Here is a 72089-nt window from a genome sequence, read left to right as displayed (position 1 = left end):
TTGATAGAGAAACATTGGGATAATTGTCAGAGTGCACATTTGCCGCACATGCAGGTAGGTCACTAGTGTTTTCCCATGAGAAACGTTGGATTGGACCAGAGATCGTCAGAATTATCTTACAGCGGACGGAGAATCTTCCACGACAAGACCGGGGCTACGTTTTTTTATTTTTCCCATAAGGGAAAATCCTGAAAGTTAAAAGGAGGACTCGAGAGTTAGGAGTACCCCAATGTACCCCACAATCTAAACTTGTATAATTACAGTTCAAGGTGCTCTGATGTAATAACACACCAAGCTATTACGGCACTCTGCTCTTATAAATGCCCCAATATTATATTCTTATATTATATCCATATTATTAATGAAACTCACTATTTTAATATCCACTTATTTAATGTCTCCTGGTCTCCTGTGTACATATTCTCAGAAGGGTCCATTAACAAATATTGTTCCTACTTTTCTTTATAATCTGGCATAAACAAATAGAGTCAATGATGCTGCAAAACACATTTAAATGGATATTCCAAGCACCACAACCACGTCAATAATTGGAAGTGGCTATGGTGCCTCTAGTCTCTATGTGCAGCTTTTCGCTTTGGAACAGTGCACATGCAGAGTTTAACCCCTTTGCAACATTATAGTGGTGTCATTAGCCAGTCCTGATTTTTAGTGCACTCCTGTGAAACAAGCAGAGGCCTCTACCACCTCTGCCTAAACCCAGCCCTCTGAAACAGTTTCTTTGGTAGTGTTTGTGAGCGTCATGAGTGTATTAGTGTGTAATTTGTACCCCCCCTTTTTGCTTTCTTTTTAGGGGACCCTGCAGAGATCTTCAGCAGCCTGGTCCAGAGTGATGTGGAGTCTGAGGAAGAAGACATTTTCAGCGAGTGGCAAGGCAGCCTGAGACCTCACCACAGTGAAATAATGGACTATGGAAATCCCCAGAGTTGGAGGGACCCCTCGGGAGGCCGGCGTGGTGCAGCAGCAGCTGAGGATGCCCTGAGAGGGGTGGAAAGGAGAGGGAGGGAGGCAGCACTGGGCTTGTCTAACACATGTTGTAAATGGGGGTGTAGTAAGAGTCAAATCAGCTCCTTGTGTTAAAAAAAAAAAACATTTTGGGGCATGGGGAGTGGGGTGAGCAGGGTCGGTGTTATTGTTTGCTATGAAATAAATAAAAGGATGTGTGTGGCGAGGTTAAGGCAGCACTACAAAACTTTATTATCGTATTAAGGTATGCTACCATAAATCAATCAGAATTGTAGCCAAATGACTACTAAACCACTGCTGATATCTCACCAATAATAACCACCATTTGGCACCCCAAATTTTTTTTTAATGGGGAGCTATTTGGCTGAGAACATCAGCTGGCCTCTCTAGCCAATTAGCTGTGCCCCTGTCTAGTGGCTTTTAAGTTCTAAAAGTAGATCAGGAACATTCGATTGGTTCCGTGGTGAAACCAAGGAATAGCTCAACTTTGAGAACTTTTGCCCAGATTATACACGACTCCTATATTTATCTATTTATTTATTTATTTATTTAAAGACACAAATGGCTTTTGTCTGATAGCCCATGTGTTTCCATCCCAAAACATGAAATCTGAATACAACATGAAAAAATAATCACTTATTGTTTTTACATTTCCGATTTTCATCAATTGATTTACTATATTTACTTACTTATTTGCAAATAAGACAATGTGGGCTAATTAATATCAGACATTTGGAATCTTTTCAATTGGTCTTTTCATTACCAATTTCTATTGACTTAAACAATACATTTTGAAAATGTTTACCAAGTTGGGATATTTCTCTGATGAATTCAGATGCAGGACACCAAGAAACTAACCCAGAATGTTGCGATAGCAAACCGAGATTGGGATTGTTCCACCAAACTCAGGACCGTTAGGAGGTATGGATACATGCTGCAAAACTGTCAATTCTGTGTATACTGATTTAAATCGACTCCTCCTGCTGCCTAGTAATGATATAATCACTGGAACTGCCTGGAGGGACCTTTATACTCACCTTGGTACTGCAGCCGTGTTTGGACTACGTGCTCCATGACGCTGGAGACCACATGTCTCGTGTTGCTTGACCAGTCCTTCAAACTTGCTATCATGACTTCGGAAAGAATAAATCACGATCCAGGTTTATAGTATTATATCTTACTAACCCTTCACTAACACCTCCCAACAATGTAAGATACAGCGCTATGGAAGAGGGTAGCATGCCAATGAGGAAAGGTGGATGGACAGTACAAAAAAATCGGGTCTTCTCGTCTTGCAAACTGGTTTGTGCATCAAGCTGAGTAGATCCCTCAAAATTACACTTATCATTCGAATAAACCATTTAAAACACTTTACTTCCAGTTTGAAACAGCCAGTCAGTCATATAATAACCTTACCACCCTAAATATATAAGAAACATAAGACAGTATAACCACGACAATAGAGCAACCCAGAATAACAAAAACAATTATTATTATTATGTTATTATTTATATAACGCCAACAAATTCCAAAGCGCTTTACAGTGGGTGGACAAACAAACGTAGTTGTAACCAGACAAGTTTGTCGCACAGAAACAGAGGGGTTGAGGGCCCTGCTCAATGAACTTACATGTTAGAGGGAGTGGGGTAAAGTGACACAAAAGGTAAGGATAGCATGAGACTAATGACCGTTGCAAGAGAGGGATCAGTCGGGAGCTATTAACAGTTTAATTGATACGCTTTTATGAAGAAGTGGGTTTTTAATGATTTTTTGAAGGAGTGGAGACTGGGTGAGCATCTAACGGAGGAGGGAAGCGAGTTCCACAGGAACTCAGACAGAAGATAGACGTAAGTCTTCAGCAGAGCGTAAGGGCCTAGATGGGACATACTTGTGTATTAGGGAGGATAGATAGGTGGGAGCAGCATTATGTAGAAATGTAAAAGCAAGAACCAGAATTTTAATTGAGCCCTATATCTTACAGGAAGCCAACGTAGGGACTGACAGAAGGGTGAGTTGCGGGTGGACAGGAAGATGAGCCTCGCCCCCGCATTCATTATGGACTGTAACGGCGCAAATTGGGAGCATGTAAGACTGCTGAGCAGCGGATTACAGTAGTCAAGGCGAGAAAGGACAGTGGAATGGACCAGAGCCTTAGTCGCATCTGGCGTTAAGTAGGGTCGGATGCGTGCAATAACAGTGTGATGGACAGCGGGGGTCCCGGCAGCTCCTTGGAGTCTTCTTTTATCATAGCTCCTAAAACGGGCTCCTGAGGTTGTCCGTGAAATATAAAGACACTTTCCCACCGTTATCCTCGCACCCAAAGGCCCCAACCAATTCCTAACTAGCTCCACACTCTCAACTCCGCTACCAAAAAACTCAAAATCTGCCCAGCTACAACTAATCTGACTCCGGACAACTCACAGCAAGCTGAACTAATTAATTAATCCTTAAATTGACACCTTGCATATGCTGCCACAAGTCATAAAACCCGCGACAGTTCATTTTGAGTGCACCAAAGGCATTAACTGATGAACCAGTACTTATTGGGAACTTGTATTCCTCCTACTCTAAAAATAGCAGAGAGCCAACCTTGGACAATGTGACGGGGGTCCAAAATCAGGACTGTCCCACTAAACTCAGGATCTTTGGAGGCTATCGGGGTTATTACCAAAATGAGCATTTAATGACAAAGTGAATTTCACATTTAAGGCCACATTAGCCAAACTGAAAGCACAGGTGGCTTGGAGTTTTTTTTTTTTTTTTATTGGTAATCTATTTTGACCTTGTTTGCCTTCATGTGCTTTATAAACTACTAGATATTCTTACATTACATGAATTGCTAGCTCAATTATAATAGTTTATTATTCCTAGCGTTCCAGATCACCTACAAAATGTATAATCAGGTACCTTTACAGAACAATGTATTTTGTTGAATTAATTTATTCCCTAAAACAATATGAGGAGAAGGTATACGTGACTTGAAACGTGACTTGTCAATAATAATCACAAAAGGACAAATATTAACAGTGTGTAAGTGTGATTGTAGAAATATAAAAACTAATACGCTCACTGATTAGATAACTGACTCATGACTCATTTTTACCAATCTGCTGCTGTATTTGGGAATTGAGATTCCCACAATTTCACCACAATGTGTAATAAGGTCCATGCCATGTTGGAAAATTAGTTTATACATTATGTTAACTAGCAAAAACTTCTTCTAAACAATATTTAAAGATGTATGCTATCATATTGCCCGTGACCTAATCTCACATCTGCAAAAACCCACCAATAGCCACCTACAACTTAACAAAGGCCCTACAATGAAGAATACCCTTATGATAGCAACATGTCTGTTAAAAGCCTTCCTTGCTTCTCCCAACCTAATTAAAGGTACACTCAAGACATGTAAAACAATATGATGTAATTTTGACAAACGATTTGCAAATTGTAGGCTAGAATTCATGTCGCTATACCTAAGTTGGATAATTTTTTCACGCCAGCTATAAAAAACTCAAATTTACTGTTTTGGATTTCAATGTGTTAAGTCTGTCATTCTGCATGCTGGTGTTATTAACCCCCCTTAATGCCCACGTCATTCCCACTGTCACGGCGTGGCAAATGATCCCGTCCGTGACAAAATCCATCAACACTATTTTAGTTTTTATTAGATAGGAAGACTTCTGTTAGTGTCACACAATGTTTATTAAAACATTTTAATATAAGGCATTTCTGTTCCAGTCTAGCACAAGACACAGGAAACAGCAAAAAGTAGTGTAAAAAAAAGATGTATATTTGAGCTGTGAAACCACTGAGCACCAGCGTTTAGTGGTAATTCAGACTGCAAACAGAGCGTGTTTGCAACTACACCAGAGTGAAGCATTGGCAAGGCTGGGCAAGAAATACATAGGTGTGGGAACCTGGGGTATGATGGGTATTGAACCCTCCCAGATAATTTCATGGAGGGGGGCTGAAAGTTTGCAGACCCACCCATGTATGGGTTCTTATTATTTTTTTAAATTTGTTTAATTCTTTATTTTATTTGTGCTTGAAGTAACAACAAGCGTGCAGAGCCACAACAGCAGCTGCAGGCGTTTTCATAGCGTTGCAAAGTGTGGCAGTTTAAACAGCACATTTTTTTTATATCATGAAACTAACAGGCTATGAGACATCAGTAGTTTGTAGTAAACATGATAGGCTAGATATTCATATGACATAGTTAGGTATACTTAACCCCTTAAGGACCAAACTTCTGGAATAAAAGGGAATCATGACATGTCACGTGTCCTTAAGGGGTTAAAGGACCACTATAGGCACCCAGACCACTTCAGCTTAATGAAGTGGTCTGGGTGCCAGGTCCATCTAGGATTGACCATTTCTGCTGTAAACATAGCAGTTTCAGAGAAGACACATAGAGAAACTGCTATGTTTGCCCATGGGTTAATCCAGCCTCTAATGGCTGTCTCATTGACAGCCGCTAGAGGCGCTTCCGCGCTTCTCACTGTGATTTTCACAGTAAGAAGACGCCAGCGTCCATAGGAAAGCATTGAGAATGCTTTCCTATGGACTGGCTGAACGCCTGCGCGGCACTTGCCACGCATGCACATTCAGCCGATGACGGGAAAGGAGGCAGAGAGTCCCCACCGCCAAGGGAGCGCGGCGATGGAGAAAAGGTAAGGGATTAACCACTTCCTCACCCTGGAGCCCGGCGGGAGGGGGACCCTAAGGGCGGGGGGGACCTAGAGACCCTGTAGTGCCAGGAAAATGAGTATGTTTTCCTGGCACTATAGTGGTCCTTGAAGCTTATGGTATGATATGCAGGTTACATGTTGAGAAATAATAAAATGAACAAACTTTAAGCGAAAGTTAATCAAGCTTGAATTATATAGCTAGTAATTGCTAAGCAAGAAACGGTAGCTTTAAACATGAGAGGCTTATAAGCGGATCAGCCACTGAGCCATGGTTGTGCACGGTAATCTAGCTAAGAATGCCGGTACATAGTATTTCGATACACAATACATCATGCTGGGTGTACTCGGGTGTGTGGCTGGCTGGTACATGCTGTACACTATCCCAGGCTAGATTTGTGTGGGTGTGTGTATAAATCGCTCAGCAAAGTGGTAGGCCCAAGAAGTCACGGTCTCCGCCCCCCCCCAGCTTACGCCGGTGTGTGACATGGGTTTGGCCTACTGTCCCCGGTACAGGCTTGGCAGTGGGTGCTGTGGGTGCGCATGTGACCCGCTAGGCTGGTATATATCTATACCCTGTGTGTGTCTTATGTGTGCGTCTGCATTGTGTCATGGATATTCTGGCTACAGACAGGTTACCTGTTGGTAAGCCGCTAATTCAATGCTCATCTGCAGCAAACATACAAATATATTTAATTTAATGTGTGGTCATGGGAAATACTCAATTTTCCAGGGTACTGGTGTCAAAGTTCTCTATGAGCATAATCATGCGCAGGGTTGGAACATAGGCTAGCCTGCTGCTTGTAGGGAGGTAGTCCAGTTTGTGGCCTGTTTCTTTGGCTTTCTGCGCTTGTGTTCTATAAAGTCCTGGTTCAACCTATGCCCCAGCTCGGTATCAGGCTCAGGGGGTGGTGTGAGGACCGGAGGCAGTTTTCAGGCAGTCCCTCCCCAAAGCCCCGGGCTGTCATGAAGGCCCGCACCTCTTGGCCTTGTACCTGGTCACTCACGTGGGAGGCGAAGTCTTCCCCTGCAGGGGCCGGCTTTGGATCTCGGTGGTCGATCGCCGCCTAAGGTGTTGGATCCTCAGCGGTAGTGGCCGGTGCTCCGGGAGTGCATCTCCGGTGGTCTTCAGCTTGGATGGGCCCGTCGTGTGGGGTTGTAGAGTTATCGTGGGACGAGCATCCGGGGGGGTCCCGCTCATCTCTCGCCTCCTTTTCACTCATTTTCGGCAGCTAATGCTTTAAGTGCCGCCAGGTGGGCAGGATGCTTGTTCCAGGAGCTTTTGTTGCATCAGCCCTGCAGTGTTGCCCAGTTTCTGCAACACTTTGTGCACGAGGCAGTTGGTCGGCAGCCATATTGGGGTACACCGTCCAGGCCGCGATTCTCTGCATTATGGGTGTTGGAGCGCAGCTGTGTATAGCGGCGGTCGGCCGTGGGGACCAGGCTGACCCCCGCCGGTCCAGAGGGTGGGGGACCCAGCAGAGCGTCGGTTGGAGAACTAAGAGAGCGGCCATCTCACCCCAGCTCAAGCTTTCCTATGCCGCAGACCTCAATCGGGTTACTTTGATTCCGGCTGGGAACTTGAGGGGTACCCCCATGTTTACCGTCTGCTGGTGAGTGTTTTGAGCCTCAAATTAGGGCTGTAGCTGCTTTCGGTTCGCAGTTAGCACTGATATTATGGTTCTGATGCAGGAGCTCAGACGAGACACGTCTGATCCGATCGTCGGTCATGTTCCACCCCCATGGGCTCTCATTCTTAACTATCCTGGCTAGTTTAGATAAATTAATGGGCTTCCCTTTTCCTAAAGGAGACATGGGTTTGCTGGGGAGATCAGAGATTTCCTTAACCACATACCTCCCACCATTGTTAGGTATGTAATTGGGACTGGTGGGTGATCCTGCTAAGAGCCCATTTGTGTCACTGTTGACAATCATAATGGGCAGCACGAGGGAATGGCTTGCCTACCCACTGGCGTCAAGCATGCCAGAGTGACAGACAGCCTTAGCCGCCCCACCGCTTGCAGGACCATTAACAGAGCGGTGCTGGAGTGGTCTCTTCATGTCCTAGTGCACACTGCACAGCTGCACACACTGTCCTCGGGTAGCTCTCGCCATGATACCCGAGGACAGTTTCCTGGAATCCCTGGATGCAGGACACCAGGGAACTAAATCAGGACAACATGACAGGACCCCCAAAATTGGGACTATTCTGACGAAAGCGGGACTGTTGGGAGCTGTGCAACCAGTCTAACATTATGGGCCATCACCCCAAGCACAAACCCATACAGTGCTGGGCTAGCAAAGGCCCTTGCAGTCATAATTTTAGAGGAAGTAGTGATAATCTAGTCTGACTCTTCTGCCTCTGCCTATTTCCACAAGTCCTGCTCCTGTTGGTATCTATAAGATAAGTCTAACGACAAGATGTGCATAAACCAGAAAGGTATAACCCTCTCGTTTTTTAATTTGGTGACATAAAGCCTGGAAGAAGAGACAAAATGCAATAATTGCCCTGCAGATGCAATATTAGCTCTAAGAGCCCGTAGTGGTAAATTTCTTAGTATATGAACCTTTTTTTATTTTTGTGTCACGTAGCATTATAATCAATGTTCCATATTGCAGCTTACGGTGTAGAAACACACGCTATTATTATTTGGTTATATATACATCTTAATTGTGGGTTTGTGGCTCTAATAGGTGTGAAAAGCAACGGGGGTGCACACTTCCTCCTGACATTTAATATTGCAATCAAAGACTGCTTTGAATGTTGTCGTTGTTTTTTTTAATAAAGATTGTGATGTAAGGTTGGTAATATGTGTTAAAAACATTTGAAACCTACAATTGTTACTTTATTCTCTCTCGTCCCTAAAAGGTAACTGCCCCAATTTCATTCAAACATGCTGTTATAGCTTAAAGGACCACTCTAGGCACCCAGACCACTTCAGCTTAATGAAGTGGTCTGGGTGCCAGGTCCATCTAGGGTTAACCCATTTTTTCATAAACATAGCAGTTTCAGAGAAACTGCTATGTTTGTGAATGGGTTAAGCCTTCCCCCTAATCCTCTAGTGGCTGTCTCACTGACAGCCGCTAGAGGCGCTTGCGTGATTCTCACTGTGAAAATCACAGTGAGAGCACGCAAGCGTCCATAGGAAAGCATTATGAATGCTTTCCTATGTGACCGGCTGAATGCGCGCGCAGCTCTTGCCGCGCGTGCGCATTCAGCCGACGGGGAGGAGAAGAGGAGGATCAGAGGAGGAGAGCTCTCCGCCCACCGCTGGAAAAAGGTAAGTTTTTACCCCTTTCCCCTTTCCAGAGCCGGGCGGGAGGGGGTCCCTGAGGGTGGGGGCACCCTCAGGGCACTCTACTGCCAGGAAAACGAGTATGTTTTCCTGGCACTAGAGTGGTCCTTTAAGCAGGCCCCTCAGGGTGTCCTGAGCCACAGTGCCTTATCTCACACTCCCTCATGGCCTGTGTTAGCCCAGTAGTGTTCTTATCTCTTCTCATTGCAGTCGACTATCCACCACTAACAATCTAGACAATCTGCTGTGGCCTCTCCTCTATTTCTGTACCCCACGATTGGCATCTGGCTGCCATGTATGCAGCTTCTATACTGCCAGTCTCATCGACCTTGTTGCATACCTCCCAACATTTCAAACGGACAAACAGGGACACTTTCATTTTAGGCGTGTGAGGGGGCGGGACTATCCTGAGAAATTTTAGGTTACTATTATTTACTATAAAGCGCCAACAAATTCCTCAGCGCTGTACAATAGGTGGACTAACAGACAAGTGTTTGCAAACTGGACGAGTTGGACGCACAGGAACAGTGGGCGTTAAGGGCTCTGTTAAAACGAGCATACATTCTAAAAGGGAGTGAGGAGACCTACTAATAGTAAAATGTAACTAAGAAAAGACACAGACTGATTTCTAAACACATTTATTGTAGTTGAATGACATATTGCTGGGAGTATTATTGCTGTGAAGCTTTTTTGTGTGGATTTTGTTAGAGCTTCATAATATAAGCTACGCTGTCCACATTTCCCTAGATGTTGCGGGCTGAATTTCTCATAATGTGTTCGCCTAGCCTTTGGTGGGAAAGCAGCATGAGCAATGTTTTTTTTTTTACACGGGGCCAAAAGGGCCAGCTATTTAGAGCCTTGTCATTCTTCAGTCGCCATATCATTCTCTTACATCTGTTGGTGTAACTGCCGTCCCCCTAACCTAAACAGAACTTATTACAAAATCAAGGTGTGCAACAGGGAGGGACAGGCTAAGCAAGCACCAAATTCCGGTAGTGAAACTGGCGCTGTGTGCCATCTCAGTACATGGTGCCCAGTTACAATGTACCCTGTAAGCTCCTAAAAAAACCCATCGACTGCCCCTACCCGATCCTGCCATCTCTTTCTGGAGATCTCTTGGTACAGAGATCCATGCTCAGTGTACGGGAGGAAACTGACTGGCCTTCTGTACCAGGAAGGAAGAGATACGAGGGGACATTCTAAGGGGGATTCTTCTGAAACAATTCGTACTCCCCCACCAAACCTACATTCCTGTGTAAAACTAACACTGGGAGCAGCCAATTCAGGTAAGGAGAGGGGTGGGTGATGTATGCAAGAGAGACGGTCAGGGGTGCATATTAATTAAATGCATAATTTGCAATTGTATCTGTTACAGAGCTCCGGACCAGAGCAGGGTCTCTCCGTCACGTCAAATCCTTTCTACGGTTTAGCTGCCTCAGCATTAGTATAGCAGTGATTACAGCAGTGATTGTAGCCCACTCCCCTTACACTAGTCGAGACTTAGTGAGGATAACACAGGCACAATTTTTATTGGCACAAATGCAGCATGTTTACACAATCGGAAAAGTGAATGTGTGTGACTGTGTTACTGCATTGTATGTCTTGTATTTGTGTTTGCATTTAACTGGGTGATGTAGCATTCTATTTGAGGGTTCTATCAAAATCTAGTCCATCCATTCACGTAGCGCATAAACAGGGCAGATTCAGAGGAAAAACACATTTTGGATAATTGGAAGACAGAGGGGGAGAGCTGTTTTAGAACTGCTGTAATCAAAGGAAATTAGATATAGACACAAGATCCCTTGTGAGGATATAAGGGGAGGGGGGCAGTGAGCGAAATGACCCGTGTAACAAACAAGGAAGGGAGCGGCTCCTGACATGGCTTTAAGCCAAATACATTATGGTCTTTTTGTAATTCCCCCAGTACGGTCTACTAACACATGGCTTTAATAACAGGGATGGAATAAATAGCTATGAGAGACATTTGTAACTTGTCGTAGAATTGTAGAAAGTAAGCAAAGGTCTTTCGCAGGAATTACTTTGCATATTAAGGGGAAAGTGACCAATCAGAATGTCACTGCCATTCGGTGTCTTGTGAACAGGTTCTCAATGAGGTCCTTCTAACTGGTGGGCTTTATCTTTATTTACAAAGAATTCCTTCTTTCCCTCGAGACCCCCAACATACAAAATATACCTGTCCAAAAACATAGGATTACATCTCACTATTTGCTATATCTGGGAGGTATGATTATTCCCCTGTCAATGCTCCATGTGAATTTAATTTTGTTCCTGTTAAAACCATGAACCTTGTGAGATAATATTCCGAGATAAGTTCTAAAGTTCCATTTAGGAAACCTTGGCCAGTGTGTGTTCCAGAAATGTGCAGGCTGCCACAGTGAGATCTGTCCCGTGAATTGGGTGTATGGAATCCAGATGGAATGGGTGGGGCACTTAGGGGGCATTACAAGTAACGCGACCCAAGGCACTGATGACACCCAAATTGCCAGCCTCCATCCTTCAGGTCCATGCAGGGGGCACTGCCGAAGCAGCCTGCTCTCACTGAAGCAGAACTGTTCCGCTAAAAAGCCCACGGGGACCTCCTTACACAATAACAATTTTATTTTAATCAAGTTGTTATGGTGCCCATAGTGTTCCTATGAGAACAAGACTCTATTATTAAATTTCCTACACCTATAAGTAAAAAGTACATGGCGGCTGGCCTCGGCAGTTGGTAGAGATGTGAAAATTAAATTGATTTGTTGTGTGAGGTTTATTTTTATTTTTTTTAATTTTGGATGGTATAAATGGTACATTCTTGCCAATCGGCAAGGCCAGGAATGTTCAGCAAGTTTGAGTCTTGCACTGGTGGGAGCTCCTGGCCAATGAAAGGAAGTAGGGAAGATGTGCCATACACTACTAGACTGATAGCTAGACTGGTTCTGTATAAGTAATACCAATCAGTAGTGCCAATTAGTGGGGTGTCTTAAATAACAGAAGATAGGTCTGAAAGTGTCTCATAATATCTTTTGTATCCAATTGCTAGATACACTGTATATTTTGATGTGTTCTAATTTTGATTGGTCTCCACTTGCTCTGCATAGTGTTAATATTTGTGAAGCCATCTCAAGATGTTACAATCTTTTTATTCCCTAGCCTGATTTATTTGCGTTAGCATATTGTTTTATGAAGATTGCGGTCGTCTTCCTGTTCTCATGGGTTATTGTTTGAAGGCGATGAGTAAGATTCTATTTGTGTTACGAAGTTAACTGTTCCTGCCTGTGATGTCAAAGAAAGAGGTAGTTATTGGAGAGAATTAGGTAAACAGCACAGCCAAAAAATTCACCTCTGCATTTTCCTCAAAAACAGAACATTTTTCTGGACTCCTGAATTTCCACTTACGGAATTTCAGTACCAAAAAGTAGTTTTTTTTTATAGAAAATTTCCGCTCGGAGATTGAGAATTCAACCCAATTGGCCCAAATTCTGAGAAATTGTAGCTTGGACAATCTCCAAGTCTACAATAAGGCATTTATAGCCTCTGGGACATTATGATTGGCTGGCTCATAATGTACCCTATCACCTTTTTCTCTTTAGTTTAGGCCTCTTGAATTACCATTTCTCGTTGTAAGAAAGTAAAGAAAGAGTCCAGAATTATAATTGCTTTGTGTCTTGAGTAAAATTATAACTTTACAACATTTGAGCAGGATCCTCATCATATCGGGTTTGTACCATTTTTTATTCCCTCTTTTTAATATTGTAAATATTGTGCTGAGGAATACGTTGACGATATATAAATGCCAGTAACAATTAAAGTGAGAAGCATCCCACTTCAAGAAGCTTAAGAAACAACATCAGAAAAGGTAATAATGAGGTCACTTACAACATCCAAACCAAAATGAACTTTCTCTCAGTTTGGACAGAGTTCAGGAGTTTATGTCACTAATGTGGAAGTAGGAGGTGAGTGACAAACCATTTGAAAAAAAGTTTCTTACTGTTAGATGGGGACTTATATAACCATAACCCCTACAGCATGCTTTAGGGGTTCATAACCAACATCGGAATTATAAATACAGACTCAAGGTAATATGTGTCAACAGGACTTGCTAGTAATGCAGCAGGCAAATCTACAAGAAAATGGCATTTCTGCCTGAAAAGGTGGTACATCAGACTGGACTGACAGCCACCTTTAGAGCAAACTCTGGCATCCACAGAAACTATACAGCATGGGACAGGATGCCCAAATCAGGACTGTCTGATACTCATTCGGTCATCGAGTTTCTTCCAGAACGCTTCAAATGCAGGAAATGTTGGTCTCCTTTGTGGTATCAGGTGGCCTGGGTGTGTTCTCTGCCATATTAAAGTCAGCTTGCAGCTGCCACAGCCTCTGGAGGGGCCACCTGGGACCGGGATGACCCCCACCGGTCCATGAAGGGGGAACGAGATCCCACAATCAGGATTGTAGCCGTTGAAGGCGACAGGGGAGCGGCTGTCTCCCCCGCGCCGATCGTGCTGGTAGGCCTTGAGGAGTGCTTCAGTGGTTCCTGCCTATTATGCTACATGTTTGGTATCTGCAGGTATCCCCCGGTTTCGCCTTTCCGTTAGGTGCTTGTGTGAGGAGATTGAGGTACTTTGTAGGCTCATAACCCGGGAGATATGCCTGTAGGAGCAGGAGCACCTCTTTTCTGCATCCTCTCGGCTCAGTGGTCAGGCCCGGCACCCACGTACTTTAATTTTTAATCCTTTTTGTATGTTTTTGTCAGCTGCTCTCTAACCGGGGCAATTAAACCCATATATTATTCGGAACATAACCTCTACAATACGCCTTTCAGTTGAGCACATACAGGGGTAGTCAACCTTCGGCGCTCTAGTTGTTGTGGACTACATATCCACTGATGCTTTGCCAGCATTATGGCTGTAAGAGTATTATGGGGGAGTAAGTTCACAGCATCTGGTGACGGTTGCCTAAACAGTACACTACAGCAGAGCTCACTAGGTTAATAATAACATGTATCTATTTCTCCAAGTCAGACTGAGCTGCTTGATATGAATACAGTTACACATTCCTATTATAGGATCTCCACAGCAGCTCTCAATCCAGATGCCATTTGCTGATGAGAGCAACAGAGGGCAAAGAGTGTTGCAGGTTAGAGAATTAAAAAAAAAAAAAAAAAATGGAAAACAAGGAATGCCAGACAACCCAAAACAAAGTCATAAGGAAGACAAGACAAAGAGGGGGATACCAACAAGGAAATTACAATAAACACACATAGTATGTGAACAGACAGCAGCAACAAACAGACGAGTGAGAAAGCGGAAAAGGAAAAAGGAAGTGAAAAGAGAAGTGGGAGGGAGAGAAAGAGGAAGAGGAGGAAGAGGAAGAGAGAGAGAGAGAGAGAGAGAGAGAGAGAGAGAGAGAGAGAGAGAGAGAGAGAGAGAGAGAGAGAGAGAGAGAGAGAGAGAGAGAGAGAGAGAGAGAGAGAGAGAGAGAGAGAGCTTGCTAGCTCTGAGACACTGAATCCTGAACATGTGGATGCAAGTTGCAGACTGCTAGCAAAACAGCTGCTGAATGACCTGGGTAAGGAGAGCTACAGTAACAGGCACAGAGCTAAGAGTTATAACTTTATACTGAGTACAGGGCACAGAGCTAAGAGTTATACATTTATACTGAGTACAGGGCACAGATATACACTTATACCTACTGTGTCCTGGGCATGTGGGGGAAGGAGTTATACAGTTATCCTAAGTACAGGGCACAGAGCTAAGAGTTATAACTTTATACTGAGTACAGGGCACAGAGCTAAGAGTTATAACTTTATACTGAGTACAGGGCACAGAGCTAAGAGTTATAACTTTATACTGAGTACAGGGCACAGAGCTAAGAGTTATAACTTTATACTGAGTACAGGGCACAGAGAGGGGTCACCTATATCTACTGTGTTCTGGGCATGTGGGGGAAGGGGTTATACAGTTATAGTGAGTACAGGGCACAGAGCTAAGAGTTATAACTTTATACTGAGTACAGGGCACAGAGCTAAGAGTTATAACTTTATACTGAGTACAGGGCACAGAGAGGGGTCAAATATGCCTACTGTGTCCTGGGCATGTGGGGGAAGGGGTTATACAGTTATACTAAGTACAGGGCACAGAGAGGGGTACCTATACCTACTGTGTCCTGGGCATGTGGAGGAAGGGGTTATACAGTTATACTAAGTACAGGGCACAGAGAGGGGTCACCTATAACTACTGTGTCCTGGGCATGTGGGGGAAGGGGTTATACAGTTATACTGAGTACAGAGCGAAGAGTTATAACTTTATACTGAGTACAGGGCACAGAGAGGGGTCACCTATGCCTACTGTGTCCTGGGCATGTGGAGGAAGGGGTTATACAGTTATACTAAGTACAGGGCACAGAGAGGGGTTACCTATACCTACTGTGTCCTGGGCATGTGGAGGAAGGGGTTATACTAAGTACAGGGCACAGAGAGGGGTCACCTATGCCTACTGTGTCCTGGGCATGTGGGGGAAGGGGTTATACAGGTATAATGAGTACAGGGCACTGACAAAACTGTCACAATGATCTTTGGAACAGTACCTAAATTACACAAACTACACAACTCCCACCTATCCATCAAAACAAATTCAAATGGCACACTGACCGCAGTCCACTCTTTCAAATACTTGGGTATGCTGTTAGACCCCAATCTATCTTTTGGCCTCCACATAGAAAAACTTAAACCTAAACTTTATCCAAAACTAGGTGCCCTGTACAGAAACAAATCCTGCCTATGGGAATGTAGTATATGCACCTGCACCGCAAACCCACCATAATAAACTCAATATATTATATTGTATAACTGGTTATGACGATTTGTGCTACAATGTTGCCCTATTTAGCCTTGTACTGCAGAGAACTCCAGATGATTTTTTTCCCCAAGTAGGTAGCTCATAAAGCAGACATTAGGCTGTTAGAGTAGGACCTGCCATGATGGGGTACATTGACGTTGTGGCAGGCTTATGCAATGTATGATCATATAATGTAACTAAACCCCCATTATTTTTTGCCTAGATTAGGTGTTTTTCAAAAACTAACAAAATCTGTCAGCACAGAAGTTGCTGTTTAGTGGATAAGGGAGAGCGCTGGATTTTCTTTTTTACATTGTAATTACTTGGGGAAATAGTTATACAGTTATTCTGAATAAGGGGTGGAAAACAGGGTGAACTGAGTACGGGGCACAGGGTGATATAGTTATACAGTTATACTGAGTACAGGGCACACAGGGTGATATAGTTATACAGTTATACTGAGTACGGGGCACAGGGTGATATAGTTATACAGTTATACTGAGTACAGGGCACACAGGGTGATATAGTTATACAGTTATACTGAGTACGGGGCACACAGGGTGATATAGTTATACAGTTATACTGAGTACGGGGCACACAGGGGGAAATAGTTATACAGTTATACTGAGTACGGGGCACACAGGGTGATATAGTTATACAGTTATACTGAGTACGGGGCACACCGGGTGATATAGTTATACAGTTATACTGAGTACGGGGCACACAGGGTGATATAGTTATACAGTTATACTGAGTACGGGGCACACAGGGTGATATAGTTATACGGTTATACTGAGTACGGGGCACAGAGTGATATAGTTATACAGTTATACTGAGTACGGGGCACACAGGGTGATATAGTTATACGGTTATACTGAGTACGGGGCACACAGGGTGATATAGTTATACAGTTATACTGAGTACGGGGCACAGGGTGATATAGTTATACAGTTATACTGAGTACGGGGCACACAGGGTGATATAGTTATACAGTTATACTGAGTACAGGGCACACAGGGTGATATAGTTATACAGTTATACTGAGTACGGGGCACACAGGGGGAAATAGTTATACAGTTATACTGAGTACGGGGCACACAGGGTGATATAGTTATACGGTTATACTGAGTACGGGGCACACAGGGTGATATAGTTATACAGTTATACTGAGTACGGGGCACACCGGGTGATATAGTTATACAGTTATACTGAGTACGGGGCACACAGGGTGATATAGTTATACAGTTATACTGAGTACGGGGCACACAGGGTGATATAGTTATACGGTTATACTGAGTACGGGGCACACAGAGTGATATAGTTATACAGTTATACTGAGTACGGGGCACACAGGGTGATATAGTTATACGGTTATACTGAGTACGGGGCACACAGGGTGATATAGTTATACAGTTATACTGAGTACGGGGCACAGGGTGATATAATTATACAGTTATACTGAGTACGGGGCACACAGGGTGATATAGTTATACAGTTATACTGAGTACAGGGCACACAGGGTGATATAGTTATACAGTTATACTGAGTACGGCGCACACAGGGTGATATAGTTATACAGTTATACTGAGTACGGGGCACACAGGGGGAAATAGTTATACAGTTATACTGAGTACGGGGCACACAGGGTGATATAGTTATACAGTTATACTGAGTACGGGGCACACAGGGTGATATAGTTATACAGTTATACTGAGTACGGGGCACACAGGGTGATATAGTTATACAGTTATACTGAGTACGGGGCACACAGGGTGATATAGTTATACAGTTATACTGAGTACGGGGCACACAGGGTGATATAGTTATACGGTTATACTGAGTACGGGGCACACAGGGTGATATAGTTATACAGTTATACTGAGTACAGGGCACACAGGGTGATATAGTTATACAGTTATACTGAGTACAGGGCACAGGGTGATATAGTTATACAGTTATACTGAGTATGGGGCACAGGGTGATATAGTTATACAGTTATACTGAGTATGGGGCACAGGGTGATATAGTTATACAGTTATACTGAGTACGGGGCACACAGGGGGAAATAGTTATACAGTTATACTGAGTACGGGGCACACAGGGTGATATAGTTATACAGTTATACTGAGTACGGGGCACACAGGGTGATATAGTTATACAGTTATACTGAGTACAGGGCACACAGGGTGATATAGTTATACAGTTATACTGAGTATGGGGCACAGGGTGATATAGTTATACAGTTATACTGAGTATGGGGCACAGGGTGATATAGTTATACAGTTATACTGAGTACGGGGCACACAGGGTGATATAGTTATACGGTTATACGGAGTACAGGGCACACAGGGTGATATAGTTATACAGTTATACTGAGTATGGGGCACACAGGGTGATATAGTTATACAGTTATACTGAGTACAGGGCACACAGGGTGATATAGTTATACAGTTATACTGAGTATGGGGCACAGGGTGATATAGTTATACAGTTATACTGAGTATGGGGCACAGGGTGATATAGTTATACAGTTATACTGAGTACGGGGCACACAGGGTGATATAGTTATACGGTTATACGGAGTACAGGGCACACAGGGTGATATAGTTATACAGTTATACTGAGTATGGGGCACAGGGTGATATAGTTATACAGTTATACTGAGTATGGGGCACAGGGTGATATAGTTATACAGTTATACTGAGTATGGGGCACAGGGTGATATAGTTATACAGTTATACTGAGTACGGGGCACACAGGGTGATATAGTTATACAGTTATACTGAGTACGGGGCACACAGGGTGATATAGTTATACAGTTATACTGAGTACGGCGCACACAGGGTGATATAGTTATACAGTTATACTGAGTACGGGGCACACAGGGGGAAATAGTTATACAGTTATACTGAGTACGGGGCACACAGGGTGATATAGTTATACCGTTATACTGAGTACGGGGCACACAGGGTGATATAGTTATACAGTTATACTGAGTACGGGGCACACAGGGTGATATAGTTATACAGTTATACTGAGTACGGGGCACACAGGGTGATATAGTTATACAGTTATACTGAGTACGGGGCACACAGGGTGATATAGTTATACGGTTATACTGAGTACGGGGCACACAGGGTGATATAGTTATACAGTTATACTGAGTACAGGGCACACAGGGTGATATAGTTATACAGTTATACTGAGTACAGGGCACAGGGTGATATAGTTATACAGTTATACTGAGCATGGGGCACAGGGTGATATAGTTATACAGTTATACTGAGTACGGGGCACACAGGGTGATATAGTTATACAGTTATACTGAGTACAGGGCACACAGGGTGATATAGTTATACAGTTATACTGAGTATGGGGCACAGGGTGATATAGTTATACAGTTATACTGAGTATGGGGCACAGGGTGATATAGTTATACAGTTATACTGAGTACGGGGCACACAGGGTGATATAGTTATACGGTTATACGGAGTACAGGGCACACAGGGTGATATAGTTATACAGTTATACTGAGTATGGGGCACACAGGGTGATATAGTTATACAGTTATACTGAGTACAGGGCACACAGGGTGATATAGTTATACAGTTATACTGAGTATGGGGCACAGGGTGATATAGTTATACAGTTATACTGAGTATGGGGCACAGGGTGATATAGTTATACAGTTATACTGAGTACGGGGCACACAGGGTGATATAGTTATACGGTTATACGGAGTACAGGGCACACAGGGTGATATAGTTATACAGTTATACTGAGTATGGGGCACAGGGTGATATAGTTATACAGTTATACTGAGTATGGGGCACAGGGTGATATAGTTATACAGTTATACTGAGTATGGGGCACAGGGTGATATAGTTATACAGTTATACTGAGTACGGGGCACACAGGGTGATATAGTTATACAGTTATACTGAGTACGGGGCACACAGGGTGATATAGTTATACAGTTATACTGAGTATGGGGCACAGGGTGATATAGTTATACGGTTATACTGAGTACGGGGCACACAGGGTGATATAGTTATATAGTTATACTGAGTACAGGGCACACAGGGTGATATAGTTATACAGTTATACTGAGTACAGGGCACACAGGGGGATATAGTTATACAGTTATACTGAGTACAGGGCACACAGGGGGATATAGTTATACAGTTATACTGAGTACAGGGCACACAGGGGGATATAGTTATACGGTTATACTGAGTACGGGGCACACAGGGTGATATAGTTATACAGTTATACTGAGTACGGGGCACACAGGGTGATATAGTTATACAGTTATACTGAGTATGGGGCACAGGGTGATATAGTTATACGGTTATACTGAGTACGGGGCACACAGGGTGATATAGTTATATAGTTATACTGAGTACAGGGCACACAGGGTGATATAGTTATACAGTTATACTGAGTACAGGGCACACAGGGGGATATAGTTATACAGTTATACTGAGTACAGGGCACACAGGGGGATATAGTTATAAAGTTATACTGAGTACAGGGCACACAGGGGGATATAGTTATACGGTTATACTGAGTACAGGGCACACAGGGGGATATAGTTATACAGTTATACTGAGTACAGGGCACACAGGGGGATATAGTTATAAAGTTATACTGAGTACAGGGCACACAGGGGGATATAGTTATACAGTTATACTGAGTACAGGGCACACAGGGGGATATAGTTATAAAGTTATACTGAGTACAGGGCACACAGGGGGATATAGTTATACAGTTATGCTGAGTATGGGGCACAGGGTGATATAGTTATACAGTTATACTGAGTACGGGGCACGGGGTTATATAGTTATACAGTTATACTGAGTACGGGGCACACAGGGTGATATAGTTATACGGTTATACTGAGTACAGGGCACACAGGGGGATATAGTTATACAGTTATACTGAGTATGGGGCACAGGGTGATATAGTTATACGTTATACTGAGTACGGGGCACACAGGGTGATATAGTTATACAGTTATACTGAGTACAGGACACACAGGGGGATATAGTTATAAAGTTATACTGAGTACAGGGCACACAGGGGGATATAGTTATAAAGGTATACTGAGTACAGGGCACACAGGGTGATATAGTTATACGGTTATACTGAGTACAGGGCACACAGGGTGATATAGTTATACAGTTATACTGAGTACGGGGCACACAGGGTGATATAGTTATACAGTTATACTGAGTACAGGGCACACAGGGGGATATAGTTATAAAGTTATACTGAGTACAGGGCACACAGGGTGATATAGTTATACGGTTATACTGAGTACAGGGCACACAGGGTGATATAGTTATACAGTTATACTGAGTACAGGGCACACAGGGGGATATAGTTATACAGTTATACTGAGTACAGGGCACACAGGGGGATATAGTTATAAAGTTATACTGAGTACAGGGAACACAGGGGGATATAGTTATACAGTTATACTGAGTATGGGGCACAGGGTGATATAGTTATACAGTTATACTGAGTACGGGGCACAGGGTGATATAGTTATACAGTTATACTGAGTACGTGGCACACAGGGTGATATAGTTATACGGTTATACTGAGTACAGGGCACACAGGGTGATATAGTTATACAGTTATACTGAGTACAGGGCCTACAGGGTGATATAGTTATACAGTTATACTGAGTACAGGGCACACAGGGTGATATAGTTATACAGTTATACTGAGTACAGGGCACACAGAGTGATATAGTTATACAGTTATACTGAGTACGGGGCACACAGGGTGATATAGTTATACAGTTATACTGAGTACGGGGCACACAGGGTGATATAGTTATACAGTTATACTGAGTACGGGGCACACAGGGTGATATAGTTATACAGTTATACTGAGTACAGGGCAAACAGGGTGATATAGTTATACAGTTATACTGAGTACGGGGCACACAGGGTGATATAGTTATACAGTTATACTGAGTACGGGGCACACAGGGGGAAATAGTTATACAGTTATACTGAGTACAGGGCAAACAGGGTGATATAGTTATACAGTTATACTGAGTACGGGGCACACAGGGTGATATAGTTATACAGTTATACTGAGTACGGGGCACACCGGGTGATATAGTTATACAGTTATACTGAGTACGGGGCACACAGGGTGATATAGTTATACAGTTATACTGAGTACGGGGCACACAGGGTGATATAGTTATACAGTTATACTGAGTACGGGGCACACAGGGGGAAATAGTTATACAGTTATACTGAGTACAGGGCAAACAGAGGGATATAGTTATAAAGTTATACTGAGTACGGGGCACACAGGGTGATATAGTTATACAGTTATACTGAGTACGGGGCACACCGGGTGATATAGTTATACAGTTATACTGAGTACGGGGCACACAGGGTGATATAGTTATACAGTTATACTGAATACGGGGCACACAGGGGGAAATAGTTATACAGTTATACTGAGTACGGGGCACAGAGGGTGATATAGTTATACAGTTATACTGAGTACAGGGCAAACAGGGGGATATAGTTATACAGTTATACTGAGTACAGGGCACACAGGGTGATATAGTTATACAGTTATACTGAGTACGGGGCACACAGGGTGATATAGTTATACAGTTATACTGAGTACGGGGCACACAGGGGGAAATAGTTATACAGTTATACTGAGTACGGGGCACACAGGGGGAAATAGTTATACACAGTGGCGTACACATGACCTATGGGGCCCCGTTGCAAAAATTGATCCGTGGCCCCCTCCCCCCCGCACACTTACTCTGCGCAGGCCGGGGCCGCAACACATGGCGGCGGGCACCTGGTCGCAGGGGTTGCAGGGCTGCGACCGCGGTATGTACACCAGTGCATGCAGATGCACACACACTTAAAGGACCACTACAGACACCCAGATCACATCAGCTCAATTAAGTGGTCTGGGTGTCGGGTCCCTCTAGTTTTAACCCTGCAGCTGAAAGCATAGCAGTTTCAGAGAAACTGCTATGTTTCACTGAGGGTTAATCCAGCCTCTAGTGGCTGTCTCACTGACAGCCGCTAGAGGAGCTTCCGCGATTTTAAGACACTGAACGTCCATAGGAAAGCATTGAGTAATGCTTTCCTATGGGCGGTTTGAATGCGCGCACGGCTCTTGCCGTGCATGCGCATTCGGAGCTGAGCGGCGGAGGGATCCCCAGCGCCAAGGGAGTCCGGCGCTGGAGAAAGGTAAGTGCTGAAGACACACACACACTCTCACAAACAGATGCATACACACTAGCTAACAGACACACACATTTACTGACAGAGACACACTCAGCGACAGACATACATACACACTCACTTACAAAACATACTCTCACTGACAAACACACACTCACTAACAGACATCAGACTCACTAACACAAACACACTCAGTAACAGACACACACAGTAACACACTCAGTAACAGACACACACAGTAACACACTCACTGACACTCACTAGCAGACACACTCACACTAACAAACACACTAACACTCACAGTAACACTAATACACACACACTAACACTCACAGTAACACTAACACACACACTAACACTCAAAGTAACACTAATACACACACACACTAACACTCACAGTAACACTAACACACACACACACAAACACTCACAGTAACACTAACACACACACACACAAACACTAATACACACACACACACACTAACACTAATACACACACACACACTAACAATAATACACACACACACACACACACACTAACACTAATACACACACACTAACGCATTTTTTTTTTTAAATTTAATCCCCCCAGCCTCCTTACCTTTTGGAGTGCTGAGGGGATTCCCTGGGGTCCAGTGGTGCTGCTGGGCTCCTTGGAGGCCGGTCACCCGGCGGGCAGTCAGGCGGGCGGGCAGTCAGGCTGGCCGGTGCGCGAGGGAGCACTCTCCCCTGAGTGCTTCCTCTTCAGCTCCCTCACGCGCCGCGTACTGATACCGGCGCCGGAAGATGACGTCATCTTCCGGCTCCGGTATCAGTGCGGTGCGCGAGGGAGCTGAAGAGGAAGCACTCAGGGGAGAGTGCTCCCTCGCGCACCGGCCAGCCTGACTGCCCGCCGGGTGTAAGCAGGGCCAGCCTCGGGGGGCCCGGAGGTGGCTGGCTCCTGGGGCCCCCAGGAGAAGAGGCTGGCCCAGAGCGTACATACCGGGTCGCAGGGGCGGCCGGGCCCCCTGGCGGGCCGGGCCCGGTCGCAGCCGCGACCCCTGCGACCCTGGTATGTACGCCACTGGTTATACAGTTATACTGAGTACGGGGCACACAGGGTGATATAGTTATACAGTTATACTGAGTACGGGGCACACAGGGTGATATAGTTATACAGTTATACTGAGTACGGGGCACACAGGGTGATATAGTTATACAGTTATACTGAGTACGGGGCACACAGGGTGATATAGTTATACAGTTATACTGAGTACGGGGCACACAGGGGGAAATAGTTATACAGTTATACTGAGTACGGGGCACACAGGGGGAAATAGTTATACAGTTATACTGAGTACGGGGCACACAGGGTGATATAGTTATACAGTTATACTGAGTACGGGGCACACCGGGTGATATAGTTATACAGTTATACTGAGTACGGGGCACACAGGGGGAAATAGTTATACAGTTATACTGAGTACGGGGCACACAGGGTGATATAGTTATACAGTTATACTGAGTACGGGGCACACAGGGGGAAATAGTTATACAGTTATACTGAGTACGGGGCACACAGGGGGAAATAGTTATACAGTTATACTGAGTACGAGGCACACAGGGGGAAATAGTTATACAGTTATACTGAGTACGGGGCACACCGGGTGATATAGTTATACAGTTATACTGAGTACGGGGCACACAGGGTGATATAGTTATACGGTTATACTGAGTACAGGGCACACAGGGGGATATAGTTATACAGTTATACTGAGTATGGGGCACAGGGTGATATAGTTATACGGTTATACTGAGTATGGGGCACAGGGTGATATAGTTATACAGTTATACTGAGTACGGGGCACACAGGGTGATATAGTTATACAGTTATACTGAGTACGGGGCACACAGGGGGAAATAGTTATACAGTTATACTGAGTACGGGGCACACAGGGGGAAATAGTTATACAGTTATACTGAGTACGGGGCACACAGGGTGATATAGTTATACAGTTATACTGAGTACAGGGCACACAGGGTGATATAGTTATACAGTTATACTGAGTACGGGGCACACAGGGTGATATAGTTATACAGTTATACTGAGTACGGGGCACACAGGGTGATATAGTTATACAGTTATACTGAGTACGGGGCACACAGGGTGATATAGTTATACAGTTATACTGAGTACGGGGCACACAGGGGGAAATAGTTATACAGTTATACTGAGTACAGGGCAAACAGGGGGATATAGTTATAAAGTTATACTGAGTACGGGGCACACAGGGTGATATAGTTATACAGTTATACTGAGTACGGGGCACACCGGGTGATATAGTTATACAGTTATACTGAGTACGGGGCACACAGGGTGATATAGTTATACAGTTATACTGAGTACGGGGCACACAGGGGGAAATAGTTATACAGTTATACTGAGTACGGGGCACACAGGGTGATATAGTTATACAGTTATACTGAGTACAGGGCAAACAGGGGGATATAGTTATACAGTTATACTGAGTACAGGGCACACAGGGTGATATAGTTATACAGTTATACTGAGTACGGGGCACACAGGGTGATATAGTTATACAGTTATACTGAGTACGGGGCACACCGGGTGATATAGTTATACAGTTATACTGAGTACGGGGCACACAGGGGGAAATAGTTATACAGTTATACTGAGTACAGGGCACACAGGGGGAAATAGTTATACAGTTATACTGAGTACGGGGCACACAGGGTGATATAGTTATACAGTTATACTGAGTACGGGGCACACAGGGTGATATAGTTATACAGTTATACTGAGTACGGGGCACACCGGGTGATATAGTTATACAGTTATACTGAGTACGGGGCACACAGGGTGATATAGTTATACAGTTATACTGAGTACGGGGCACACAGGGGGAAATAGTTATACAGTTATACTGAGTACGGGGCACACAGGGTGATATAGTTATACAGTTATACTGAGTACAGGGCAAACAGGGGGATATAGTTATACAGTTATACTGAGTACAGGGCACACAGGGTGATATAGTTATACAGTTATAATGAGTACGGGGCACACAGGGTGATATAGTTATACAGTTATACTGAGTACGGGGCACACCGGGTGATATAGTTATACAGTTATACTGAGTACGGGGCACACAGGGGGAAATAGTTATACAGTTATACTGAGTACGGGGCACACAGGGTGATATAGTTATACAGTTATACTGAGTACGGGGCACACAGGGTGATATAGTTATACAGTTATACTGAGTACGGGGCACACAGGGGGAAATAGTTATACAGTTATACTGAGTACGGGGCACACAGGGTGATATAGTTATACAGTTATACTGAGTACGGGGCACACAGGGGGAAATAGTTATACAGTTATACTGAGTACGGGGCACACCGGGTGATATAGTTATACAGTTATACTGAGTACGGGGCACACAGGGGGAAATAGTTATACAGTTATACTGAGTACGGGGCACACAGGGTGATATAGTTATACAGTTATACTGAGTACGGGGCACACAGGGGGAAATAGTTATACAGTTATACTGAGTACGGGGCACACAGGGTGATATAGTTATACAGTTATACTGAGTACGGGGCACACAGGGTGATATAGTTATACAGTTATACTGAGTACGGGGCACACAGGGGGAAATAGTTATACAGTTATACTGAGTACAGGGCAAACAGGGTGATATAGTTATACAGTTATACTGAGTACGGGGCACACAGGGTGATATAGTTATACAGTTATACTGAGTACGGGGCACACCGGGTGATATAGTTATACAGTTATACTGAGTACGGGGCACACAGGGTGATATAGTTATACAGTTATACTGAGTACGGGGCACACAGGGTGATATAGTTATACAGTTATACTGAGTACGGGGCACACAGGGGGAAATAGTTATACAGTTATACTGAGTACAGGGCAAACAGAGGGATATAGTTATAAAGTTATACTGAGTACGGGGCACACAGGGTGATATAGTTATACAGTTATACTGAGTACGGGGCACACCGGGTGATATAGTTATACAGTTATACTGAGTACGGGGCACACAGGGTGATATAGTTATACAGTTATACTGAATACGGGGCACACAGGGGGAAATAGTTATACAGTTATACTGAGTACGGGGCACAGAGGGTGATATAGTTATACAGTTATACTGAGTACAGGGCAAACAGGGGGATATAGTTATACAGTTATACTGAGTACAGGGCACACAGGGTGATATAGTTATACAGTTATACTGAGTACGGGGCACACAGGGTGATATAGTTATACAGTTATACTGAGTACGGGGCACACAGGGGGAAATAGTTATACAGTTATACTGAGTACGGGGCACACAGGGGGAAATAGTTATACACAGTGGCGTACACATGACCTATGGGGCCCCGTTGCAAAAATTGATCCGTGGCCCCCTCCCCCCCGCACACTTACTCTGCGCAGGCCGGGGCCGCAACACATGGCGGCGGGCACCTGGTCGCAGGGGTTGCAGGGCTGCGACCGCGGTATGTACACCAGTGCATGCAGATGCACACACACTTAAAGGACCACTACAGACACCCAGATCACATCAGCTCAATTAAGTGGTCTGGGTGTCGGGTCCCTCTAGTTTTAACCCTGCAGCTGAAAGCATAGCAGTTTCAGAGAAACTGCTATGTTTCACTGAGGGTTAATCCAGCCTCTAGTGGCTGTCTCACTGACAGCCGCTAGAGGAGCTTCCGCGATTTTAAGACACTGAACGTCCATAGGAAAGCATTGAGTAATGCTTTCCTATGGGCGGTTTGAATGCGCGCACGGCTCTTGCCGTGCATGCGCATTCGGAGCTGAGCGGCGGAGGGATCCCCAGCGCCAAGGGAGTCCGGCGCTGGAGAAAGGTAAGTGCTGAAGACACACACACACTCTCACAAACAGATGCATACACACTAGCTAACAGACACACACATTTACTGACAGAGACACACTCAGCGACACATACATACACACTCACTTACAAAACATACTCTCACTGACAAACACACACTCACTAACAGACATCAGACTCACTAACACAAACACACTCAGTAACAGACACACACAGTAACACACTCAGTAACAGACACACACAGTAACACACTCACTGACACTCACTAGCAGACACACTCACACTAACAAACACACTAACACTCACAGTAACACTAATACACACACACTAACACTCACAGTAACACTAACACACACACTAACACTCAAAGTAACACTAATACACACACACACTAACACTCACAGTAACACTAACACACACACACACAAACACTCACAGTAACACTAACACACACACACACAAACACTAATACACACACACACACACTAACACTAATACACACACACACACTAACAATAATACACACACACACACACACACACTAACACTAATACACACACACTAACGCATTTTTTTTTTTAAATTTAATCCCCCCAGCCTCCTTACCTTTTGGAGTGCTGAGGGGATTCCCTGGGGTCCAGTGGTGCTGCTGGGCTCCTTGGAGGCCGGTCACCCGGCGGGCAGTCAGGCGGGCGGGCAGTCAGGCTGGCCGGTGCGCGAGGGAGCACTCTCCCCTGAGTGCTTCCTCTTCAGCTCCCTCACGCGCCGCGTACTGATACCGGCGCCGGAAGATGACGTCATCTTCCGGCTCCGGTATCAGTGCGGTGCGCGAGGGAGCTGAAGAGGAAGCACTCAGGGGAGAGTGCTCCCTCGCGCACCGGCCAGCCTGACTGCCCGCCGGGTGTAAGCAGGGCCAGCCTCGGGGGGCCCGGAGGTGGCTGGCTCCTGGGGCCCCCAGGAGAAGAGGCTGGCCCAGAGCGTACATACCGGGTCGCAGGGGCGGCCGGGCCCCCTGGCGGGCCGGGCCCGGTCGCAGCCGCGACCCCTGCGACCCTGGTATGTACGCCACTGGTTATACAGTTATACTGAGTACGGGGCACACAGGGTGATATAGTTATACAGTTATACTGAGTACGGGGCACACAGGGTGATATAGTTATACAGTTATACTGAGTACGGGGCACACAGGGTGATATAGTTATACAGTTATACTGAGTACGGGGCACACAGGGTGATATAGTTATACAGTTATACTGAGTACGGGGCACACAGGGGGAAATAGTTATACAGTTATACTGAGTACGGGGCACACAGGGGGAAATAGTTATACAGTTATACTGAGTACGGGGCACACAGGGTGATATAGTTATACAGTTATACTGAGTACGGGGCACACCGGGTGATATAGTTATACAGTTATACTGAGTACGGGGCACACAGGGGGAAATAGTTATACAGTTATACTGAGTACGGGGCACACAGGGTGATATAGTTATACAGTTATACTGAGTACGGGGCACACAGGGGGAAATAGTTATACAGTTATACTGAGTACGGGGCACACAGGGGGAAATAGTTATACAGTTATACTGAGTACGAGGCACACAGGGGGAAATAGTTATACAGTTATACTGAGTACGGGGCACACCGGGTGATATAGTTATACAGTTATACTGAGTACGGGGCACACAGGGTGATATAGTTATACGGTTATACTGAGTACAGGGCACACAGGGGGATATAGTTATACAGTTATACTGAGTATGGGGCACAGGGTGATATAGTTATACGGTTATACTGAGTATGGGGCACAGGGTGATATAGTTATACAGTTATACTGAGTACGGGGCACACAGGGTGATATAGTTATACAGTTATACTGAGTACGGGGCACACAGGGGGAAATAGTTATACAGTTATACTGAGTACGGGGCACACAGGGGGAAATAGTTATACAGTTATACTGAGTACGGGGCACACAGGGTGATATAGTTATACAGTTATACTGAGTACAGGGCACACAGGGTGATATAGTTATACAGTTATACTGAGTACGGGGCACACAGGGTGATATAGTTATACAGTTATACTGAGTACGGGGCACACAGGGTGATATAGTTATACAGTTATACTGAGTACGGGGCACACAGGGTGATATAGTTATACAGTTATACTGAGTACGGGGCACACAGGGGGAAATAGTTATACAGTTATACTGAGTACAGGGCAAACAGGGGGATATAGTTATAAAGTTATACTGAGTACGGGGCACACAGGGTGATATAGTTATACAGTTATACTGAGTACGGGGCACACCGGGTGATATAGTTATACAGTTATACTGAGTACGGGGCACACAGGGTGATATAGTTATACAGTTATACTGAGTACGGGGCACACAGGGGGAAATAGTTATACAGTTATACTGAGTACGGGGCACACAGGGTGATATAGTTATACAGTTATACTGAGTACAGGGCAAACAGGGGGATATAGTTATACAGTTATACTGAGTACAGGGCACACAGGGTGATATAGTTATACAGTTATACTGAGTACGGGGCACACAGGGTGATATAGTTATACAGTTATACTGAGTACGGGGCACACCGGGTGATATAGTTATACAGTTATACTGAGTACGGGGCACACAGGGGGAAATAGTTATACAGTTATACTGAGTACAGGGCACACAGGGGGAAATAGTTATACAGTTATACTGAGTACGGGGCACACAGGGTGATATAGTTATACAGTTATACTGAGTACGGGGCACACAGGGTGATATAGTTATACAGTTATACTGAGTACGGGGCACACCGGGTGATATAGTTATACAGTTATACTGAGTACGGGGCACACAGGGTGATATAGTTATACAGTTATACTGAGTACGGGGCACACAGGGGGAAATAGTTATACAGTTATACTGAGTACGGGGCACACAGGGTGATATAGTTATACAGTTATACTGAGTACAGGGCAAACAGGGGGATATAGTTATACAGTTATACTGAGTACAGGGCACACAGGGTGATATAGTTATACAGTTATAATGAGTACGGGGCACACAGGGTGATATAGTTATACAGTTATACTGAGTACGGGGCACACCGGGTGATATAGTTATACAGTTATACTGAGTACGGGGCACACAGGGGGAAATAGTTATACAGTTATACTGAGTACGGGGCACACAGGGTGATATAGTTATACAGTTATACTGAGTACGGGGCACACAGGGTGATATAGTTATACAGTTATACTGAGTACGGGGCACACAGGGGGAAATAGTTATACAGTTATACTGAGTACGGGGCACACAGGGTGATATAGTTATACAGTTATACTGAGTACGGGGCACACAGGGGGAAATAGTTATACAGTTATACTGAGTACGGGGCACAACGGGTGATATAGTTATACAGTTATACTGAGTACGGGGCACACAGGGGGAAATAGTTATACAGTTATACTGAGTACGGGGCACACAGGGTGATATAGTTATACAGTTATACTGAGTACGGGGCACACAGGGGGAAATAGTTATACAGTTATACTGAGTACGGGGCACACAGGGTGATATAGTTATACAGTTATACTGAGTACGGGGCACACAGGGTGATATAGTTATACAGTTATACTGAGTACGGGGCACACAGGGTGATATAGTTATACAGTTATACTGAGTACGGGGCACACAGGGGGAAATAGTTATACAGTTATACTGAGTACAGGGCAAACAGGGGGATATAGTTATAAAGTTATACTGAGTACAGGGCAAACAGGGGGATATAGTTATACAGTTATACTGAGTACAGGGCACACAGGGTGATATAGTTATACAGTTATACTGAGTACGGGGCACACAGGGTGATATAGTTATACAGTTATACTGAGTACGGGGCACACCGGGTGATATAGTTATACAGTTATACTGAGTACGGGGCACACAGGGGGAAATAGTTATACAGTTATACTGAGTACGGGGCACACCGGGTGATATAGTTATACAGTTATACTGAGTACGGGGCACACAGGGTGATATAGTTATACGGTTATACTGAGTACAGGGCACACAGGGGGATATAGTTATACAGTTATACTGAGTATGGGGCACAGGGTGATATAGTTATACGGTTATACTGAGTATGGGGCACAGGGTGATATAGTTATACAGTTATACTGAGTACGGGGCACACAGGGTGATATAGTTATACAGTTATACTGAGTACGGGGCACACAGGGGGAAATAGTTATACAGTTATACTGAGTACGGGGCACACAGGGGGAAATAGTTATACAGTTATACTGAGTACGGGGCACACAGGGTGATATAGTTATACAGTTATACTGAGTACAGGGCACACAGGGTGATATAGTTATACAGTTATACTGAGTACGGGGCACACAGGGTGATATAGTTATACAGTTATACTGAGTACGGGGCACACAGGGTGATATAGTTATACAGTTATACTGAGTACGGGGCACACAGGGTGATATAGTTATACAGTTATACTGAGTACGGGGCACACAGGGGGAAATAGTTATACAGTTATACTGAGTACAGGGCAAACAGGGGGATATAGTTATAAAGTTATACTGAGTACGGGGCACACAGGGTGATATAGTTATACAGTTATACTGAGTACGGGGCACACCGGGTGATATAGTTATACAGTTATACTGAGTACGGGGCACACAGGGTGATATAGTTATACAGTTATACTGAGTACGGGGCACACAGGGGGAAATAGTTATACAGTTATACTGAGTACGGGGCACACAGGGTGATATAGTTATACAGTTATACTGAGTACAGGGCAAACAGGGGGATATAGTTATACAGTTATACTGAGTACAGGGCACACAGGGTGATATAGTTATACAGTTATACTGAGTACGGGGCACACAGGGTGATATAGTTATACAGTTATACTGAGTACGGGGCACACCGGGTGATATAGTTATACAGTTATACTGAGTACGGGGCACACAGGGGGAAATAGTTATACAGTTATACTGAGTACGGGGCACACAGGGGGAAATAGTTATACAGTTATACTGAGTACGGGGCACACAGGGTGATATAGTTATACAGTTATACTGAGTACGGGGCACACAGGGTGATATAGTTATACAGTTATACTGAGTACGGGGCACACAGGGTGATATAGTTATACAGTTATACTAGGTACGGGGCACACAGGGTGATATAGTTATACAGTTATACTGAGTACGGGGCACACCGGGTGATATAGTTATACAGTTATACTGAGTACGGGGCACACAGGGGGAAATAGTTATACAGTTATACTGAGTACGGGGCACACAGGGGGAAATAGTTATACAGTTATACTGAGTACGGGGCACACAGGGTGATATAGTTATACAGTTATACTGAGTACGGGGCACACAGGGTGATATAGTTATACAGTTATACTGAGTACGGGGCACACCGGGTGATATAGTTATACAGTTATACTGAGTACGGGGCATACAGGGGGAAATAGTTATACAGTTATACTGAGTACGGGGCACACAGGGTGATATAGTTATACAGTTATACTGAGTACGGGGCACACAGGGTGATATAGTTATACAGTTATACTGAGTACGGGGCACACAGGGGGAAATAGTTATACAGTTATACTGAGTACGGGGCACACCGGGTGATATAGTTATACAGTTATACTGAGTACGGGGCACACAGGGGGAAATAGTTATACAGTTATACTGAGTACGGGGCACACAGGGTGATATAGTTATACAGTTATACTGAGTACGGGGCACACAGGGGGAAATAGTTATACAGTTATACTGAGTACGGGGCACACAGGGTGATATAGTTATACAGTTATACTGAGTACGGGGCACACAGGGGGAAATAGTTATACAGTTATACTGAGTACGGGGCACACAGGGTGATATAGTTATACAGTTATACTGAGTACGGGGCACACAGGGTGATATAGTTATACAGTTATACTGAGTACGGGGCACACCGGGTGATATAGTTATACAGTTATACTGAGTACGGGGCACACAGGGGGAAATAGTTATACAGTTATACTGAGTACGGGGCACACAGGGTGATATAGTTATAAAGTTATACTGAGTACGGGGCACACAGGGTGATATAGTTATAAAGTTATACTGAGTACGGGGCACACAGGGTGATATAGTTATAAAGTTATACTGAGAACAGGGTTTCAACCGGCACTGGATTAAGATAAGTACATTTTATTTTAAAATGCTTTTTGAGTGTTTCTTTTGCAGGGAATTATTCTATTAAAAAAACAAAAATAATCTGTTTTAACTTGCTAGCTGCTGCAGTTTCACATAGAATAATCACAGCAGCACACTAGATAGGTTGAGCAACGGTTGGTCAGATAGCAGTAGACCCTGACCCAACATGGCTGCTCAGATACATTAACAAAATGTCATATTTTCTCCAAACAAATTTCAATATGGATAATTAAAACTATATATTACAGTATTAAGCTTTGTTAAGTGTAATAAACTTAAAAAGTGAGAAGTAAAAATATGATAACAGTTATCCTTTAATGAATTTCAAGGTTAGAGGCTTAGGGTTAAAGGGTCTCTCCAAGCATCACAAACCAACTGTAGTGGTTATGATGCTAGGAGTACGCTGAAGCGATTCTCCGGTATCGGGCCAGATTGTTTAGCAAAGAGTTTACTCCTACTTTTGTCACCAGGGCTCTCACAATGTCAGCTTAAAGGGACACCCCAGGCACCCAGACCACTTCTGCCCATTGGAGTGGTCTGGGTGCCAACTCCCACTACCCTTAATCCTGCAAGTGTAATTATTGCAGTTTTCATAAACTGCAATAATTACATTGCAGGGTTAACTCCTCCTCTAGTGGCTGTCTACTAGACAGCCACTAGAGGGCACTTCCTGGTTTCTAGCACAGGTTTTCTGTGCTATTGCGTCGCTGGACGTCCTCACGCTGTGTGAGGACCTCCAGCGTCGCTCAATTCCCCATAGGAAAGCATTTAAAGCATTTTCAATGCTTTCCTATGGAGAGGTCTAATGCGCGCATTAGGTCTCCCTCGCCGGCGGCCGCACAGTCGCGATCGGTCTCCCCCGTCGGATTACGTCAACCAGCGGGGGAGGAGCGTGGGCGGACCCGAAAACCACCGCCGAGGGACATCGGCGGGGGTCTCAGGTAAGTCACTGAAGGGGTTTTCACCCCTTCAGCAACATGGGATGGGGGGTGGGAGGGAGAGGGTACCTGCAGTGCCAGGAAAACAGATTGTTTTCCTGGCACTGGAGTGTCCCTTGAAAGGGACACTGTAGGCACCCAGACCTCTTCAGCTCATTGAAGTGATCTGGGTGCTGTGTTCCCTTTTGCAGTTTCCAGAGAAACTGAAATGTTTGCCCTCAGTGGATGTCTACTAGATAGCCACTAGAAGGCTTCTGGAATCAAAACGGACCTTTGGTCCGTTATCTGACACTGGACGTCCTCACGCGGCAGATTTTTCCCCATCCTAAGGCGAGTGCGCCCATTGCTGCGCATGCGCATTAGGTCCCCCCCACCAGCACTGAGGGACATCAGGTCGGAGGGAGTGGGGGACCCTAGAAATCTATAGTGCCAGGGAAATGGCTTTGTTCCAGGCTGGTTAATGAGGCAATATCCCTGTATGTGCAGCATCTCAAATATAAATACTGCACATACAGACTCCTAGCAGCATCACCACTTAAAAATTCTGAAGTGGTCATGGTGCTTGGAGTAAACCTTTAAGCAGTGGTTCCCAATAGGTATTCGCCAGATGTTTTAAAACAACAGATTCCATGATGCTTTGTCAGGCATTCCAAAGGCATGCAGTGTGCTCTACAACATCCGGGGATCTAGCTATTGGGCACATCTGCTTTAAAGGGTAGCTGTATTTAAGATATTGTTACCTGTAACCCATATCATATATCATATCATTATACCAACTTTCATAGGGTGAACCCAGGGCTCAGGAATTAAACTGATTGAAAAATAGTTGCCAATTATTGTTATTTTACTGCACCTTCCTCACAAACCACTAACTGTCTATCTTTCGCTCAGATTGGGATGACTCACTGGTGCTGGCTCAGAGCTGTAGGAGTTTTTCTCCTCCTGTTTGCGGGTGATCTTGGAGGTGAGCTTTCCACTATGTATTAAATGATTTAAAAGTAATTAATAAAATTGTATAATTCTGTAAATACCTTATGATCTTTTATAGTATTGAAGATGCCCTGAAAACATTCATAGTGAGGTACACACCCTGTGAATTTTTATAGTGGTATACAAACCTGATCCTGTCCTGTCTGTGTCACTCAATGCTGGGAGGGACTCCATGTCCCATAGCTCCCTCCTGTCTGTGTCACACTGTGCTGGGAGGGACCGACTCCATGTCCCATAGCTCCCTCCTGTCTGTGTCACCCTGTGCTGGGAGGGACAGACTCCATGTCCCATAGCTCCCGCCTGTCTGTGTCACCCTGTGCTGGGAGGGACAGACTTCATGTCCCATAGCTCCCTCCTGTCTGTGTCACCCTGTGCTGGGAGGGACCGACTCCATGTCCCATAGCTCCCGCCTGTCTGTGTCACCCTGTGCTGGGAGGGACAGACTTCATGTCCCATAGCTCCCTCCTGTCTGTGTCACCCTGTGCTGGGAGGGACCGACTCCATGTCCCATAGCTTCCTCCTGTCTGTGTCACCCTGTGCTGGGAGGGACAGACTCCATGTCCCATAGCTCCCGCCTGTCTGTGTCACCCAGTGCTGGGAGGGACAGACTCCATGTCCCATAGTTCCCTCCTGTCTGTGTTACTCTGTGCTGGGAGGGACAGACTCCATGTCCCATAGCTCCCGCCTGTCTGTGTCACCCTGTGCTGGGAGGGACAGACTTCATGTCCCATAGCTCCCTCCTGTCTGTGTCACCCTGTGCTGGGAGGGACCGACTCCATGTCCCATAGCTCCCTCCTGTCTGTGTCACCCTGTGCTGGGAGGGACAGACTCCATGTTCCATAGCTCCCTCCTGTCTGTATCACCCTGTGCTGGGATGGACAGACTCCATGTCCCATAGCTCCCTCCTGTCTGTGTCACCCTGTGCTGGGAGGGACAGACTCCATGTCCCATAGCTCCCTTTTGTCTGTGTCACCCTGTGCTGGGAGGGACAGACACCATGTCCCGTAGCTCCCTCCTGTCTGTGTCACCCTGTGCTGGGAGGGACAGACTTCATGTCACATAGCTCCCTCCCGTCTGTGTCACCCTGTGCTGGGAGGGACAGACTCCATGTCCCATAGCTACCTCCTGTCCGTGTCACCCTGTGCTGGGAGGGACAGACTCCATGTCCCATAGCTCCCTCCTGTCCGTGTCACCCTGTGCTGGGAGGGACAGACTCCATGTCCCATAGCTCCCTCCTGTCTGTGTCACCCTGTGCTGGGATGGACAGACTCCATGTCCCATAGCTCCCTCCCGTCTGTGTCACCCTGTGCTGGGAGGGACAGACTCCATGTCCCATAGTTAGCTCCTGTCCGTGTCACCCTGTGCTGGGAGGGACAGACTCCATGTCCCATAGCTCCCTCCTGTCCTTGTCACCCTGTGCTGGGAGGGACAGACTCCATGTCCCATAGCTCCCTCCTGTCCGTGTCACCCTGTGCTGGGAGGGACAGACTCCATGTCCCATAGCTCCCTCCTGTCTGTGTCACCCTGTGCTGGGAGGGACAGACTCCATGTCCCATAGCTCCCTCCTGTCTGTGTCACCCTGTGCTGGGAGGGACAGACTCCATGTCACATAGCTTCCTCCTGTCCGTGTCACCCTGTGCTGGGAGGGACAGACTCCATGTCCCATAGCTACCTCCTGTCCGTGTCACCCTGTGCTGGGAGGGACAGACTCCATGTCCCATAGCTCCCTCCTGTCCGTGTCACCCTGTGGTGGGAGGGACAGACTTCATGTCACATAGCTCCCTCCTGTCTGTATCACCCTGTGCTGGGATGGACAGACTCCATGTCCCATAGCTCCCTCGTGTCCGTGTCACCCTGTGCTGGGAGGGACAGACTTCATGTCCCATAGCTTCCTCCTGTCTGTGTCACCCTGTGCTGGGAGGGACAGACTCCATGTCTCATAGCTCCCTCCTGTCTGTGTCACCCTGTGTTGGGAGGGACAGACTCCATGTCCCATAGCTCCCTCCTGTCGGTGTCACCCTGTGGTGGAGGAGAAACTAGACCATGCCCCTTAATGCAATGAACCAGAATCGTATTAATAGATTAATCCCAGCAAATTGTAACCATACCATTGGATGTGTTATATTCCCAGTATAGCCTACACCTTTTAATGATTAAATCACTTTGTTCACCAGGAAGTTATTCATTTGTTTACTCGTTTATTATACAGGAAATTCCGAAGTTTGTTCACTCTGCTGTACATTTCTACGTGAAGACCGCGGCTTAAATTGTACATGGGCTGGTAATGCAAGCGCGCAGTACACCCTCCATTTACAGAGCCTGAAATTGTGAGTGTAAGAATGCTAAACGCACATAGCATGTACCCAATGTTTTCCAATGTTTTTAGTTAGGTGGGGAAACACAAAACACTGTATAGGACTATCAGTCTGGGCCTAAACGCAGTGGGAGGGTCCGTCTGTGGTAGCGAGACCACCTCTCAGTGTTTGGTCTGGACAGTGTGTTCAGTATCTGTATCTGTGGCAGTATGTCTGTCTGTGTATCAATGTTTGTGTGTCTGTACGAGTGTATGTCTAAAAAGTCAACATGGCTGCTATGTGAGTCTCACATACAATGTCATGCTAATGTAGCAACAGGTACACAATACGCGGCACAATATATACAAATTGCATTCTGAAATGTATGAACGTTTTGGTGCCTGGTGCTGAGTTCATCAGTTTGTATAATCCGTATAATATATTATCCATATCTGAACAGGCCTTCAGGGATAGGATAAGGTTAGGTTGCAAATTATTATTACTTTTTCTTAATATGGTCAGCACTTCAATTTATACACTAATCCTTCATCAGAAGTAGATTTTTATGTAGACTGGTTTATCTATACTGAAAAATCTAAATCTAAGTTCGAATATTGCAGCCATATATTTAGCCTTATGATAGTACCTTAATCTGAAAATGAGTATTAAGAAAACGCTTACCCTTTTTTGGCGGGACAGTCCTGACTTCCGATCCCTGTCCTGGCTTTGTTCCCCGGTGCTCTACTTTTGGGGATACAGAAGTACTGTGCTCAACAAGCATAGCGCAAGCACATCAGGAGACACTCTCGTGCTATCCTCAGGGCAGTCACACCAGGCTGACCTGTCATTCTCTGGGCAGACCCGTCCCCTTTCCATAGGTCCACTCCTTTGGGCTAAGCTAGTGATGCAATTCATGTCACTGATCCACCCAACTTTACCCCTCTCCCAAGGCATCCCACTTCACAGGACGTCAAAGTTGGGAGGTATGTTATATGTATGTGAGTATATTTTCAGAGTAGAACTAACCATTCGGAGCTTCGGAATCATGAATTGACTTGGCTCAATTAGAATAAAGGGAGGGCCCCAAACTGATAACCTCTTAGGGCCTGAAGAATCTTAATCCCTCTTTGTACAAATGATATTCTTCCAGAGAATGTGTGCATTACAATTACAAAATGATTCCCAGGAGTACGGGGATGGATGTCAATAGGTAGCATCTGGGACCTGTACAATTTGGTAGCACATAAAATCTCCTGTTTTTGCTCTTTCTTACAGCAACATTAATAAACCTAACACGGTTTTAAATTTTACTTCCCTGCTGGGCCGAACCTCGATACTGATTCCGCGGAAGAGCCTGACGAAAAACGACCATTACCTTTTGAAGCTAAAACGTGGAGCTGAAGAGGAGGGCTACTACTTCACCTACGATGACGCTGACAAACATTGTATGAAGCCATGGACAGGGCACGGGGCTAGAGACAAACACATTAGGGGTTATTCACTTTACTGAGAAACATGTAGAATTGATGAAGTAACTGTACATTCCAGGCCAAAATTACTGAATTGGAATAATCAAAGTGGTGGAGAGTTGTGTTAGTTCTCCATAGTTCCAAGTTGAGTGAATAAAGGATCCATGTAGATGGGAATTGTGGGTAAATGCATAGTAAAGGACATCTACCACCTCAAAATGTTTTTGAATGTGATAATCCATTCATCAAGTTTGGAAAGAATTTTTTAAAATTAAGTATATTTAAATAATAAGAAAAACATGTCTATACATTTAGTATATGACAGAATCCTTCAGCCATATACATACACCTTGGGTCGGACAGGCTCTGGGGAGATAGCGCAGCTCAGCGGACATGGGCACATGTATGAGTGTGGGGATGGATGCTTGCAATTGGCTGTATGTGTGTATGGGAGTGGTTATATGTTTGGTGTAGGGATCATCTTACCTCAGTGCCTCTTGGGAGATGGGCCAGCAAACTATTTACCCTTACTCTATTGCTCCTGTTTGTCCTGGGCCTTGGAAACTTTCTGCTTAAGGATGGATGTGGAAGCAATCCTGTCTGCCCTCAGAGCTTCAGCTGCCTTGGATGGTGGTAGGCCCCTCCGTGAGCAATTTGCTCACCTCCAGCCTGGTTTGGCTGCCAATGTGCCCCCCACTCCCAGCAGGCAGGCCTCTGCTGGGGCCTCCCATGCAGCCACAGCGCCTGTAGGCGGTAAGAGCACGGGCCAGCGCTCTCGCCTGAGTCCTGATGCGTCTTATGTGGACAGTGGGCCGGGGGCGCAAGAAGACGGCCTGCACAGCCCAGACAGCCTGGAGCATCTGGGAGGCCTTGCCGGGCGCCACACGGTCGGCATGATGGTGGACCTGTGACGGTGCCGGCGTTGGTGAGTGGGCCATGCGGGGCGCGGCTGTGCCGCCGTTAGAGGGTGGAGGGGGATCCTCCCCGGGTTCTGGTATGTCCTCTGGGGACAAGGGTCGGCCAGGGGGATCCCCCTCTCCTCCCCCTGCTTCTGGCTATTGTTCCCCCTTCTCATCCCTCCCTTGTTGGGCCCCCATCTCCCATTCTGGGTCCCTCCCTTCCCTCTGTCCTCCTTTCTAGCACCCTCTCTCTCCTCCCTTCTTTCACCCTCCCTCCTGTCCCCTCTGTGTCTCCTGCTGATCCCTCTTTCTCCCCTGACTACTTACCTCGGCTGCCCTCCTCTGCGGGGTGTGAGCTTACCTTCTCTTCGCTGCTCTTCTAACAGGATCTGGCTGCTGTTCCTGGGACTGCCCAGCAGGTGGTGCCTGGAACTCCTGCAAGGCTAATTACTAGTGAAAGTGGACTTATCTCAATCCTGCCAAGATCTTCATCAATTCCTTTGCCGCGGGTGGACCATCGGGCATCGGCTGGTGAGTACTGTACTGTTTCTTCACTGCAGTCAGGGGGTCCCTCGCTGGGGGGGTTCCTGACGGATCTTAGGAGTTTATGGATCAGTGGGAACAGGGGACGCAAGCATGCAGGGATTCCCCCTTAGATAGTCAGCTTCAGTCGGTATGGTGCACCGCTCAGCAGCCGCTAGAGGTACAGGCTGTACAAGGGGTCATAGGGTCCCCCTTCGCCTGTGGTTAGTGTCACTACTAGCGTTCCTTCTGCGGTGTTGGTAAAACCACCACACCTGCTGTCCTCGGCGCGGTAGTCAGCGCCGTTGAGGTTCCCCTGGCGATGAGTGTCTCTCCGGGTGTCACCGACGTGGTGTGGAGGTCCGCTGGTATGTGTTGGTCCGGACCTCTGGGTTTGCACCTGAAGCAGGAAGTTAGGGAAAAAATTTGGAAGGGAGCATTTGTCAAGGTTTTCTCCCTCCTGCCAATGGAGGAGGCTCCTCCACTGGTGGAGAAGGACGGCAAGGAATCAGAGAAAGACAAAGAAAAATACAGTTACTGAAAGATCCACAAGACTTTCAGAATTGGATTTGGCATTTTCCATATTGGCTAGTGTCGTTGGGGAAAAGGCTCTGTTGTTCTGCTACCAGGACACCATTTGGAACGCTTGTATGGCGGGCTGGTGGAAATATAACAAGCAATTTCATCAACGGTTAGCGGTGCCCCCCTCAATTTCCTGGGACCAGATGGACATTGGCCTCTGGCTTTCCATTATGACCCACCCGGTGCCGCAGCAGGGTGGTTTCTTGTCCTTTTTTGGGTTGGCCAGTGGGGGGGATCCTCCGCCTCACCAGTCACGCAACAGAGGCCAGACTGTTGTTGGAAATTTAATGACAGTCATTGCAAATGGGGAGCCTTGTGCCGTTTCAAGCAGGAATGCTCCACCTGCGGGCGGTGCTAATCCCGCTTCCCGATGTTTCAAGCGGGGAAAAGCTAGTGAGAAAGGGGATCTGAGGTCTAAGGGCGACTGTCGTAAGCACGATGAGCCAGTGGATCGCCAGTTATAGGAATCGTCAGGCAGCCAACGTCTTCGAGCACGGTTTCTGGATTCCTTTTACTTGTCGCCCCCCACCTCGCTGCTGGTTCGGAGCCTTTGGTCGGTCTGGGATTTCCCGCATGTGGTTCGGGAGAAGCTTCGCAAGGAGGTGTCTCTGGGTTGCATGGCGGATCCCTTTATTGACCCCCCTTTACCGGACTTGCGGGTCTCCGCCATGGGCGTGGTGCCCAAAAAGGAGCAGGGAAAATAGAGTTTGATTTATCGTTTGTCATACCCTCCCGTACCCTCAGATGTCCTACGCGTCCTTTGACGTGGCAGTCGGCATGGTCAGGGCTGCAGGCCCCGGGGCCTTGTTGGCCAAGGCCAACGTGGAACCAGCCTTTCGTTTGCTGTCGGTGCATCCAGAATGTTATCATCTTCTGGGTTGTGTTTTTGAAGACATGTACTATGTGGATATGTGCCTCCCGATGGGCTGTTCCATATCCTGTTTCTACTTTGAGTGCCTCAGCACATTCTTGTAGTGGGTGGTTAGGAGGGAGTCAGGGATCGACTCCCTGCTGCATTACCTAGATGACTTCCTTTGTGTGGGTCCGGACGATTTGCCTGCCTGTGCGCTGCTGCTGCGGGTTTTGGGGGATGTTTTTCGACCCTCTAGCGACCCTCTTGGCTTATGACAAAACAGTGGGTCCGGTCATGTGTCTCAGCTTCCTGGGCATTTATATTGATTATGTGCCTTTTGCCCTCTGATAAGATTCAAGGCTTACGGCGGGAAGTGTCTATGGCCCTAGGACAGCATAAGATCCAACTGCAGAGCCTGCAGTCGTTGCTGGTTTAGCTGAATTTTGCCTGTCTGATCATGCGATGGGGCGGGTCTTTAACAGGCGTCTGGCTGCGGCGATGTCCAGGGTCATTGAACCACGGCACTTCATTCGGCTTATTCGGCCTCTGCGGGATGATCTGGCGGTCTGGTACTCCTTCCTGGCTGCCTATAATGGCTGGTCTTACTGGCAGGCGCCGGAGGTCTCTAACACGGACCTACATAAATTCACAGATGCGGTGGGCTCGGTTGGGTTTGGGGCAATTCTGGGCTCTAGATGGTGTGCTTCTTCTTGGCTGGACAGTTGGCATGTTTCTGTCCTAGCTAGAAATCTAGCTTTCCTAAAAGCTCTTCCCCATTCTGGTGGCTGTGGAGGTTTTGGGGTCCCAGTTTCAGTATAAACAGGTTGTTTTTCACTGTGACAATCTGGGGGTGGTTCAAGCTGTCAATCGGCTAACAGCCTCCTCCCCTCCAGTAGTTCGCTTGTTTAAGCGATTGGTGCTCCAATGTTTATGTCTCCATGTGTATTGTCGGGCGGAGCATATACCTGGCATTTTCAGTGTAATGACGGATGCTCTCTTTCATTCGCAGTGGTCGGAATTTCGGGCTGTCGCCCCGCAGGCGGATCTGGAGGGGACTCCGTACCCGGTGGAGATGTGGTCGCTTGGTCTGGCAGATTGATGGACTTGGTCCGTGGGTCGGTCTCCAGGGCCACGTGGACTCGATACAGTAAGGAGTGGTGTGATTGGGACAAATGGGAGCACGATCAGGGTGGCTTTGGTGACTCAGCTGCCCGCCTCTCAGGGCTTTTGCAGCTCTTGGATCACTGGGAGTCCGCGGGTAAGTCCCCCTCTGCGATCTCATTAAGTTTTTCTTAGCTTCCTGTTCAAGCTACATGGGTGGGAAGATTCTACCAAGGCATTTGTAGTGTGCCAGGCACTGAAAGGCTTGAGGCGGCGAATTGCTTCCGCGGATGTGAGAAGATCAGTCTACGCTGTGCTCCTGACAAGATTGTGTGGGGTGCTCCCTCGGGTCTGTTACTCAGTTTTTGAGGTCCATCTATTCACTTTGGCCTATTCCCTGGCATTCTTTGGGGCTTTGCGCATTGTGGAATTGGTGAGCCCTAGTAGGCGCTGCAGTGGTGGGGTTTTGTTTGCCGATGTTCAGTGCGCTACGGATCATATCGCAATTAAGATCCGACGCTCGAAGACCTCCCCTCCCACGCGCCCTCTTTTCTGTTTGTTATTTTTCATGTTACAGCTAGCAGGGGGCGTGTCCTTGCCAATAGCGTTTTGAGGGCTATTACAAGGTCAGGTCTCAACCTCCCCTGCTCTGTAGGGTAAACTTTTAATTTACTGATTTGGACATGCCCACCAAGATAAAAGCCGGCTGGTGGTAAGCATTAAAAGGAAAAGGGAATTTGGTTTCGACGAGGGGGAGGCAAGAACTCAGTGGGCACGTTGGTGCATAGGCACATGGTCTCTTTCATTGGCAAAGACGTTTATGTTAGCTGTAGGGCCTAGGTGTTATTTTATATGTCAAGTTATGGATTATTTATGTATTTATCTCTGGTTATAATTAAATGATAAAGTTAATAAATATTGGATGAGTCCTCCAGTCTTATGTTTAATAAATGCTGTGGCCTGTTTAATCCAAATTTGGTGTCTGTCTTTATTAGGGGGGGTGGGGAGGGGGGTATTTGGGTTAGGCTCCGTTATTCTTATTTGTACCACATTCCCCACTACATCCATACTAGTGCTTGAAAACCGACAGTTAGTCTCTATGGTCTCCCATGCTTCTGTGTAAGGAGTGAAGTCGGGAAGATCATAGAGACAAACTGTCCGATTCAAGCTTTCTGACAAAAGGTGTATGTATATGGCTGAAGGACCCTGTCATATACTAAAGGTAGAGATGAATTTGTCTATTTTTTTTAAAACAAGTATTTAATTTAATAAAATATATTTCCTTATATAAATAATTGATAAAATGATCATTATATTAAAAATAGGTCACAGTTGTCTTTTAACTCTAGTAAGCTAAAGAAAACTAGAATGTTGTCTTTTATTTACTAATTGAATTCTGGTGATAAAAAAATGGAATACTAAATTGGCAAACTATCAGCCCGTACTTAGCCGAGTGGGAAATATAGGTCACTTTGAGACTTTTACCTGCACTTGTCAATTTAGCATGATTTATAAAGTTTGTTACCAAGCTCTGAATTTGCACCAAAATTTACAGATTTGGGGATAACAGACGTTGATTAAAGAACTATTTGAGTTTTCGATAATTAGAAACCCAAATAATAATAATTGATGTACCCGAAAAGCCCAACTATTACATGAAAATACAAAAAAAACTAAAGTTAAACCAGCTACAGCAAATTAAATAATTGTCCGGCTGTGTAGCCAAGAAACAAATCGTAGGCCTGTCCAACCTTCGGCCCCCCGAATGTTGCTGAACTACAACTACCATGAATCTTTCAATGATATCCAGGGAATCATGGGAGTTGTAGTTCAGCAACATCCGGGGAGCCTTTGCAAAATATTCATACCCTCTGAGTTTTCTGTGAATGGCCCTAACTGATTGACTTGGCTGTTATAGCGAATTCTATTACTTCATTTATTTCTAAAACTAGACCAAACTACGCACGCCGGGTTATTCAGTGAGAATTCAAAGTTCATTTCAGATTTAAGGTTAAACTAGCCATATTTGAAACATTCTGTAAGTCAGCTATATTTTGAGTTTAGTTATTTTTGCCTAAAATTTGAAAGTCACTATTAATTCTCACTTTCGTGAATAACCATGCTAAAGTTTTATTCACTAAATAGTGAATTGTGGTTAAAACAGATTTGCACTAAAATATCCACTCTATCGTTACTATTTATTAAATAGTGAAATGTTGTAAATTCATCAGTGAATTTCAAATTGTTCAGCTATCGCGGCCTTAAATCTACATTGATGAAGAAATCAGTGCTTTGTAAATAAAATGTCATTCTATCGATAAGTCAGGGACGTTTTCATTTCTATTTCATTTGCATTGGAATCGTTATTAGGATGCTACAATGGCCACCAGAGGGAGCCGGTATATAACGATATTTGTTAATTCTGTCATTTGGGCTGAATTGGGTAAAGTTGATCATTAAGCCCTACAGTTTAGAGCTATATATACCTGCATTGGTAAAACAAAATCTCCTATCCAGACATTTTTTCCAACTTTAAATTTATAAATTCAAATTAAATCAGCATAAATTTACATTTCTCCTAACAATGGCTGAAGAAGGGCAAGTTTGTTTGAGTCTGTGTGGTTGGGGGGGGGGGGGGGGAGGTTTTAAGAGATTTTATGATCTACTGAAACTATCTTTTTCCAGACAGACTAATTTACTGATGTTTAACTACACACTGAATGTGCTGTGTAGCTCAGTTATACGGTTATACTGTATACACAACAAAAATTCTGAGATCTTGGAAAAAGGTACATTTACATACCTACCAAGTGTCCCTATTTTGGAGGGACAGTCCCTATTTTGGGCCAAAACCCCTCTATACATCTTTTTTTATCCTAATGTCCCTCTTTTCTGGGAGCTTCACTTTGCTAGTGTGTCTGAGTGTATAACAGAACTCCACAGCAGTAATACTCCCAGTAATGTGTCTGAGTGTATAACAGAGCTCCACAGCAATAATACTCCCAGTAATGTGTCTGAGTGTATAACAGAGCTCCACAGCAATAATACTCACAGTAAACATAAAATGTCTCGGAACAGCCTTGCCCCTGGACACATACCCACTCTCAACATGAGATCTGCTTTAAAATAGGGGAGAACTGAAAAAAGGGGACAGAGGGATGTGGGTAAAAGACATTTTAGAGGAGGAGAAATGACCCTCGTTTACTGACAGTCAGAATGATGGAAGAAAAAATAAAGCCCTTAAACTTAAGTTACATTTTTCAGGAATTCAAAGAGAATTTAACATTTTAGAACATAATAAACAAACTGGAACATTCTCAAAGTTAGCCATGTTTTCAGCCACGTTTTCAGTAATTCGGCCTAAAATGGGAAATTTTCCTTGAATTCAAGGAAAATTATTAAAACTTTTTAATGCAGCATTAATCTAAAAAGTATATTATATGAAAATATATAATATTATAACAGAATATGCAAAGCTACCATTATATAATGCAGAACTCATATAATAATATAACACAATATATATTTTATTTTTATTTATTTTTTATTAGCAATTTTTAGGATAGTACAGAGGTACAGCGTATAGAATTTTGTTATTCACATCGTACACAATATATATTAATATAATACAATACTATAATAATATATAATAATGATATAATATATAACACTATTATATTAGAACACTAGAATAATATATATAACAATAATATAATAATATTAATATAAAGTTCTTTCTTACAGTGCTGATTGAACCTCCCCTCCTTTCAGACGTTACGTTCAGTTGGGAGAGCGATGTCTCTGCTCACATATCGTGGCCCATTCCAAGTGCTAACCTGCATGTGGCGATCCGGTACCAGAATTTGGCTGATACTAATAGCAATGAATGGATTTATGTGAGTTTTGTAAAAAAAGAGAGGCTTTGTTGGTAAATCACAAATGAAAACTCTAAGTTCCGTAATAACGACAATCCTTTGTAGTGGTTATGGTGCTATGAGTCTGGCGCAATTCCTCAGATAGCTGTTAAACCATTTTGGAGAAGTTTGAAATAAAAAAGGGGCTCCCCTTCATCCATAGCCCACCCCATCTACAGCCTCATTGATAAGGTGTTCATTCAATGTTGAATCACCACCATCTCTTGGAATTTGACTCTATCCCCTAACTTGTTGGGCTTTGCCCATTTATCCCATATACTAAACCTCTGACCTAGTGAGAGGACATGGCATGTTCAACACCATGAACTTATAGATAGAGGTGTTTGGGGAGCAACAACCACCTTATGGAGATACTTTTCCATTTAAATAATGGCATCCCTAGAAAACAAGACAATGTACAGGCCTGTCTGTTAGGGCCCCTACGATCTGATGGTCCAATGCTCAATCATTGATGATGTAAAACTGAAAGCAGACTAGTCTTGCCTGAGGGGTGTATACCCAAAGAAAATTTTATCCAGAATGTTAGCATGATCAGTTACTCAGCTTCACAGCAGCTTCTCCGGCCATCAATAAAAAGGGGTTGGCGAGGAAACCGCAGAGTTGATCATGACTGACACAGCATGTTTTTTCGAAAACATATCTATTAAAGAAGAACTGGAGGGGCACTTCCCCGCCTGCCCCTTTGGACCAACAGTGCTTGACGTGAGGAGGCAGTACCTGAGTATAAGCTCTCATTTTAAGAAATCTCCATGTGTAATCCGTGCAGGCCGACCCATCTGACATACAACATGACAATTATGAAATTAGTGATTTAGAACCGTTCTCACTATATGACGTCCAGGCACGCTATGAGTCAAACAACACATTGAGGAGTCTTTGGAGTGAGTCTCGTACCTTCTGGACTCCAGAGCAAGGTGAGCACATGGAGGCGAGGAGATCAGGTATCATGTCTGTCTCCCTCTTTATATCTTCTTCTGCCGTGTTCCTCTCTCATCTCAACTTTATATTATGCCATTATGAGTTCTTAATTCACATGCTCTGTTCCCCATCAGCTCCAGTTGGTCCTTTGGATGTTTGGAGGAATTTCGAAATGAAACAATCTGTAATTTTATATTGGAAGGTGAGTATGTTGGAGAGCGAATGCTGTATGGCTGTGAATGGGTCACTACTCCGACCAGATTCTGGACACCATGTCTTCAGTTTAATTGGTTGCCCATGGTCCCAGGGCATTTGTATTCACTCCTGCTGCCAACATTGTGTGCCCTTGAGGGTTTCCAGAATATGAACATTCGAGAATTAAGGTTTATTCTTCCCATAAATGAGAAGTGTCTCTGCCACTGTTTGTTTGGAGGAGGTTTGCACCACATTGTGTTTAAGGGATGGGTTGATGTGTGTCCATATTAATAAATGATGGGTAACCCTACCTCTAATTGTGAATAATCATAACCCTTTGTGTACAGCCTCAGCACTGCCAATACCCAGGAAGTGACAAGTGGAATTACATCGTAACCTATATACACGGTGGGGAGTCCAATGCCTTGAAGACTCCTTATCTGCAGCCACTCTGTGAGGTCAAACTGCCTGCCAACTCAACTCATATGTGTGTCAGCGCTCAGAACAACAATGGAACCGGGCCGCCTACCTGTGCCACAACTGTGTGTTTAGGTATCTGTTCTACGGCTTATCTCAGGGTCATTGTGTTCAGCCATCACTCATTTTATGAATTTTGTTAGAGATTGGCTTTGTCACTGAAAGCCTGTTGTACTTTTATTATTTCTATTAAGGACCTGAAGAATTAGGTTTTAATTTCCCTGGTCTGGCCAGCTCTTGGGTTATATTAGGAACCTGCCGTGCCACACGCATATATAACTGCATACTATATGCTGTGATGCCTGGCTCTTAGTCTTAAGGTTTTCAACGTGTGGTTTCCTATGTAGGGCCCACGGTATTTAGCATTAGTTTAATTTTTGGATGTTAATAATATTTAATAAGCAGCGTTGATCTGATACTTTTTCAGAAAAAAGGGTATTATGTCTGAAAGTATCCACTGTTAGTAGTAGTTTGGAAAAGTCTAATAAAATATCGCTGTTCTGGATTGAAACCATTAACTGCTAATTTTTTGGTATAACATCAGACTCATTCATTAACCTCACCATGTCTGAACTCTTTTAACAGATACGAAACCTCTTGATGTGGAGATTAGAGTGTGGCTTAATGTAACCCAGGGAGTCACAGTGTGGTGGGACGAACCTCTGAATGAACATTGTGAAGATCTCACTTATCTGGTGGAGTGGACCCAACTGACCGAAGGAGGAAGTAAAATGAAGAATTGGGCCAGGAGCCAAGTTGGCAAACAGAATGTAACACTGCCTGGTGAGCAGCCAGCCACAGCTCTACCCGGTGACCAGTCAGTCAGAACCTTACACTGCCCGGTGACCAGTCAGTCAGAACCTTACACTGCCCGGTGACCAGTCAGTCAGAACCTTACACTGCCCGGTGACCAGTCAGTCAGAACCTTACACTGCCAGGTGACCAGTCTGTCAGAACCTTACGCTGCCCGGTGACCAGTCAGTCAGAACCTTACACTGCCCGGTGACCAGTCTGTCAGAACCTTACACTGCCCGGTGACCAGTCTGTCAGAACCTTACACTGCCCGGTGACCAGTCAGTCAGAACCTTACACTGCCCGGTGACCAGTCAGTCAGAACCTTACACTGCCCGGTGACCAGTCAGTCGGAACCTTATACTGCCCGGTGACCAGTCAGTCAGAACCTTACACTGCCCGGTGACCAGTCAGTCAGAACCTTACACTGCCTGGCGACCAGTCAGTCAGAACCTTATACTGCCCGGTGACCAGTCAGTCAGAACCTTACACTGCCCGGTGACCAGTCAGTCAGAACCTTACACTGCCCGGTGACCAGTCAGTCAGAACCTTACACTGCCCGGTGACCAGTCAGTCAGAACCATACACTGCCCGGTGACCAGTCAGTCAGAACCTTACACTGCCCGGTGACCAGTCAGTCAGAACCTTACACTGCCCGGTGACCCGTCAGTCAGAACCGTACACTGCCCGGTGACCAGTCAGTCAGAACCTTACACTGCCAGGTAACCAGTCAGTCAGAACCTTACACTGCCAGGTGACCAGTCAGTCAGAACCTTACACTGCCCGGTGACCAGTCAGTCAGAACCTTACACTGCCCGGTGACCAGTCAGTCAGAACCTTACACTGCCCGGTGACCAGTCAGTCAGAACCTTACACTGCCTGGCGACCAGTCAGTCAGAACCTTACACTGCCCGGTGACCAGTCAGTCAGAACCTTACACTGCCCGGTGACCAGTCAGTCAGAACCTTACACTGCCCGGTGACCAGTCAGTCAGAACCTTACACTGCCCGGTGACCAGTCAGTCAGAACCTTACACTGCCAGGTGACCAGTCAGTCAGAACCTTACACTGCCTGGTGACCAGTCAGTCAGAACCTTACACTGCCCGGTGACCAGTCAGTCAGAACCTTACACTGCCCGGTGACCAGTCAGTCAGAACCTTACACTGCCCGGTGACCAGTCAGTCAGAACCTTACACTGCCCGGTGACCAGTCAGTCAGAACCTTACACTGCCCGGTGACCAGTCAGTCAGAACCTTACACTGCCTGGTGACCAGTCAGTCAGAACCTTACACTGCCTGGTGACCAGTCAGTCAGAACCTTACACTGCCCGGTGACCAGTCAGTCAGAACCTTACACTGCCCGGTGACCAGTCAGTCAGAACCTTACACTGCCTGGTGACCAGTCAGAACCTTACACTGCCCGGTGACCAGTCAGTCAGAACCTTACACTGCCCGGTGACCAGTCAGTCAGAACCTTACACTGCCTGGCGACCAGTCAGTCAGAACCTTACACTGCCTGGCGACCAGTCAGTCAGAACCTTACACTGCCTGGCGACCAGTCAGTCAGAACCTTACACTGCCAGGTGACCAGTCAGTCAGAACCTTACACTGCCTGGCGACCAGTCAGTCAGAACCTTACACTGCCTGGCGACCAGTCAGTCAGAACCTTACACTGCCTGGCGACCAGTCAGTCAGAACCTTACACTGCCCGGTGACCAGTCAGTCAGAACCTTACACTGCCAGGTGACCAGTCAGTCAGAACCTTACACTGCCCGGTGACCAGTCAGTCAGAACCTTACACTGCCAGGTGACCAGTCAGTCAGAACCTTACACTGCCTGGTGACCAGTCAGTCAGAACCTTACACTGCCCGGTGACCAGTCAGTCAGAACCTTACACTGCCCGGTGACCAGTCAGTCAGAACCTTACACTGCCCGGTGACCAGTCAGTCAGAACCTTACACTGCCTGGTGACCAGTCAGTCAGAACCTTACACTGCCCGGTGACCAGTCAGTCAGAACCTTACACTGCCCGGTGACCAGTCAGTCAGAACCTTACGCTGCCAGGTGACCAGTCAGTCAGAACCTTACACTACAAGATGAGCATTACAGTTTTGATACGCTATTGCAATAATGTTTTTCTGCCTTCTCTCCACAGGTGAATTAGATCCACAGGTTCCATACCAAGTCTCCCTGTTTACTTTGTGCCAGAGCGACTGTAAAGGTCCTGTTTCCACCATTATGTTCTACAGTCAGGAAGGAGGTGAGCAGCAAATTATTGGAAAATAACTATTACAAATGGAATATACAGAGAGATTAACATCAAATAAATGAATAAAGTGATGCTGAGCAGATACTATTGAGAAGGGTGGTTTGTAGGTTGCTGTAAGGTCTACGTTGGCTTTTTTTGCATATTTTTTCTCTTCCTAAATGTCTCCCCTCTCATGTTGGTAAAGCAGTATTGAGTATTTTTGGACTTTATAACTAATTTCATAAAATGGAAGGGTACAGGATCCTATTAGAGGCTTGATACGGTAGACTGAGGTTTATGTGTAATATATATAAAGATTAGAATAAAGAGAGTGTAGAGGACATGTGTGGGCAACACATGTAGACAAGTGAAAGCAGATTTTGAGATAAGAATGCAGATCTGTTCAGACAAAGATCTATAAAAAAAACTCATTTGATGTTAATGATCGTCTGTCTCCCCCTCCCCCCGCTCATTCTCTTCCACCAGTCCCCTCTTCTGCCCCAAACTTTTCCGTCCTTCCCCTCTCTTCCACAGATATCTTTATTTCTTGGAACAAGATCCCTGTCTGGAAACAGAAAGGATTTATTACCCGTTACACTGTCTACCTCAACAGTACGGTGGATTCTCAGCGTCACCCAGGTATCTGTCTCCGCCATGCCTCCCGATCCCCCTCTTTGCAACCACCATTATCTATCTCTGGTCGCCAATATTCCCGCTCTTTGTAATCCGCTCATTTATTCAGGCGAGAAACGCCAGCCTTGTAACGATGCTTCGTCCATTGACCTGCTGTCCACTGTTGGCTCCACTTCTACTGCTGACTAGAATCCCCACAATCCCTTGCAAACTTTTGGCATATTTAGCCTCAGATGATTTCACCTTACAATTTATAAATGGCACTAAATGGTGTTTGATAGTTTTTTTCTTGCCTCTCTGATGTTTTCTTTCTATCCCACTTTAACCTGCCCCCGTGTGTGTTTGTTAGCCCCGTGTTTCCATTCTGTAAATGCTCAGTTAACCCTTGGTGCTTTGTCCCAGTGTCCACCAGGAATCTGTCTATCTCAGGGCTGCTACCAAGTACTGTGTATGAGATCTGGGTGACGGCGTCCACCGCCGCTGGGGAAGGGACCCGAGGAGAGGTCAAGGTATTTCATACTAAAGGTATTTATTAAAGCTGGAATGTTTTGTAGACTTACATTTTTTGTTAGAAGATCCATATCACCTGTCTCCATCACGACACTCCCTATCTCTGAGATGTCTCCATTCTACCCTAGTTGGCCACATTGTGTTTAGTTACCGTTACCTTTCCTCCATACTGGGAAATTCGGTGCATATGTAAAAGTCACATTACTTCTCTCTACACTGCACTTGCAGACAGGCAGTATCCAGCCACGCTCTCTCTGGTCTGTCTTTTTTTACATACAATATTCACAAAACGATCTCTCCCTCAGGTTCCGTACACCTTGCAGGGATCTTGCTCCCCATACATATCACCCTTGTGATGTTTGGATTTCTGATCTTTATATATGTCCAGAGGAAACGAGGCAGAATGTGTTGGATAAAAATTCCAAATCCAGAGAACAGCCGCTCTGTGGCCAAACTCCTTAACACCAAATACAGTAATCCCTGGGACACCATGCAGGTACAGTATCCCCTAATAGAGAGTATGCAATGCATGCTAACTGGACTTTTTTTGTCAGTATACGTTTATTGAGGTTGAGATAGCACAGTACAAACTATGAAGAATATCGGACAATATATCACAGTGCAACGTTGTGATGTAGAATGTCGGGGGTTCTATACCATCTGGCCAATGATTTGCCGCTTTTTCCTGATATTTTGAGCTAATTGAGCACTTATGTGTAAAAATGAAGATGTTTGTCCGATTTCCAGTCAGTCGGAGTCTCCCCTGTCTCTCTCTCCTACCTCGTTTGATCTCACTGTGTATGAGAATGAAGTAAAGCATAGAGGTTCCTCTTTGGACATGCCTCCTGGTGGTGCACATCAATTCAAACTGCGTAGATCTCTATGGTATAGGCTTTGCCCGCTGTAGCGATGTAGTAGGTCTTGATTCAATGGTAATGTAACCACGTCGGGGTTGCGTCTTTTAGCATGTCCGCCATCGATTTTAAGTGTTCACTGTCGCACCATTGGCGCATGTATATCCTGTCAGTCAAATGGAAATTGTGCAGGTCAGCCGGGTTCAGTCCTCCACCCAGCCCAGGGTTATGAGTGACCAGGGTCATAGGGTCAGGGGACATCATTAGTTGCCTCTGGTAGCGTAGGGAGCACCACACACTCAGCGTGGAATCAATCAGAGGGTTACCTGTGCGTAAAACACCAAACGTCAAACCCCCATGCCAAAGCTGTGAGCGTATGAAGCCCCTGGCCTTATTCTTCTCAGCATGCACCCATACTTTTGTGGCTGGTAGGGCATGCCAGTCGGAGACCCGGAGCAAGTCAGCCACCAGATAATACCCGATGATCGATGGGAAACCAGTGCATCCTTGGTTCTTGGGTAGCTCCAGTTGGGATTTACTAATCCGCTGGGCCCTTTGGTTCCACACGAACCGCCGGATGGCCGCGCTTATCGATTGAAAGAATGCCCTTGGGATCAACACCGGGACTATCTTAAACAGACATAGGAGTCGTTGGAGGAGATTCATCTCTACGGCGTTGATGTACTTTAAACGTTTTTTATCACATGCTCTGTAAATTGAACTTTAATCACATACATGATGCTCCTGCAGGATCTAGCAAGCTATTAACAGATGAGGAGATAGAAAATTCTAAATTAAACCGAATTTGCAATGCAGGAAGTATAAACATTAGATGATTCTTTACATGGAAGTGTTTATGTCACATGCAGGGAGGTGTGACTGGGGCTGCATATACAAAGTTATTTAATTCCTAAATAGCTGAGATTTGAGCAATGAGCCCGCAGCGGCACGATCTATACTCCAAAACCGCTTCCTTAAGCCAAAGTAGTGGCTATAGTGTCCCTTTAAATTTTCAGAAGCCTTGATGATGGAATTACAGCTCAAATTGATTTAGAAAATAAGATACTTTTATAAAATGAGAGTACGGAGAGATGGTACTTGCACTGCGGTGGTTATGGTACTTGGAGTAAACCTTTATAAATCTTTCAGGTATTTCGGTAGTTCTTGAAGTTTGGCTAGTGCTGCATTAATGTCCTTATTGAGTTGGCGAGTCATCTGTCTATGTGAACTCCTTCTTGCCCTTAGCCTGACAGTAGATACATCATGCTGTCTATTTCAGTAGCATGGGGAGGTGTAGGTTGTAATAAGGTGGAATGTGGAGCAAAGTCACTGAAGCTAAAAGTCTCCGTCCAGTGGTGCGGTATATGCCACCTGGTTGTACAGGGTAACTCTCAGCTGTTTGTAGCAGAGGTTATCAATGTCTCAGTTCACTAACCCCCGGCCAGCGCGTGATGTACCTCGCTCTCCACAAAGCAGGGTTGATGGCCTGTGAGAGGACACTTTTAGATCATTAAATCTGCAAGCCACACACTCTGGTTCAGGACAGTAATTAATACACACAATACTGGAACACCTTCTCAGAATATTAAGAAACGAACCCGAATTGTATCATGGTGTCTACCACCAGGCCTACTGCACCCCATGGCCCATTCCTCCTGACCGGGGTGTATTCACTAAGGTATGAATTGGAGCAGATGGGGAAATGTAGGCTAAAATTGCTTAGTTGTGACTGTGGCTGGGGTGGAAAATCATTCCAAATTAGCTATATTAGTTTAAATTGTGCCCTTTTCTATTTAAATCATCTACAATTTGACGTTTAGTTAATTAACCCCCCAGGTGTTAGATCCTTCCTACCATGGTGAGAGCTCGCCTAAGTCCTATCTTCCAGAACTGAGCTCACTTTTCATAGTTCTAAAACCTTGACACATAGATAAATGGTATATATCTCAGATTTTTGTGTTGGATTGAATACAGAATGGCACATTTAGGATTAAATAGGCAAACTGTGACTGTGGAACATTTTTACGTTCAGTTTTCAAGTCACTACGGTTGGTGTTTAGTCAATAAACCCCTATGATTAAAAGCGAACTATTCACTACTTTCCGTCTTGAGTGTTACCTGTATCAAACAAAAAAGGGAGAGTAGATTAAATATGGATTAATGACACGGTGCTTGGGTGGGTTACAGAACTATCAAAGCCTCAGTTTTCAGGCTCATATTATACGTGGGTGGCTGATATTATTTGCATCTCTCAGGATCTGTGCTGGCTGTGATCAGGAGAATAGATAGAGAATTCCTGTTTATACAGATTCATCTGTTCTTTTGAATAATGCGGCCAGATTCTGGAATCCAGGGGGGAGGGATTCAGAATGAGCGATGCCACGCTGAATGACGAGGATTGGGTTACAGAACTAAAACGATAAAAGAATGGAAGGTGTGTTCGGTGAAAAGAAGGGCAGCTCTGCAGAGAGGGGAAAAAAAATGACATTTTGATGAAATTTGATCTCTGAATGTTTCCATCTCGGCTGCTCTGCACTAAAAAGTGCAATTCTTCTCGGTTTAGTGAATAGTTTGATTATTTGAGATGTGGGTACTCACCAGCGATACACTTTAAAAATCGTTAAAATTCACTGTCAAAATAATGACGCTACTTATATATCCCATTGTACAGCGCTGCGGAATTTGTTGGAGCTTTATAAATAATAATAATATGAGCACAGCATCATTAAACCAGTGTAAAATAATGCTGCCATTTAAATGGATGTGTGGGTTATGGTGACTTAGGGAGAAGGGGTGTTTAGAGTTAGTATTGGGAGAGTTTATGGTTAAGGGAGTCTTAGAGTTAGAGAGTATCTGCCTTAAAGGAACACTAACCCTGACCCTGTAGTGCTAAACCCACCATTTATGTGACTTGCCCCCAATCAGTCCACTTAAAAAGAATGAAACCTCACCTTATTTCCAGCGCCACGCGGGTCCGTAAGCGCTGGCCTCTACCCCTTGGTGACATCATCAGAATTGCAGATTTTTAACCAATCCAATGCTTTCCCGTGGGTAAAGCATTGGATCGGCTAAAATCGTCAAGGGGCGGGGCCAAACGCCGTTTTGGCCAATCAGCACCTCCTCATAGAGATGCATCGAATCAATGCATCTCTATGAGGAAAATTCAGCATCTCCATGCAGAGTGTGGAGACGCTGAACGGCAGTGCTGCTTACTGTGCAGCACTGAGCCAGGAAGCACCTCCAGTTGCCATCCAAGGAGTGGCCACTTGGAGGTGTCCTTAGGGGCAATGTAAACACTGCCTTTTCTATGAAAAGGTAGTATTCACATGAAAATGCCTGAAGTGAGCTATAATACTCACCAGAACAACTACATAAAGCTGTAGTTGTTCTGTTGACTATAGTGTCTCTTTGATGTGCTCACAAGCTCCCCCACCTTTGCACGGCTGCCCCATGGAACTGGACCCCCATGTCATCTCACACCCACTAAAGAAAGGCTGTATGGTTAGCAAGGGTTCTTGCAGGCCGGAGTCCCTTCTAAAGACCATGGCTCTCCTGTTGTGACCATTACAGTGATGTAGACTGTAAGTCCTTCCACTCTGAGCTAGGATAGCCTGGCTGCCAATTATGGGAGTTGTAATTCCAACACCTTGAAGGCTGTCGCCTCCTAAACCTAAATCTTCTTTACCATTATTGTAAATTATCGACATCCTTTAGAACACAGATATTTTTTTGCAGCAGTTTAATGGCTTTCGTGGTAACGGAATGTCATTAGATGTTGCTTATTTAAAGGGGACATTTAAAATGTGCCACTTAAACAGGGACGGTATGAATTATGAGACTGACAGACACTCTAAACTACTCTATTACTATCGTACGTTGGGGTACACAGTCTCCTGGCAACCTCTCTGCTCCTTTACTTCCTGGCTTGCCAGTAGAAGCATCGTAGATGAACAATGCATGAGTTTTTAAACAATTAGGAAAGTATCAATCAATTGTTCTAACTTAATTGAGTCAATGCAACATTTCATATGGTCAAAGTTGGAGAATTGTATTTCGGGAGTGAGGATAGGGCCCTGCAGGGACATGATATGTGACTTCATGATCAAAAGATAACCATCAACATTCAGAAAATTAGTGAAAAATCAAGTGTTGTATGGGTTTTAATGCTGTATGGTTGAACTATAGGGTTCCTCTTTGCTTTTCCACTGTAAGTGGATGTGGATATTTTAATAGCCCTACAAGTGAATAAAGCGCTGCTGGTTTTTAATAAAAGAATGGCTCAGGAACCATAACCACTACAGCCCGCAGGACAGGAATGTCCACGTATGGTGGGCAGATTAACATATCCTGTTACTCATGAGTTTTAACCTGTTTCCACCCTTCACGCGAGCAATGCTCATCATTTTTAGCCATCCATTGTAGTCCTAAGGCACCTTGATACCCAATGTTAAATAACAAGGAAATATGGCCACGAGGGCTGTATTTGGCACCCAGAATGTTTTTGAAATACATAGGAAATGTAGTTAACAAAATCTGGGGTACCAAGATTAGAGATCTCTGTTCTGTGAGCCCCATCCATCGCTATACCTCCCAACATTTCAAAGGGGCTAAGAGGGACACTTTAATTTTAGAGGGGGTGTGTGAGGGCTGATCTGTCCCAAGAAATTGTATGAGACTTGCTAATAACAATTTATGGAGCTAAAAAGCGATTAAGACGAAGAATAATGTATCTTATTTACACAATTATTTTAGTTTAAATACGAATTACTGTGAAAATGATTGCGGTGGAGCTCTGGTATAAATGCGGACCCACCAAAAATATGGAGCTCCTAGAAAAGAGGGACAGAGGGATTTGGGTCCATAATAGGGACTGTCCCTTCTAAATATGGTCACTTGGGAGGTATTCATGGCAAATAGAGTCTTTATTGTGTTCCTCCTATTTGGTAAATGTCTACCGGTAATTGCTATAAAAATAGCAGCCAGTGAGTCTATTGATCTCCTTCCTGGTGCTCATAAGGTTAATGCCAAATTATATTAAAACCCAGTCCTGTCATGCAGTTCAGCTTTGCAGACTCAGCACAGCAGGCTGGAGATGCTGCATATCGCACAGATGACTGTATGGCTGTTTTGGGTGACAGTGAATAGGCTTCTGGCCAGCATCACCCACCCAATCTAGCCATCCTGTAAATCCAGATTCATTGCTGACTCATTCAGTCCTTTGTCCCAGGCAGCTGCAGACAGGATTGACAAAGGCAGAATACAATCCCTCTATTACACTGTTCTCAGAACACAGAGTCCTGCCGACCGTCAGAAATATCCCATTACTATGTGCTGGACAGGACACCTGTGACAGCAGTGACCCTGAAACCAGTGCCGTGTAACCCCCAAAAGTCCAAGATTTAGGGATTGCCCATATTTGCCCCTGTGGGAGCCTGGAGTGTCCCTCTAATAAACCTACACAGCGCACCTAATGTGTGTGGGAGCCTAAAGTGTCCCTTTACTAATATAAACCCACCCAGTATAACTAACTGTAATCTAACCTACACAGTGCATCTACCGTGTGTGGGAGCCTGGAGTGTCCCTTTAATAATATAAACCCACCCAGTATAACTAACTGTAACCTAACCTACACCGTGCATCTACCGTGTGTGGGAGCCTGGAGTGTCCCTTTAATAATATAAACCCACCCAGTATAACTAACTGTAACCTAACCTACACAGTGCACCCAACGTGTGTGGGAGCCTGGAGTGTCCCTTTAATAATATAAACCCACCCAGTATAACTAACTGTAACCTAACCTACACCGTGCACCTAACGTGTGGGAGCCTGGAGTGTCCCTTTAATAATATAAACCCACCCAGTATAACTAACTGTAACCTAACCTACACAGTGCATCTAACATATGGGAGCCTGGAGTGTCCCTTTAATAATATAAACCCACCCAGTATAACTAACTGTAACCTAACCTACACAGTGCACCTACCGTGTGTGGGAGCCTGGAGTGTCCCTTTACTAATATAAACCCACCCAGTATAACTAACTGTAACCTAACCTACACAGTGCATCTAACATATGGGAGCCTGGAGTGTCCCTTTAATAATATAAACCCACCCAGTATAACTAACTGTAACCTAACCTACACAGTGCACCTACCGTGTGTGGGAGCCTGGAGTGTCCCTTTACTAATATAAACCCACCCAGTATAACTAACTGTAACCTAACCTACCATATTTAAAGTGGAGGATAGGATTTCCGTGTTACGCATATCTTTCAGACAGTAAGTTTTATAAAATACTGGTTAATCTGTTGTTACCAGGGATTGATCACAATTTCACCTTTTAATGTTCCAAATGTATTTGCTTTTTGTGTTAATATTCTACGTTTTCCCTTTGACCACTCCATTTCTTGTTAATTCTGTTGCTCTATGCCCAAAAAAGACAGTAGATACTGATATATCACTAAATTTGTGGCAGCAGCTCGCTGTATCAGACTGCGTTCCTTTGGTGGCATATATGATGTCATGGCGCGTATTGGTCAAGTCTATACTATTTATCACCTGGTTGCTGTCGAGTTTGGGCCAAATCTCTGGAGCTCGGTACATTATATGTAGCATCTGCTCTAACAGATATGTCTCTGTTGAATGCCCACTCCACTCACCAAATCACTTTAGCTTTTTTTTTTTTTTATTATAATTTATTAATTTTTTACAAAATGTGCAAACTTAAAACTAAATTGTCACACTTATTTATTAACCTTGTTACAGTCCCCTGACTGTCAGTCACACAACCGGTCCTGTTCCTTCCTGGTTGTTTGCCTGGTGGAGGTAAACCACAGCTTCCATGATGCTTTGTCACGCTAAAGGCATTTTAAACGCATGCAAAGCATTATGGGAGTTGTAGTTTTACATCTTTGGATCTAACTTTTGGGCTCTCCTGAGCTGCACACTATTTAGACAGTTGAATGTCCCTATAACTGTGTGAATAGGACCCAATGCCTGCACATGTGTATGACTCTTCAAAGGTTCAAACAGAATCCCAGGACGGATTGGGCAAAACAGCAGCTCATACCCCTCCTCCCCCCCCCCAAGTAGTGTTAGTTTGTGGAAAAACAAATTCTACCCCCCGTAAATGTATCTATATGTGAATAACAGGATTTGTTTCCAATAAACTAGGAATTGTGGAAAAATCACACAGACACGGCAGATTTTAGGCAAAAAAAAGCAAAAAATAAAAGTACTGCAAAGATTCTCCAATTCACCTTTGTTTCCATCTTACTTTGGTGTAAAATTTGCAATTTACCCGTCAATTTTGCACAAATTCCGGTTTTATCACAATCCCCAGAACTGTAACTTATAGTATGTCTCACCTAGAAATGCCGTTTCATTGATAAAAAATGTGACAATGACCTCCAGCTGTCACAGGTGAGTTAGAATGTACCTATTACCCAATCACTTATTTACAATAAATACAATGTATTTAAATCACAGGCATGAATTAATGGTAGGCATTTCAATTATTCCCCAGGTGTGGCTCAACATGAGCTAACCATAAGCTATTTATAATTCCATATGTTGTTTGTATATTATTACCAGGAGTCAGAGATACTCTTACATAGATACATAGTTACTTAACACAAAGTCCATTACCAGTGGCCGTGTTTGTTTATCCAGAAAGAATCGAAAGATCTGGGATATCAGTGGTAGCTGTTGAAGACTCTGTCCCCCGATTTGTTGGGCTCTGTTAATTTAACCCCATGTACTCACACCCTGACCCACGGAGAGATTATGCCCTGTTCAACACCATAAACCCATAGATTAATTTGAGCTATAACAAAAATAGGCTGTGATGTATATTTTTCAAAAATACCCCAAAATATTAACATGATTAATTGCATGATTAATTGCACTCAGGGATAGGTTATACTTTTTTTTTTTTTAATCTCCCAAAAATGGGTTTGTCATGCAAACATTGCATTTTGCTATGAAGACAACCACCTTTTTTCGTTTATCTGAAAGAATGTATGGACTGATCTAGATATATATATATATATATACACAGAAATCTTGACACTCACCTTTTTTGGTAAAGAAGGAATAGTTGATACCTTTGTGCAAATCCGCGTTGTATAGATACATGAAAAATTAGGGTGCACTCCATGGGGTCGTTTAACGTTTTGCCTCCAATAGGGTCTTTCTCAAGATCTTGAGAAAGACCCTATTGGGGGTCAAAACGTTGATCGGGACTCTGTTATTTTAATAATGTTTTAATACATTCAAAAAAACATATACAAAGTGCACAAATCCCGTGGAGTGCACCCTAATTTTTTAATGTATATATATACATATATTATATATATATATTATTTATTCCCCCCTATTATTTTTTTACCTAAACATGCTATTTACACAGGTGCAAGCACAGTTTGCACAGATGAAAATAGGACGTTCCCATTAATAATTATTCAAATGAGTTACCTGGCAGTATTCGGCAGTTCGATCCAGTCATGACCTCCTTACTAGGAAATTTGACTCACCATTACACAGAACAACAACAACAAAAAAAGCTGACTACCCTTTTGCTTAAATCATTGCATGCATTCTTCAGATTTTTGGGAACGTGAAATTGTTGTTTAACTACTTCTTTTGTTATGAGGACCCAGCCGTAAAAGTTAGATTATAAATCTTGATACTGTTTTAGCTGTATATTCTATTACAAGAGACTCGACATCTCAGGATTCTATGCGTGTCTATAAACTTTGTGTTGAATTAACGGGGGAATCTATGCAAGAGTTGGATCTATTATATATAAATGTATATTATAATGATAATACCTTTTCAAACATTCTAAATTTGAACAATAAAAAAAACCCAAAAAACATCTCACACTGACTCAGATACGTCCTCCTCTGACATCAGAGGCGCCAGGAGACCAAAGACCTGAACCAACCAGCGTACCCGAGTATCTCAAGCAGCAGTGGCATTTATGAGACTTTCTTAGTCCAAAGTTATGCAAAGTTAAATGTTAAATACTTTATGGTACACCTTTTCTACCTTCTCTCATACACGCCAACACACACTTACCTAGTTCAGCCGAGTGACCCAAAGGGCACACACAGTGCGCACACTACGCTCAGGAACTCTCTCCCCCCCCCCCCCTTACCCACCATGCCAGGGAGAAACCGACAAGGGGACGAAGGACCACACCTAGAAGAGGGCCACACAATAGCACTCGCACCAAGAGCGACTACCACATAAGGCCAGCACCACAAAGGAACCAACACTATACCCTCTTACACGCACCCAAGAGACCCAGAACCCGCATACCTTACTGGCATATAACTTATGCGGCACCACACATAGAGGGGGTTTACGAACCCATATATTGCTCAACTCGCTACAACCACCACCACGCTCTTAAAAAACGTGCAACACGCCACCCAGCCAGAAACCACAAAATCGCAATGTTACATATGTTGTTTACCCTTGTACCAGCCTAGATAACACAAAAATGTATGTACCAAACTAGATTGCAAAAAGAATGTACGTTGCATGCAAACTTAAAGAATTTAAAAAAACCATCTCAACCATCTCTTGAAATTCTTGCATTTGTAGCAAATGTCCAGGATTTGCAGCTTCCATTATAAAACTTACTCAGATCAGTAAATGGACTGAATACACCGCTGATCTTGCTCTTAATGGGAGGGCTAAGCATATTTTATATGTGTGGGATAGGTAGTTCAGCTCTTGTCGGTAGTTTCATTCATGAAAATGAATGAATACAATTTCTCCAAGATAATAGAAACTGTGGAAGAGTTTTTAAGTTCATATTTTGCATGAATAAAGTAAGCCGCAACCAGTCCGGTGCGTAGTTTTCTCATAGAAATAATTTAAAAAGTCTCTGAACCTGGACCCAACATACTTGTAGGTCCATCAGCCACCCCGCCCCAGGAGTCAGGGTAATGCGAGACTGAGCACTCAACATAACTCCCTTAAATCTCACGAAGGAGGCAATGGCGGCTGAGCAGAGCCTGTGCGAACTAAGATTGTGAGTTGAGACAACATTCTGAGATAGCACTCTAGATGGTGATGCAGCACTCCAAACCCCTCCCCCCACCCACATTCCCTTCCCCTCCCAACACTAGTTACCCCCTCCCCTTCGTATTATATTTTTTATTTTTAAAGTCCTCCTAGTACTCACACACGGTATCCAAAATAGCCAGATTTGGCTTGCCTATATACCCACCAGACTAAAGCGATAAGACACCTGCTGCCATCCAATGTCCCTACTCCCTTTATATGTGAATTGCAAACCAAGATATGGCCGTAACGCTGCATTCTCTGTAAAATCTGGTTACACTATACCATGGAAGGATGTTTATAATGTTTATCTGTTATACATTCCGTTTTGAAAGCAATGTAACACAAGTGCTGAAACACACAATAAAAACGAAATATTTAAAAAAAAAAAAAAAAAAGTCTCTGGAGTCTGTCAAAGCACAGACGGGACATGTAGGATTCTGATTACAGGACTTGGAGTGTCCTCTTAGGGACATCTCATGTTTACTTATTTATTACTGGCATTTATAAAGCGTCAACATATTCTGAAGTGTTGTACAATTGGGGGGGGGGGGGGGGATATTTAACCTACATTGACCAATACAAATGGTAAAGAGGGGCCCTGTCCTAAAACATACCATAAAATGCAAGTTCTAATGGTGGGAGACAAATTGCTGTTTGGTTTACTGGAAAAAATTAAACAAGATTTTTATTGGTCCTCCCCAGACAAATGTTAAAAAAAATTACTGTTTTGTCTGGTGAATAGAGCTTGGTGCAGGTGAGATCTAATATAAGTCAATCATAGTGATACAAGTTGAAGTAAAGAGGTAATTTGACAATGAGCGTGTCAGATTCATTCACCACCATTTGGTTATTTAGTGTTACTTGTCAGATGCAACATTGAACCTTCTGAGGCCAACAGAACATAAAGGTCCAAATCAATAGGCAAAATGTTTTTCTGTTTGTAGTCAATGATCCCAAATTGTGTCAGTTTTTTACATTCTGATTAACAAATGCAAAGAATCAACACCATAAGATGCAATTTATTTATGTTCTCTTTGTTTTATGTCTTCATAGACTCCGTCAAACCCACCTGTTACGGTAGTAGAAGAAGTAAATTTGCCACCACAATTACTGACACCTCTGATGAATGGCCATCACTCGCCCATCACAGTTGATGCAGATTTACCATCACCTTCGATGTCCCCTACAGCAAACTGTAATTCACCCATCCAAGTGGAAGACCTGCCATCTGGATCCCCGCCAGCTATGATAAACAAACCCACCAAGTTCGGGTATGAGAAACATTTTATGCCCACCATAGAAGAGGTGATGGGACTGTGCTAACGTCCGTAGGGCACCAGATATTACTGCCGTAAGGTAAAAATAAAATACCTCTGTGAAAACATTGACTTGAGGGAAGAGGAGTACCTCGATGATATAGTACATACCCTTCCACTTAACGCGGTGAAGGCAGTTAAATCCTTTTTATCGTGAAGTTGTGATCGAGTTGACGAGGTCTCGAGGATCAAACAACTGGAAGAAGGCATTACATTGAAGACGAAACAACAGGGGATAGATGCAGTGCTGCCAATATATTCAGCAATTACAGATCAGAGGGTACACCTACTAGGGAGAGGTGTAATGCTATGTCAAAATGTGATAGAATGTACGGGATAGAGAATAACTTTGGTATGTGCGGTTTATACATGCAGGAAGTGCCATACATTGAATATAGCTGAAGAGGTCAGATACACTGCAGAGGTTGCAACTACTGTGAAGAAATGCAATGTATGGACTAAATGTGCGACAAAGGAATTCAATGCAAAATATAAAGGGGACAGATGCAATGTATAGGAAAAACTACTGAGATGTAATGCAGACAAGCAATGAAAGGGTGCGCACAGGATATACTGTAACCGTGGTACACAAATGCAACATATGGGGTGCAGCTGCAGGACAAAATGCAACAAGAGGATATAGCTGTAGGAAGGAAATGCAATATGCAAGATATCGCTGCAGGACAAAATGCAATGTATAGCATATAACTACAGGGAGTATATTCTATGCAAAGTATATATAACTTGGAAAATATAACTCAGAACATACAGTCTGAGTGCACTTGATTCCCTATTATTCTTGCAGATGTTCCCATTATCAGGCACTTTTAAAGCACTTTGTGACCCCAGATACATGGGGGTAAAGCTTCAGGGTTTGTGGGCTGCCCCGCACAAGGTTTGACTCAGGGAAGAGTGGAATAGAGAGAGATTATATTTTAGTGTAAATATTCACAGGGATTCTTTCAATGAATGTACCAATAATGTGTGTGCGCACAGCACAGCCTTAAATAAATATACCGTCCGCGCCATGACGGTGTTTACAGGAATGGGTGTTAGAATGGTGCAGTCAGGGTGAATGTTAATTGTTATAGTTTTCCATTTTCATACAGTTTGGGTGCTAGTGGTAAATGACATTAAACACATGGTTAATTCCGTGTCGTATAGAGGCATACATGGCCTATTGTGGCGAATTTCCCATAATGTACTCAGTCCTCAGGCTTACATCATGGGGACATTGTTCACAAATATTTGCGATGCTATGGTTAGTTATCAATATTATATATTTTTTATATCTTTGACATTTTTGTATAAAAATATATCTTTATTTTAAATAAAATATATCATTAAAAAATATATTTGTGTGCTTTGTTTGGTAACTAAAACCAATTATTTGTATTGGATTACAGACAGTAGTTGATGGACATGGTATTTACTATGCTGAGAATGAGAATAAACATGGGGTTCAAAACCCTTTGTTTTTTTTTTACAATTTATCGAGAACCAGTACCGGCATGGGACAGATCAGCTGGGCTTTTTTCTGGGGACCCAGATAGCCCAGCCTAATGTGTCTATGAGTATCATCTGGTTGTAACACGAGCTATTAATTACTTTTATTTATCTATTTATTTTAAATGTGTCAAAAATGAAAGGTACTAAGACTTTCTTTATTCCACTAGACTAAGATTATTCAAACTCTTCCATCCTCCAGATTTTTTTGAACTACAACTCCCATGCTTTTTTTTAATTGAAATAGATAGCCAGAGAATTATGAGAGTTATAGTTCATCATCTGGAGGGCCAGAGTTGGGAGAACCCTGAGCTAGACATTGTGAACATTGAGCGCTAGTGCACAGCTATCTATAGGCCAGCGATCACTGGCCTTGATGCACCAGGGGATTCACAGTAGTCAAGTGATGGTTAACCTTGGCACTGCAGATGTTTGTGGACTACGTTTCCCAACATGCTTAGCCAACCGTGTTCATACATCCTGTTTGGTGATCTCTGAGCCACATTGCTAGTGTGGAGACTCATTCATTTCATTCTAAAGGCAAACACAGCCGGCAAAGTAAATATTGATTAACTGTATGTTTTATGATACACTCAGCATGAAAATTATTGCATATTATCTGACTTTTATCTCCACCAGGAAGTGCCGGTTGCCATAAACCGTTTCTCTATCTGACTGCCATTCAGATCCCCTATTTCACTAAAGGGACCAGATGTCCCTGTAAGCACTTACAGGAAATGTAGATATTTTTTAACATGCTTCCACTATAATGTAATCTACACTCTCCTATTACCCGTCGCCATGAATTATTAATCTAACCACTGCCTTCATTTACGCAACCTGAAGCCTTTTTTTTTTTTTTTTTTTTTTTAATCAAGAGACATTTATTTTTAAGAGAAGACGATGATTAAAGCAAAGATGATTTTCGTACAGTTTGATAACGGTCTTGTGTTAAGCTCGCTCGTGTTTTGTAAAGGTATCACAGTGCCAATAAATGCCACCATTCTCATATTAATTAAATTTTACTGTTTAGATCTTTACCTACAATCTTTACAACTGCCTGCTTAGCGTTATAAGATACTACGAGCGCCATAACGACAATCGACTTATTGTAATGTATATGATGCGATGAATCTGGCAGAATAGTCTCTTTGTTTGAATTTCAACCATTTTCTTTGTTTTGAAGTAAATGCACATCTGGCGCACCCTTGCACTTCAGCCCCATGAACTCGCCAGAACTAAGTATAAACATGTATGCAAATGGCATTGTTTCCAGATAGCAGTATGGCGACTGTGTAGGAGGCAAGCCAGATAATCGTTTCTAGTGCACATCAGGGGAGGTGGTTGTGGTGTTTTTTTAACTCATGCTCAACCACAATAGAAATATTTTGGGGTGCTGTTTAGTTGTTAGGAAAATGTTTTCGAGTCCTTTTTATGTGATGAATTCACCAAACGTACAATGGTTCCATTAATGCTTTGATAACTCCTCCGAAATGAAAATTCAACGTAAGGGACAAGGGCCAATTTTGACAGATCAAATAATAACAACAATAAAGGTAAGGTGCTCTTAAAAAGTATTAGAATGGAGAGTTTGTGATCGCTTCAGTTTTGTTAACAACTCATTGTTAACTATTAAAGGACCACTATAGGCACCCAGACCACTTCAGCCTAACCCCTTAAGGACACATGACATGTCATGATTCCCTTTTATTCCAGAAGTTTGGTCCTTAAGGGGTTAATGAGGTGGTTTGGGTGCCAGGTCCAGCTAGGATTAACACTTTTTTCTATAAACATAGCAGTTTCAGAGAAACTGCTATGTTTACCTATGGGTTAATCCAGCCTCTAGTGGCTGTCTCATTGACAGCCGCTAGAGGGCTTCCGCGCTTCTCACTCTGATTTTGACAGTAAGAAGACGCCAGCGTCCATAGGAAAGCATTGTGAATGCTTTCCTATGGACTGGCTGAATGCGCGCGCGGCTTCTGCCGCGCATGCTCATTCAGCCGAAGAGGAGGCGGAGAGCTCCCTGCCCGGCGCTGGAGAAAGAGGTAAGTTTAACCCCTTCCTCTCCATACAGCCCAGCGGGAGGGGGGCCCTGAGGGTGGAGGCACCCTCAGGGCACTATAGTGCCAGGAAAACGAGTATGTTTTCCTGGCACTATAGTGGTCCTTTAACACGTCGATCAATGTTGGATATAAAATTGTAACTCGTCCCATATTTCACTGCTGTAATCTGTTATATTACTCTTCTGTGACTTTAAGGGGAATTTTCGACATTGAAAGAGTTCCAATCACAGAAATCCTAGGTAAAAACAAAGTTTAAAAATCTGTTTTGACATTTTTGGGCACTGTTACACTGAGCTTACCGTAAGAAGCCAGAACATAGACCACGTAATTAAGTTATCACTTGTTTAAACCGGTTTGAAGGAGTCCAACATGGATGACTGGGTCACTGGCAGTAGAGCAAAAATTTCCTTTATTATTACCCATAAGAAATAAGAGGAGGAATGCCAGTTCTTAGTAGAAAGGTTGCTTAAAGTACGCAGATTTTTTAGACTACAAGATATTTCCACCAAAAGTGTAGCTTTTTAGAAATTCAAAGAACATTCAAATCAAATCTCAAATTTCAGGCCATAAATCATCAAACTGGAAATTCTAAAGTGAGAATTAAAAGTGAATTTCAGATTTAAGGACAAAGTAGCTGAACTGAGTGTTGACTGAGAATGTTTCCAGTTTGGCTATTTTGACCTTAAAGGACCACTATAGGGTCAGGAACATGTATGCCTGATCCTTTATTGTTAAAATCACCACCAACACCCCCCCCCCCCCTCTTCCCTCCACCGTCCTCCCATTTGCCTACCTAAATATAGTAAAATATTGCTCGTATTTAAGTCTGCAGATGCTGCCTCTGCCCTTGACCTGCCTGCTTGGCTGACATCATTAGAAGTGATTATGTAAGCCAATCACAATGCTTTCCCATTGGACTGACTGTCAAACACAGCCCTGGCCAATCAGCATCTCCTCATAGAGATGATTTGAATCAATGCAGCTCTATGAGGAAAGTTCAGTGTCTGCATGCAGAGGGTGGAGACACTGAATGTCAGTGCTGTTCACTCTGCAGCACTGCCCCAGGAAGCACCTCTAGCAGCCATCTGAGGAGTGGCCAGTGAAGTTATCAATAGGCTGTAATGTAAACTCTGCATTTTCTCTGAAAAGACCGTGTTTACAGCAAAAAGCCTGAAGGGAATGATTCTACTCATCAGAACAAATACAATAAGCTGTAGTTGTTCTGGTGACTATAGTGTCCCTTTAAATTTGAAATTCACTTTGGATTCATTTTGAATACTTTCTTTAGTGAATAATCCTGCCACAGTTTACACTTACACAAATTGTCTTGAATGTTGTGAATATGCCCATTAAAATGTGCTGCTAATCTAAAATGGCGACTCTGTACGTCAGAACATATTTCTGCACAGATTGAATCGATATTTATCGATATTCATCCATCAAAGCGCTGTGATTGTATAGGGATAAGGGCTACGCTCACACTACTGCACTCCACGGCCTGAAGGAGGGGAAATAGCGACTCAGGAGGGAGTTCCAATTAACGTTTCTCCTCCATTGCACATTGTGGGGAAATAATCAGCAAAACAGATTCTGACTGGCTGACACCACGATCTTTGCAGCCTTCTTCTTTAATTTGTGAGTAACTGTTTCTGTCAGTGTGAACGTTTGGGATACTTCAAATGGACAAAGAGGGACGCTGTCATTTTAGGGGTGTGTGTGGGGGTGTGACCAGGGGCGGGGCTGTTCTGAGAAACGTTAGGTTACTAAATCACAATTTATGCAACTAAAATGTAACTTAGAACAAGAACAATGTATCTTATTTACACAGACTGATCGCTAAACACATTTATTGTAGTTTAAAGACACATTACTGGGAGTATTATTGCTGTGGAGCTCTGTTATACACTCAGACACATTACTGGGAGTGTTATTGCTGTGGAGCTCTGTTATACACTCAGACACATTACTGGGAGTATTATTGCTGTGGAGCTCTGTTATACACTCAGACACATTACTGGGAGTATTATTGCTGTGGAGCTCTGTTATACACTCAGACACATTACTGGGAGTATTATTGCTGTGGAGCTCTGTTATACACTCAGACACATTACTGGGAGTGTTATTGCTGTGGGGCTCTGTTATACACTCAGACACATTACTGGGAGTATTATTGCTGTGGGGCTCTGTTATACACTCAGACACATTACTGGGAGTATTATTGCTGTGGAGCTCTGTTATACACTCAGACACATTACTGGGAGTATTATTACTGTGGGGCTCTGTTATACACTCAGACACATTACTGGGAGTATTATTGCTGTGGAGCTCTGTTATACACTCAGACACATTACTGGGAGTATTATTGCTGTGGAGCTCTGTTATACACTCAGACACGTTACTGGGAGTATTATTGCTGTGGGGCTCTGTTATACACTCTGACACATTACTGGGAGTATTATTGCTGTGGAGCTCTGTTATACACTCAGACAGGGGTGGACTGAGAACCCTCAGGGCCCCCGGGCAAAATAAATCAAGGGCCCCCTTACAGGCCCCACCTATACTCCGCAGCAAGCGCCACCCATGTCCCGCCTCCATGCACCGCCTCCAGCCACACCCTACACAATCTTTAGACACAAGGAACAAAAGTGCAATAATCCCTTCAAGGCCCCAGTAGAGACTACAATTGAGGGCTAATGTGCCATGGAGGGGGGTCTTTCTAGCAGAGG

At 44.3% G+C, this 72089-nt stretch overlaps 2 protein-coding genes across 4 annotated transcripts in view; both read left to right on the top strand.

Moving 5' to 3' along the window:
- Window positions 1–1314, top strand: part of RLN3 (relaxin 3) — a 4302-nt gene extending 2988 nt beyond the window's left edge. The window contains exon 2 of the mRNA XM_063445972.1: window positions 812–1314. Within this exon, the coding sequence (XP_063302042.1) occupies window positions 812–1098 (287 nt within the window). The 3' untranslated portion in view covers window positions 1099–1314. The remainder of the gene's footprint in view (window positions 1–811) is intronic.
- Window positions 1315–14447: 13133 nt separating this feature from the next.
- Window positions 14448–67052, top strand: IL27RA (interleukin 27 receptor subunit alpha). 3 transcript variants are annotated; one of them, XM_063449609.1, is made up of 14 exons: window positions 14448–14542; window positions 36022–36094; window positions 38330–38447; window positions 39690–39859; window positions 47585–47736; window positions 48542–48689; window positions 48828–48895; window positions 49236–49440; window positions 49951–50148; window positions 52311–52415; window positions 52890–53042; window positions 53439–53561; window positions 53852–54042; window positions 65532–67052. In XM_063449609.1, the coding sequence occupies exons 1-14, from the start codon at window positions 14534–14536 to the stop codon at window positions 65799–65801; spliced, it is 1983 nt and encodes a 660-aa protein (XP_063305679.1). In that variant the 5' UTR covers window positions 14448–14533; the 3' UTR covers window positions 65802–67052. The 3 variants fall into 3 exon arrangements, with proteins under 3 accessions (XP_063305679.1, XP_063305682.1, XP_063305681.1); XM_063449612.1 differs by having other exon boundaries at window positions 53935–54042; window positions 65532–65615; XM_063449611.1 differs by lacking the exons at window positions 14448–14542; window positions 36022–36094; window positions 38330–38447 and having other exon boundaries at window positions 39773–39945.
- Window positions 67053–72089: the final 5037 nt, after the last annotated feature.

This window comes from Pelobates fuscus, chromosome 3, assembly GCF_036172605.1.
Source record: "Pelobates fuscus isolate aPelFus1 chromosome 3, aPelFus1.pri, whole genome shotgun sequence".
Taxonomy (NCBI): Eukaryota; Metazoa; Chordata; class Amphibia; order Anura; family Pelobatidae; genus Pelobates; species Pelobates fuscus.
This window is presented reverse-complemented; position numbering and strand designations above follow the sequence as displayed.

Excerpts from the sequence above, each read along its gene's own strand:
- IL27RA (XM_063449609.1), top strand. Across the intron at positions 48,896-49,235 it reads CTGTAATTTTATATTGGAAG|CCTCAGCACTGCCAATACCC; the intron begins GTGAGTATGTTG and ends CTTTGTGTACAG. Across the intron at positions 54,043-65,531 it reads ATCCCTGGGACACCATGCAG|ACTCCGTCAAACCCACCTGT; the intron begins GTACAGTATCCC and ends ATGTCTTCATAG.